Below are 72,089 nucleotides of genomic sequence, written 5' to 3'. Positions count from 1 at the left end.
TTTTTATAAATGGTCGACCGATACCACTGATTATTACGAATTGGTTGACCCGTTGAGACAGATGATAGAACACCTTTCATCTTATCATGCTTTAGAAGCATAATACTTACTAAATGTTACTATTATGAAGCGTGACAATTATTTTGTCATACTTAGGAATAACAATATATAGTAAATATTGTACTTTTAAAGCGTGCCAAGGTGAAAGTGTGCTATTTTACAAAATCTTTTTCAAATGATGTTATTTCACAAAATGTGCTATTTTTTTTTATGTTTACTATGCTAGTTGCCCAATTTATCCCAAAAATCTACTACACATTCTCAAACCTAAAGCGTAATTCATTAAATATAAATCCAAAATAAAATTAAATCTAAAACCTATACAAATGACCTTGCAAAGTTCCTCGTATAAAACCACTATAAGTAAATCTAAAAAGAGTGAGAAAAACACTAAGGATAATTCATAGTGTTTTCTCATTTTGCTCATCTCAAAACATTCCAATTAAATAGCTTTGAAGAGTATTTTTATCATTTCACATGATCCCATCATTGTTATTTTTATATAAATAGATTGATCTTTTTATGTGTGTACAGTGAAATGATTTTATTACTCTTCGAATCAAAATTTTCAAAGATAGTATCAAGGGATGATTTCTTCTTTTTGTTTTTATATACACAGTAAAATATCTACATTATCCTTAAAAAGTTAAGTTTTATTCACTAATGGTCAGGAGCATTTTGGTATTTTCATAATGGTTTTTTTTTTTTTTTTGTAATAATAGGTTGGTGGAGGAGCTTTATTGAAATTTCAATTTTTAATACATAGCAAAATTACTTGACTGCCTTCGGGATAAAAAAAATCAAAGCTTCCTTGTAGGGACTTTTTCATTTTATCTTGGCTGTTTTGTTATTCCTTGGAAGGCTAAAGAGAACTTTGATCTTTTAGTAAATATAATATATTAATAAAACAAATTGCTAGCAATTGTTAGCAGATGCTGCATGCTCCCTTCTAGGGCCCATGCAATGGCATCTTATGGTCAAATGCTTTATTATAAGGTGGCATTAAGAGCATGCCAACATCTCTCGGAGCTCTGATGATTTTTTTTTTCTTTATCTTTTTTATCTTTTTTCATTGCTAAAATATGGACGTGTTTTATTATTTTTTTAATTTAATTTTATCCTTATTTGTTTTATTACTATATGTTTTATTTTTGTAATCTTATTTTGATTGATTTTTTTCTTTAATTTTATCATAGTCATTTAGTTTAATTTAATTTTTATGTCAAACATGGTCCTCATTCTTTTGATATTTTTTTCCTTTCACCATTTTTATTTTATTTTTATCCCTAAACATTTGATTTTAATTTATTTTTATGTCGAATTTGGTTCCCATTATTTTTATTGTTATTTATTTTGTTTTGAATGATTTTTTTATTGCATTTTTTTTTCAATTTAATCACTTGACAATTTTTTGTTGAGAATTTTTATGCATTGTTTTTTTCCTCTATGAGGTTAGTTTCGGCCTCTTGGCTAAGGTTCGAGTTTTGAAGGTTAGTACAAGTTGACTTTGATTTTTTTAGGTTCTTTAATAAAATTAATTTTTTTTTCAATTTCATCTTTCAATATTTTTTTTTGTTTTTATTGCATGTATGATATTCAGGAACCCAATACTTGACCTATATTACAAGATCAAACATAATTTTAGTTATTTCTTGATAAAATATCAATTTATTTAATTAAATACTTGTATATTTTAGTTTGTGATTGGAATTTTTTTATATAAAAAAACATGTTGCAAAAAGCTTGTATATTCATTCTTTTATTAATAAAAATTATCCAACTCGCGGCAAAATGCTTACATAGCTAGTTAACATGCATACTAGTTTTCGTGGATAATCTAAATAAATAAAAATAATTTATTTGTATTATTAATTTAAGTAATACAATATTTCTCGCTCTATAATTTATATTCACTATTTCTACATTAAAAAAAATTCATTAAACAAATATAAAAGAAGAAAAAAAAAAGAAAATGTAAAGGTGCTATTTAGTTCATACAAGATAAAGTTCATGGAATTTCACTTTGAAAGCCAGGACCAATGGGTATAACTGGTCTTGATCGATTATTGCAATTCAGAGCTCAATGACTTTAAACCTAGAATCAATTCATTATTAGAATTCCTCGAGTGCTTCCTCAATCACCAACCATCTTGAATCCAAAAATGAACCGTTGATCGATTCATTCGCAGTAACCAGGGAAGGAATTTGCTTGCTTGTTGTATATACATCTAAGTTTTTTGCTTTTGCTTCATTCATATTGTTGAAAATGGAGCATAAATGCACTGTTTCAATGTTTTTCTCGATACTATCGATCGGGGACTACATGAGTTTAGGACAGCTTGCACACTAAGACACTCTGTTGGGTTAAGTGAGCTGCAAGAATCAATTGAAATGGGAGAATATGAGTGGCCAATATCCAATTGTTTAACAGGTTTGTTCCTTAATCTCTTCGAAGCCAAGCCAAAAGCAGTTGCCAATTTATCACGTCTTAGAAACAACTGAGATCTTCGCTTTCTCTGCATAAAAGAGTAAGTGAAAACGTTTAACAACATTTTCTTCTGTGTTTAGTGGAGGCAAGATCACTCCCAAACTGACTACTTGCACCATGCAAGTTCTGAGATTGCAAGAATTCGCTCTAATCATGATGGAGTAATGGAGCATAAATTAAGTCTCATGGATAAAAGTTCGGTAACTAACCCCAAGTATCATGGATAAGAAGAACGTGGGAAAGGATTGCAGACATGAAGTATCGTGGCATGGAAGAGATTCTAGCTCTGAATTCCACTCTGTTGCATTTTCTCCACTTCTGTAGAACGTGTGTTTATGATCATTACGAGTAGTCAGTTAGATCCTAGAACTTAGGTAGAAGCAGTGTTCAAATTGTGGTTCATTCTCACCCCAAGAGATTAACACTTTATAGAATCCTAGTTCTCAACAAATTGCCTCCATCATTGGTATCAGAGCCAGGTTACAATGGAGACTGGCATGACAGACAAGCTTCTGCATTTGGAGGAGACCCTTTAATCGCATTTCCAGCATCTTACTTCACAACCAAGAATCCTCAAACCATGACAACTACTATCGTGATGGTAATGAGGGCAGAAGACAGATTGTATCCTCTAAAACAGCAAAATTAGAGTTTCCACAATTCTCAGGAAATGACCCGACATAATGGTTCAATCGTGCGAACCAGTACTTCGAATACCAAGATATAGCAGAGTTTCAAAAAGTGGCCATAGCAGCTTACCATCTAGAAGGGGAGGCAAACCAATGGTGGAAATGGATCGGCAGAACATTTCAAGAAGAAGGGTAAATCATTACATGGGAGAAGTTTGAAGAAGAGTTGTGGGCTGGATTTGGACCATTAGATTGTGAAGACTTCGATGAAGCTCTTTCACTTGTCAAGCAGGTGCGTAGGGACTTTGAGGGACTACCAGAAAGAATTTGAGAAGCTTGGTAGCAGAATTCGAGGATGGACTCAGAAAGCTTTAGTAGGAACATTCATGGGAGGTTTAAAGGCTGAAATAACTGACGGGATTCGGATGTTTAAACCAAAGACATTGAAGGATGCTATTGGGTTAGCAAGGGTGAGGGATGATCAGCTCACAAGACAACGGAAATTGACACGACCACCATACCTGCACGAGCTCCTTTGGCTCTTCCTCCAGCAGCTCGTGATGACACCTTGACACCTGCTACTCCAATCAAGCGAATATCATGGGAGGAAATTCAAAAGAGGAGGGCGCAAGGCCTTTGTTTCCATTGCAATTATCGTTTCACAGCAGGGCATAGATGCAAGAAACCTCAATTGTTACTCTTGGAGGATCAGAGGGATGCTGTAGAATGTAAAGAAACCAGTGTTCAACAAGCTTCAGAAGTTAACCAAGATACAGATGCAGTGGTGGCCCAAGAACCTGGAATTGAACCTGAAATCACGTTGCACGCACTAACAGGTTGGTCCGCCCCAAGAGCTATGAGAATGACAGCAAAAATGGGACATCTTGAAGCAGTAGTGTTAATTGACAGTGGTTTAACTCATAACTTTATCAGTGAGTGTTTGGCAAGTATGCTCAGGCTGCTAGTGGTGTCTGCAGAAAGATTCATTGTACGAGTGGCTAATAGAGAGAAGTTAACATGTCAAGGGTGTTCTGACAAAGTATTGGTAGACTTACAAGGCACCGAATTTTATCTCAAGCTTTTCTCTTTACCGTTATCAGGACTAGATCTTGTGCTGGGCATCCAATGGCTGGAGATGTTAGGATCTGTGGTCTGTAATTAGAAGCAGCTAACCATGGAATTTATTTGGGACAATCAGATCTAGGGGCATGCATTGTTTGCTGTATGTCCACAACCGACCGTGACAATTACATCATTGGAGGAGGCGTCAGAGGAGTTACAGCCAAGCATGCAAGCAATGTTAAAAGAATATGAAGATGTGTTCCAAGAACCTTCAGGCTTGCCACCTACGTGAGAGATACATCATTGCATTACAATGAAAGAAGGGACTGAGCCAATCAATGTACGTCCATACAGATATGCTAATTTTTAGAAAGCAGAGATTGAGAAGCAGGTTCAAGAGATGATGAATTCCGGGCGCATTTTCCTAGGCCCCGTTTGTTTGCAGGAAAGTAATTTTTTTTTGGAAAGTGAATTCCTGGGAAAGTGAATTTCGGAAAAGTATTTTCCGATGTTTGGTAGTGTAATGAAAAATAAGTTGGAAAACACTTTTCAGTGTTTGGTTATGTTATGAAAAATGAGCTGGAAAATAACTTATTAATGTTTTATCTTTTCAAGTTTATTAAAATAATGAGGAACAAATCTTACAATTTAAAAAGTTGAATGAGAATGAAATTGAAAAAAAAAATATAATTTCATAAATTATCTCAAATAAAATAAATAATAATCAAAATAATAGAGATCAAATCTAAAAAATTAAAAAAAATAAAAGGTGAAGAAATTAAAATAATAATAATTAACATTTCATAAATTATTTCAAATAAAATAAGTAAAAATCAAAAGAATAAGGATCAAATTTGATAAATAAAAAATTTCAATAAAAAAATGATAAGGAAAAAGCAAATAGCAATTATAAAAATAAGGACCAAAATTAATATAAAAATTAAATTTTAAGAGAAGAAATTGAAAAATAAATATTCAAAACAAATTATATATAGCAATCAAAAGTTTGAGGATCAAATTTGATATAATCAGCAAATAATGACATTTCTAAATTTTTCACAACTTCCGGAAGGTGTTTTCCGCCCAAATTTTTCAGGAAAGCACTTTCCTGAAAACCAAGCCAAATTTTCCTTTGACTGGAAAGTATTTTCCGTTGACCAACTTTTTCAATGGCAAACAAACACATGAAAGTTTGGAAAGTGGTTTCCCGGAAACCACTTTCCGGAAAACAAACACAGCCAAAAGAGAAAACACTTTCCTAGAAACCAAACCAAATTTTTCTTTGACTGGAAAGTGTTTTCCGTTGACCGAAAAGTGTTTCCGTTGACCAGAAAGCGTTTTCCGTTGACCGGAAAGCGTTTTCCGTTGACCAACTTTCCTAGTGGCAAACAAACACAGGAAAGTTTGGAAAGTGGTTTCCCGAAAAATGAATTCCGGGAAACAAACATGGCCCTAGCACCAGTCCATTCTCTTCACCAGTACTTCTAGTAAAGAAAAAGGATGGAAGTTGGCGATTTTTTACGGACTACCGAGCACTCAATGCAGCTATTGTCAAGGATCGTTTCCTATTCCCTAGGTGGATGACATGTTGGAGGAATTATATGGAGCCTCTTACTTTACCAAGCTTTGACCGGAGAGCTGGTTAAGAGTACACCCTCCCGATATTTCTAAAACTAAAACTGCTTTTCATACTTACAATGGCCATTACGAGTATTTAGTAATAATGTCTTTTAGCCTATGTAATGTACTCTCAACATTCCAAGCCCTCGTGAAGTTCATATTTGAACCTTATCTTTAAAAGTTTATCTTGGTTTTTTTTTTTATATAATATCTTAATATATAATCCCACCTAGGATGAGTATGTAATGCATGTTAAACAGACCCTGAAAATATTGAGGTATCACAAATTCTTTGCCAAAGCAAGCAAATGTGTGTTTGGCCAACAAGAATTAAAGTATTTGGGGGCACATTGGCACTCATTAATGAGTGAAGGTTGATGATAGCAAAATTACAGTCATTGTAGCATGACCAACTCATTAACATTTTTGAATTGTGTGGTGCTTTAGGCCTAACAAGATATTAGAGTAAGTTTGTTCAAAACTTTGGCATATCATAGCACAACCACATACCAACCTCCTCAAAAAGGGAAAGTTTGGTTGGCATGATGAGGCTGGATCTGCCTTCTTGGCTCTCAAACAAGCGATAACAACAACTTCTACGTTATCAATGCCTAATTTCAATGACTCTTTCACTATTGAAACGGATGCGTCAGGAGATGGAATTGGGGCAGTTTTATCTTAACGAGGCAAGCCTGTTGCATTCATGAGTAGAGCATTGTGAGTTAAAAAACAATCTTGGTCAATTTATGCCAAAGAAATGCTAGCCATTGTGGAGGCCATTCGCGTATGGAGACCATACTTGCTGGGAAGGAAATTCGTCATCCAAATAGATCAACGCAGCTTGAAATATTTCATGGAGCAACATGTAGTTACTCTGAAACAATAGAAATGGGCGACAAAGCTTTTGGGATATGATTATGAGATCATCTATCTATCGGTCAGGGAAAGAGAATTCAGTTGCAGATAGGGGTGAGAAAAAAAAAAATTGATAACTGAGAAAACTGAAAGAAAAATAATCAAAACAATTGAACCGTGAAAAAAAAACTAATTAAACTGATTAGAATACTTAAAAAAATCAATTGGTTTGGTTCGGTTTCATAAGTCTAAAATCAAAAAACTGAACTGAACCGAAATTAATAATCGAGTCAAACCAGAAAAAACCGAGCCAAACTGGAAAAAACCAAGTCAAACCAAAAAAACCGAACCAATCAGTTGAGTTTCGATTTTTTCTCTAAAATAACCGAATCAAAACCGGTCTGTTTGAACTAATTTTGGTTTGATTATTTTTTTAAATAAAAACTAAACCGAATCGAAAATGATACGTAGATACCCTCTCTCGCAAGCCTGACAATCCCATTCTCCATAATCTACACATACGTACCAGAGGTATCCTTACGGGATGAAAATTAGGAAAGCCTTAGAAACAGATTCATATATTCGGTCAACGAGCGACATGGCCAAGACTCATCCAGAGAGGTCATATACATGGCACAATGGACTGCTATTCTTTAAAGGAAGGGTGGTCGTTCCTTCTCTAGCAGCCTTACAGGAAAAACTACTGCATGAAGTTCACGACACATCAATTGGAGGACATTTTGGAGTCTTAAGGATATTCAAGCGGCCATTAAAACAGTTCTATTGGCCAAGAATATATCAAGCAATCCAAGAATATGTTAGAAGATGTGAGGTATGTCAAAGAATGAAATCTGAAACGTTATCTCCAGCTGGCCTCTTGAACCCTTTTCCCATTCCAAGTCAAGTGTGAGATGATATCAACTTAGACTTCATTGAAGGCCTACCAGTTTCCCACAACTAGGGCACAATTCTGATGGTTGTCGAGAGGTTGAGTAAGTCTACCCATTTCAAAGCTTTATCTCAACTATATATAGCTAAAATTGTGGCTGAGAAATTCGTTGAAGGAATCATCAAATTATATGGATTGCCAAGGTCTATCATAAGTGACAAGGACCCCATCTTCATAAACAAATTTTGGCAAAAGCTTTCCAAGATGTTAGGCACCAAATTGCAACTCAGCTCTGCATACCATCCACAAACTGATAGATAATCCAAAGTGGTCAACCGCTGTGTGGAACAATATCTTCGTTATCTAGTGCATCTATGGCCTCACAAGTGGAGTGTCTATCTTCCTTGGGCTAAACTACAATACAATACTACCTATCACGTGTCCACCGGGATGACTCCCTTTCAGACGTTGTATGGTCGTTTGCCACCAACAATTCCAATTTATCATGGTGGACTTTCACAGGTAGAAGAAGTAGATCAAAGCTTTATGTCCAGGGATGAGCTACTTCGCCTTCTCAATGTTAAATATAATTTATAATTCTCAATGTCTTTTATTGTTAACTTTTATGCCTCTTGTTCTTTTAGTTTTTCCTAGATCGTGGAAGTCTAAGTGTTCATAGACTTTATTAATTAAACCCTTGTTATATAATCCTTTTCTCTTCTGTGTTATGAGTAAGAAAAACCAGAACAAAGAAATAATAATATCGTCTCTGGTATTGAGCTGCAGCTCTACCATTTATCCTTCCAATCTTCTTTCGTCTTTGTTTCCACTATTATTTCCAACACTCTAAACCAACCTGGAAACATCCATTAATCGAATGAAGCAGACAACAGATCAGAATAGGCATGATACTTCATTTAATGGTGCTTCTTAAGTTGCATCCTTAAAGGCACCAATCAGCTTTCTTGAACTACCAATGGAGCTCGTAACAATACTCCTTCCTTGAATGTATTCTTGTCCACAGGAATTCACAGTATCCAAGGTCATAAGATTGCCTCTTTCTCAAGCCTACGTATTGAATTCTGGAAACTGCATATTAAGTTCCTCAAGATCCTCCTATGTTGCATCTTCTAGATAATTAAGATTTAACTTGTCAGTAGATAGGTAACCAATTCAACTTGTGAGGCCAGACTAAGTTTAATAATACTAATATTAACTAGTTTTTTTAAAATTTAAAAAACGTATCTTGTGGTAGAATTTATTTTATTAAATTCTTCTTGGATATACTTTAAAATCTAATCTAAAGGGAGGATTTAGTCTTGATTAACATGTCAATTAATCTAAACATATCTTTTATCGTTAAATAAAAATTTATATATTAAAAAAGAAAAGTATATTCAAAAGATAAAATTAATATCACGTGCATAAGTAGACATGAGTAACCCATCTAATAAAATCTTAACCTTCATGTGCTTGTAATATTTTTCTTGATTTTAAAAATAAAATTATTCATGAGATAACTTTCAATCTTTGAGATGAAACATCGTCCAATTAGATCATAAATATATCATTTTCAGTTGCATGTTGCATGTTGCAATATAAAACTTGAGGTAAGCTGTATTGTATGGTCTAAATATAGTTTAAAGGTATTGATAGATTCCTAACCGATGGTTCGTCTATGACTTAAAATAAAGATTTATACTTATGAATAAATCTAATATTTTGAATTTATTATGGGTTCATATACCTAAATAAATTCTTATGAAAAAAATTTCTTGTAGGTGCCCTGACAGGGTTCATCTATCCTAGAAAGTGAAAGGGTTTTCCACAATTTATATATTACGGTGAAAAATACTCTCAATTAAAATTGGTGAATATCCAAAAAAATTCTAAGAATTTTATAATCAACTCCTGATATTTAAATATCAGCCTACTTGTACGTCTAATATTAATAATAGAATATTGACCATTAATTCTCTGGAAAAGTTTTTTAGAGTTTTTGAAATATTGACCAAGTTCTCGTGGATTTAATAAATTAGTTATTAAATCCAAAAAAATTACATACAAAGATATTTTTTGAATTTTTATGTATATAAAATAAAAATGTTAAATCATACCATGTATTTTTTATATTTTTTAAAGCCAAAATATGTTTTATTTTTATTTTTAAGAGACTTGGCCGTATGCACACCAAATAAAACATATTTTTTGTTTTTTTTTAAAAGGTTTTTTAGAAATTTTAGAAAATTTTGAGATTCCAATCAAAAGCGAATATTTTAATATCAGGTCATTATCTTATAGTATAAGTCTACAACCTCAATATTAAATAAAACTGCTAAGAAAATATGTGAAGGACTCATAAATAATTTTAAATTAGTCCTTGAAATTTTTTAGAATTTTTTTTTGTAATTTATTTGGGGCTTGTATGGCAAAAAAAAAAAAACTATGTTCTATTCAAAGCAAAATTGTCAAAATAGGTCTAAGGGTGTGTTTTCCAAACCACACCTTAGGCCAAAAGTTCCTCAACAACAAAAGTAACCAACCAAAAAAAGCTTAGTACTTGACCCAAAACAAAACCAATTGGGTTGACTCAAAACTACTAGTTCAACCCTGAACTAAACCGAAAATTATGGTTTGACTCGAAACTAAAGCAAAATAAACAATTAAACAAAACAGATCAAAACTAAAAAAAGACACAAAAACATAAAATTTTCTAACAAAAATATATCAAACATGAAGAACACGATGAATATTGAAATCGAAACCTAGAAAACACAAATACCAAACTTGACAACTTTTCATGCAATCAAGGGCAATATTTTGTTTGTAATCATGCGTAAATCAAGAATCAAGTATAAATTTTCTTTGATTAATACTTAAAAGCCATGATTTGATGAAATTGTGTTTGAAAAGTTGAAATGACCCTAGAATCTATATGCATGAATATGTGTTATTGATGTGTTTCAACCCTAGAATATTTGCTAAAGATAACAAACTAACATGTATGTGTCAAGAATTCAATCAAAACAGCTTAAAAACAAGAAGCAAAGGCAAAGTTCATGCGAAGAACATGAACTCAAAATTTAGAAAATTTCAAGAAATTGAAGAACTAATGCCAAAACCCAGATTTAGCCTTATATGCCTCTAAGCACGCTATTTTGGTTCTCACAAACAACATCACCAATACCAAACATAGTTGAATATAAAGAACAAACAAAAAACATCAAATCATCATAAACATACATTAAATTCCATCTTTATAACTGCTACCGGTGATAGCCAATAAAAACATCAATTTTTTTTTATTCAAAACTGACTTTTTGAACACTTGGAACCCAAATCATGCTATGGTATAACATTTCCATTTATGGGATCAAACAACACAATTATACTACCGAATTTGTGGGTAATTTTTCCCTCATTATTTAAGGTTTATCGAAATTTCCACTAAAATTTCGGTAGAGTCTCTCTTATACCAGGAGGTCCCAAGTTATCGACTATAGTCCTGTACACATCTTATACTCACATCTCAATCATATCGCAACTACAACAAGTCCAACTCAACAATATATTTAAGAATGTAGATATGACATTTTATCTACTCAATTTCTTTCACATTTATCATACATAACTTAACAAATAAGAGAAGCATACAAATATTTGAATTCCAAACACAAAATAATACTATCCAGTATTCCAAACACAAAGTTAAAAGGATGACACTATTACCTTCCGAGTTACATGGTCACTTAAGAACAAAATATATAGATAATTCTTACATTCCTAATTCATGCAAAAGAAAACCAGGGGACCTAAATACTACTCCTGATGTGAGTGAGAAGGACTTGCAATTTATAATTTTCAGAATAAATAAAATACGCATACAATAAAATAGAAAAGGAAATTTTACATAATAGATGCATATATATTTAATCATATACTAATCGATGCACAACAATGGCTCTTGAATTATTAATTTGCTTTCTATGATTATGTTCCTATTTATTCTTTTAAGGATCACCCATTATTTTTTATTTCATAAACGTCCTAAATTTCATCAGGAGCACATCATCGTGCAACTTTTTCCCAATTCAGAAAGAGCATTGTTGATATTAATGACTCACATTAGTATCTTTAGTTGCTCATTCTAGAATCAACTAATTAAGTTTGTGGGAATGCCGACACCAACATAACCCGTTCATGTCATTAACTATTTTTGAATTGAAATAGTTAATCATTGTTCCATATTACCTTGGAATATCCTCAGGTATGTCAATGTCAATAATTCTTGACATCATTAGCTTTCACCTGAAGAAAGTTAATCACGTTCCATAAGTTTGCCGATACCAACATCAACCGACGATATCATTAACTATTTTTAACCTGAATAGTTAATCAAGTCCAATGTTTCTCCTTCTCCGTATTGGTCGTACTGATGTTAGCCAACCTGGATAACATCATTAGCCTCTCCTATTTAGGACCGACTAATCAAATCCAAGGGATGATTATCCATGAAAACTCATTATTTTCGTCCATTCTCTTTGGAGGAACTCATAAATCAAATCTGGTTTTTCGATTCACATTCATGTCATTTCATCTTTTCTCCTTTCGGTTTCATTCATAGGCAAAAGATTTATAATCCAAACAAATAATTAGAATCGTATTAAGTAATGAAGATATAGATGCTATAGAAATTCAGTTTGCATTCCCTTGTTGTTGTTGTACTCCTCTTGCGATTCCTTTTGAATCCACAAGTATCCATCATTATTTCATTCTTAATCACGTTTCGCAACATAGTAATAGAAATGGTGACAACATTCGTTTCTCTTTTACCATTATTTTTTCATTTACCCTCCTATTATTATCTTTTAGGATTTCGGTTCATTAGCAGTCAGAACAAATATCACTAATTCAATTTCAAATATGGTTTCTTTCTTTTTTGGAAGTCAAGACATGATGCTACATATTTTACAAAGGGGGGAAAACAAATTCTATTCTTAACGTGGCAAAATTCCACCATTTTGTCAATTTGGCCAAATTTACCAGCAGGGGTGACAACTCAACCTCCTCTAAGATCTTTACCTATATCTGGAGCTCTAAAGCTTTAAATTAAGTGAGGTCTGACTCATCGGAAAGCTAACATCTTAGACTACAACTTCTATGAAGGCTGATACTTCATATTATACCTCTATTTATATCAATTCCTGAGCGCAAGTTAATTAACATAATAGCCCAGATTTTCTCCTGGTTTGGGTGTTCAGCACACAAACCATCATTTTTTATGCATTTCTTTTCATTTCTTCATCCACTATTACCTATAGAATTTCATCATTTTCTCATGTTAACAATCACACATGAGGACATAGTTCATTTAGGGATTAGGATTCATAAGAATATGCTTAACAAGGTTGTTCATATGTTTTCAAATATTAGCATATCATAATTTTATGAAATTCAACATTGTCTCTTAACATGCATGCTTAATTAGTATCAACATATTTCTCCTCCCTCTTTGTTAATATTTGGCTGAAGGTCTGCAGATCTTCCCCTAGTTTCTTTTTCCTCTAGTTGGGTCAAGAATATCACTTAGCCTTTCTCTACCTCTCCCCTACACTCATCCTCACTTTAACTTACCTAGGAATTTTCTTAGGAACTTAACCTAGAGCTGTTGTTTTCATGCATGCAACTTACCCAGAATGTTTGAAATTGCTCTAGGAAAGTCTTAGGTTTGTCCTAGTTGTGTTTTCTGCTCATTGGAACCCCTTTCTCCCTTAAATGTTTCAGTTGTTCCTTTTTTTTTCCCTTACTGTCACCGATTTTTTTTTTGCTTTCTTCTTCTCTTGCCTTGTTTTTTTATGTCTAAATCTTCCATCACACTCCTAGTTTCCTCTCATATGGTGGATTGCATGTGGTTCTCCTTGTTTGTTCTTGAGAGAAAATGAAGAGGCAGTGAATGACTCTTCTTCTTCCTTTTTCTTTCTTTTCTGTTGTTAGCTCTGCTTCTTCAAGGGATGATAATTTTCTTCTCTCTCCCCCTTTTTTTTTCCCATCCCTCATTTATTCATACCTTTTAAGTTTGGTCCTCCCTTTTTTGTTTCTTCCACTTTAGGTTTTCAAATCTCTATTTTCTTTTTGTGTGGCTTGCCGACTCTTTCCTTCTTCTTTATTTAATTGCACTATTATTATTATACTCACCATATTTTTTTTATATATATAAGTGTGTTTTCAGGGTTTTACAGGAACTAAGAACATAAATTAACAAAAACAAAAAAGGCATCAAACACACACTACCACCTTTTGGCAGAATCTAAAACTCCTCTATTTTATCAAACTTAGTCACAAACATATTATCTTGACACTCGGTAACATCAACAACAACTCTAAACAAAATTTAAACAATGAAGGTAATATTTTTTTTATATTAATCAAAATAAAACAAGAAAACATCATAACACTAAAACAAGTTTTAAAAAAATCAAAAGACGTTTAAACATGAATGAGCAGGCCACATGGACTCCACATTGAGTTTTTAATTGGTCATACCTTTTCCAAACATGCTGACTATGAGTTGTTGTTTTTTCTCCTCTTTTCCTTTCTCTTTTCCCTTTCACTCTCTTTCTTTGCAAAGTGTGTTAGACCTTCTATGTTAGGCTTTTGAACCTTTAGAATATGATCCATTAATAGAATATTTCCCCATGTTTTTCCTTTTTTTTTCTTTTTTGATTTCTAGGGGTATTACTAGGGTTTTCCTAGGTTTTTTGGTGGATTCCCTTAAAGATTGATCAAATCTAAACCTTTTGATCAAAGTAAGAGGGTTTTGGACAAAAGCTAATAGCTGGAAGCTCTTGTACTAGACTGGTTTTGCAATGGTAGTTTTGGTTTTAGGTGTACTTGATGGTTTTGCTAGACTTGGAGGGAAATGAGTTATTTCAAGCCTTTTGATCTTGTGAGGGAGGTTTTAAAGCCATTGATAAGAACATTTTGAGAAGCTTTAAGTGTGAACACACGAAAAACAATGGGTGTTTTTTTAAAAAAAATAGGTGTTACAACCAAGGTTAACTAGGTTGAACACTTTTGAGGATTCGTCGGAGTAACTCTAATGTAAACGTCATCAAAAACCACCTGATGTTGGTAGAGAAGGTGCACACATTTTGTTCGGATCCAACTTTGCTCAATTTAGAGACCCATAGCTTCACATTCATTTGTTTAAAGGTGCAAATTCAATCAACCCAGAATCTAAAAATGCAGGGAAGCTGATCAAGAGCAAGATGTTAGAGATTTCTATGAAAGAATTAGAGTGTAAACATCCAGTTTCATGGCCATGAGGTTGTAAATGGGGTGTTTCTAAAAATATTCCAGAGTAGTTGGCATTAGCTTATATTATTCTAAGGTTAAATTAGTAATTTTATTGTAAAAAAATTACAAATTTAACCCATATAATTTGTAAGAGATAATTGTATTTTAATGAAAAGACCACTTCACCTCTAAAATCTAGTTCAAAGAGTTTTTCTATTCAGGGCATTTTGTAATTATACTATTATAATGAATAGTAATCCAAGTCTTAATGAAAAGTAACTTTTCTAAAAAAATTAGTTTTTTTAATCATTAAAAAAAATAGTACATGTTCAATATAAATGGTGAGGTTGAGTTTTTGATCTTTTGTCCAAAAGCTAACCTTAATCTATTTAATAACCAAAATTTAGTTATGGAATCTGTCATATATTTAAAATCTCAAAACCTAGAAAAGCTAGTTGTGAAATTTTTTCCTAATATTTTTTTCAACTCTAATTTCAATAACTCATTTAAGGGAACACATGTTATTTAACCATTATCATATGTGCCATCATAGTTAATCTACTCTACACCTCAAAACATTCCTAATTTTTGTTTGAGCTTATAACTAGTTTGTATATCCACACAAACCAATGCTTTTAAAATAATATAAAAAATATATTCAGGTCTTAGAGAATTCTTTAATATTGTTATTAAACTTAAAACTACAATCATTTTGAGAAAAAAAAATCATCAAGATAAAATTTTCTATTAATGTATCTCGTTTTTATTTTAACAAATATGATATTTTCAACTTGAATCTTTTTTTTTTGTTTAAAAAATATTTTATGATTGTTAAAGCAAATTAATAAAAAAATATAAAAATAGTATGTTTATATTTTATGTGTGATTGAAAGTTTTTTTTTTTAAATTCTAAATGTGATGGAGCATACATTTATTCATAGTTATTAGGCGTGGTCTAAAGCCTAGGTCATAAATTAACTAAGTTGACCCATATCTATTTGAAAATGATATTGCTTTAAACAAAAAAAAAATCTAAATTGTTTTGCATAAATTTTTTTTAAAAAATTCTTGGAGTTGAATGAAACACATCTTACAAGAATAATCCAAGTCAACTTATCTAATCCATAACTTACTACTTGTTGTTTATTGATTCCAAGTTGGGTTTAAAAATTATATTCAAAAACTAAAATTTTTTTATAATTACACATGTATTTAATTCATATAACCAAATAAGGAAGTCAGAGACTTGAGTTAATTTAGAAGGCTTACTCAGGTGATTGGTGAGGGTAGGCCTCATTCTTTTTTTTTTTAGTTTAACGTGAGTGTTCGGGTTAGCTTGCGCGTACTTCGACTAATCCCACGGGTCCTGAAATTAACAACCATGTAAGCCTCCGGTGAGCATCATATGAGCAACCACATGGCTCGAACCTGAAACTATAGAGGGAGCAAACATCTTGGTCCCAAACTCTTATCACTGGACCACCACCTAGATGGTTGTAGGCCTCATTCTTTGTCCAAGCATACGGGGATGTCTATGCCAAGGGTTTGCTTATTTTAAAGTACATTTATTTTTGCATTTCTTGAATCTATTTTTATTTTTATATTTACTTCAAATTATTTTTTTTTGATATTTTGATATCATTTTAATATACTTATATAATAATAAATTTTAAAAAATAAAAAAATATTATTTCAAGATATTTTTAAATAAAAAAAATCTTAAAAAACAACTATATTACAGTAATTACCAGCTATTAGTGAATTAATACATATGGGCTTACGTGGAGGGATAGTAACCCAAAGATGACTACATTAGGTATAGTCGTGATTAAGCCGTCCAACCTCGAGGCCGAAGCCGAAGCCGAAGCCATACAGAATTACAGACCTTGAAATGTTGTTTTTGCCGTATAATATTTTTTGAAACCGTTCTTAAAGCCACAACCTAGAATCCTCCAACCACAGCAACATGTCATAAGAAAATGACACAGGAACCCCAAAAATTACCTTCACTACAACTGCCATGGTCGAGCTCCCCAAACCTCTCTCAGCAAGACAACTCTTCAAGCTCCTCAAAGCCGAAAAAAGCCCAAAATCAGCACTCGCCTTGTTCGACTCAGCGAGTCGCCAACCAGGTTACACTCACTCGCCACACATTTTTCTCCTCATTCTCCGTCGACTCTCTGATCCAAAACTCTTGGTCCACGTGACTCGAATAGTTGAACTCATCAAAACCCAGAAATGTAAATGCACAGAAGATGTTGTTTTAACAGTTTTGAAAGCTTATGCAAAAAGCAAGATGCCAAACGAAGCCTTGGATTGCTTCCAAAAAATGGAAGAGATTTTTGGGTGCAAGCCTGGAATAAGATCTTACAATGCTTTGTTAAATGCTTTTATTGAAGCAAATCTGTTAGACAAAGCAGAGTCTTTTCTTGCTTATTTTGAAACAGTGGGCATCTTGCCTAATTTGCAAACATATAATATTTTGATCAAGATTTCTGTTAAGAAGAGACAATTTGTCGAGGCAAAAGGGTTGTTGGATTGGATGTGGAGTAAGGACTTAAAGCCTGATGTGTATAGCTATGGTACTGTGATTAATGGGATGGTGAAAAGTGGGGATTTGGCTACTGCACTTGAGGTGTTTGATGAAATGTTTGAAAGAGGTTTAGTTCCTGATGTGATGTGTTATAATATAATGATCGATGGGTTTTTTAAGAGAGGGGATTACGTTCAGGGGAAAGAGATTTGGGAAAGGTTAGTTAAAGGGTCTTGTGTTTATCCAAATGTGGTTACTTATAATGTTATGATTAATGGGTTGTGTAAAATGGGGAGGTTTGATGAGAGTTTAGAAATGTGGGAGAGAATGAAGAAGAATGAGTGTGAAATGGATTTGTTTACGTATAGCAGTTTGATATGTGGGTTATGCGACGTGGGAAATGTTGATGGAGCTGTGGAGGTTTATAAAGAAATGGTCAAGAGAAGTGTGGTGGTTGATGTTGTTACTTATAATGCATTGCTTAATGGGTTTTGCCGTGCAGGGAAGATTAAGGAGAGTTTTGAATTGTGGGTTATGATGGGGAAGGAGAATTGTCATAATGTTGTTAGTTATAACATATTTATCAGAGGATTGTTTGAAAATAGGAAGGTTGAAGAAGCTATTTCTGTTTGGGAACTCTTGCGTAGGAGGGGGAGTGGAGCTGATTCTACAACTTATGGAGTTTTAATTCACGGGTTGTGTAAGAATGGGCATTTGAATAAGGCTTTGAAAATATTGAAAGAGGCAAAAGATGGAGGAGATAAGATGGACGCTTTTGCATATTCTTCGATAGTCGATGGCTTAAGCAAACAAGGGAGAGTAGATGAAGCATTGGGCATAGTGCATCAGATGGATAAGTATGGCTGTGAGTTGAGTCCTCATGTTTGCAATCCATTGATTAATGGTTTTGTCCGAGCTTCCAAACTTGAGGAGGCAATTTGTTTTTTCAGAGAAATGGAATCCAAAGGTTGTTCTCCTACTGTTGTCTCTTATAACACTCTTATAAATGGTCTGTGCAAGGCAGAGAGATTTAGCGATGCATATTCTTTTGTAAAGGAAATGCTAGAAAAAGATTGGAAGCCAGACATGATCACTTATAGCTTATTGATGGATGGCCTCTGTCAAGGCAAAAAGATTGATATGGCCCTCAACCTGTGGCGTCAAGTTCTTGTTAAGGGTTTGGAGCCTGATGTAACCATGCACAACATTTTGATGCACGGACTTTGCTCTGCAGGAAAAATTGAAGATGCTTTGCTGCTCTATTCAAATATGAAGCAGTCAAACTGTCTTCCCAATCTTGTTACGCATAACACACTCATGGATGGGCTTTATAAAGCCAGAGAGTGCGAGATGGCATCAGTGATTTGGGCTTGCATGATCAAGAATGGGTTTCAACCGGATATAATCTCCTACAATATTACAATCAAAGGGCTTTGTTCTTGTGGTAGAATATCAGATGGCATAGCGCTCTTCGATGATGCCTTGAAACACGGAATACTCCCAACCTCCATTACATGGTATATACTTGTCAGAGCCGTTTTAAAGCTGGGACCTCTTGATTCATTGTCCTGAAAGTAAGAATTCTTTTCTGGATTTTTATTTACGTAGGAGTAGTTCTTATGCTCATAGATTTGATCAATAAGACAGGAAAAGAAGTTATCTTATCGTACACTTTTCTACTTCTACTAGAGATTTAACGATTTGCCATTTTGAACTGACAAGATTTTCCTGCACTGTCTTTCAGCTACCAGTCTCGTGGCTAGTTTCGAGTGATGCTAAGATTCGTACATTTCCCTGATTCAGGAGGTAAAAGTTATTATGCATCCATTTCAAAGGAATTGCTATCTGTGCTCTGGGAATTTTTATGGATAAAAGCAAGCAATTGTGTCCGTACTGGCATGTGGTTTTCCAGAAGGTCACAAGCAACTACACTTTACTTACTTTTATTGATAATGGAACTTCCTTTCAAAGATTGTTTTCTTAATATTATGGAAAAACTTGCAGATGTGGTGGTATATTTGCTTATGACAAAACCTGGACACTACCTGCAAGGCAAACAGTGAGTATCCACAGCCCATATCGCCAATTTAGCCCTTCAACAACCAGTTTTTGCTTCATCATTTTATTTCAGGGCCCATAAATCTTCTCTTCCATTATTTGGTACACCTTTTCGGAATCTTCCACTAGAAAACCCTTATGGAGGAGTGATGATCGGCATCAAGCTTCTTGACAATAGGAGTCCCAAGTATGTGATCTTTTTCCTCGACCTTTGAATTCTTGGGCTTTTTTTCTCTGGTTTGCTCAGCTGTACAGTGGCAAACCATCCCGCATCCTATTGTATATATGTGAACAGTTCAAGCAATCTCACGAAAGTGCTTGGCCAGAAAAAAATCTTTACAACAAAAATGATGATAAACATTTCTCAGAAAATAGTCATAACAACGTGAAAACTATGGTTTGATAACAGTTATAGGATAGTTGGCAAAGCATCAGGCATGGTAACCCAGTTACCTCGATCTTGGTGATGCAGTAATATCAGCAAGATCAGATGCAAGATGATGCAAAAGAAAGTAGCTTGATGTATCAAATCCAAGTTGTAAGTTTTCACTTGGGGTTATTGAATCATGCTATATTCATTCAAAATGGTATGTCTATGATTTTATACTATAAATTCATTATAGTGAGGGAAAAGGAGAACTTCACTTTTCTCTGTCTGTCTGTTCCTTATCTACTCTTTCTATGTCTAATGTTAATCTCTGCTTATAGCTCAACTGATTGATCAAACCTGCTAAAATTGCTCCAAGAAATACAACTTTTCTCCATTTAGGTGAAGAAGAGATGAAGGAATTGGCAATCGCAATGCCTAGACGCCCATTAAAGCTAGGTAAATGATTTTCCTTGTTCTTAACCCTGCTTTTGCTTTAATCAGATCTTTAATCTTCTGTGCTTCCTTCCTTGGCTTTTGCTTTATCAACTGGTGCTTTCTGGCCCAGGTTCTTGAAGAACATCCCCTCATACCGGTCCTTCTCCATTTGACCTTCAATATCTGCTACCTTATTATCATTTTTCTCAATTTCCACTCTGTTCAATTCTGCAGATTCCTCAAAATCTTGCATCTATCTCTCTATGTTTGCCAATATCTGCTAAGCTAAAATAATGAATAAGAAGCAGGTTATCAACAGAATTGCTGAGCAAAACCATTTTGTTATTTCCTTTAGCCTATCATGATTTTCATAAGCTTTGGCTTCTTCAGCAAATTGAGTCAGATAAGCTGATCTCTCGTCCAAGTAGTCAGTGAGACGGACCTTTTGAGCTTGAAGCATGGAAATCCTGGCAAGCAACTCATGTTTAGTGTCCCCTTCAGGTGTGGAAGCCTCAGAGTTGGAATCATTGGAATTGCAGATGCACAGGATGGAGTTCTTTGTAATGGATGGCTTTCTAGTGTCCAGGCAGAGGTAGAGAGAGAGGGGAGGAGAGGAGAGGAGAGGAGAGGAGAGGGACGTTATATGGCATTTGTTCATTTTGGGCCTTTCGTTGGGTGGACCTATATCTTTTAGTGTAATACTATTCTTACTAACCCTAGCTATAATTTCAAGTTAATTTCTAATATAAAAGATGCGATTTGGGTTATTATGATTTATTTTAATCAAGAAATAAAAAGGATAATATTTACACAATAAAATAAATTTAAATTTTTTAAAAGAATTATGAATACTAATTAATTATTAAAATCTTTTCATTGATCTTTCTAATAAAAGGAAAAGATACATGTTAATATAAATATTTTCTCTAATTTTTTTATATGTTTTTATTTTTTTATTTTAGAAGCTAATTTTTCTCGGTAAAAATTAATGATTTTTGTTTTTATAAATGTATATACAATTTATTTGTTTAATATATAAAAGAAAGAGAATTAAAGATTAATTATAATAATAAATTAAAAAACTATTAACAAATTAGTTACTATTAAAAAAAAAGTTAAACTGAGAGGTTTAAAACATGAAAAAAGGTTAATAATTCAAATTTGAGTATAAAATGACTTAAAAGTAAAAACTAATGCTTTATGCACTTGTTTGATTCCTCTCTTTTCATTTAAAATAAATTGATGAATATTTCAATATTTAATTTTGTCGTAAAAAAGGAGCCAAAACAACATTTTTCAATGTCGGTGTGTATCACCTAATAATACTTCAAAACAATATTTACATATTCAAATTTTCTATACTAATTCTCGATGATTAATATACAAATTTTATGTAGTGTACTGATTGTTTTTAAAATATTTTTCTGTTTAAAAATGTATTAAAATATATTTTTTATTTTTTAAAATTTATTTTTATCATTAATACATAAAAATGATTTTAAAAATAAAAAATAATAATTTAAGCAAAAAATAAATTCAAGAATTTTCAAAAATATTTTTTAACAAAAAAAATAAAAAAACTTTTAAATCCGGAAAGAAACTCTTTCTTCATTTTGATCTTTTGACATGAAAAAATTACATCAAATAATTTTTCAAAATTCAAAAAATAAAAGGTAATGTGAGAAAATGTGTGCACCAAAACACGAGTTTCCTAAGAACAAATGAAGCTTATCGGTTGTTGCAGAACTCTTTTTTTAAAAAAACCTTGTTGGCTTGGCCAGAAACAACAATATTCTTAGATACAACCATTAAATATAACAAAACAAACATATCAGCTGTGCTACATTGGCAATCCTCAACGTGTCCATCAGTATTTATCAAACACTTTTTGCAGGCAAAAGGAACTTGAAACAGAGCTAAAATTTGAGATGTGATTTCTGCATTGTCCACTAACCATTCAGTCTCGTTGAGGATGCCCTGTAGCTTTCTTGTAGGTAAACCATTTTGAAATCCAGAGATACAAAATGAAGTTCAGGAAGCTGAGAATTGCCAAGAGCCAGTAGAAGTAATCAAGATGGCCCCTGTTCATATTATCAGGAATCCACCCGAGCTTCCCACCTCTCGTTGTGATTTTGGTAACAATGGTGACAAGCAGAGTGCTCAAGTAATTTCCTAATGCGACAGTGGTAAGCGAAAGAGCTGAGCACAAACTTCTCATAGCATCTGGTGCCTGGTCGTAGAAAAACTCCAACTGTCCAATGAAGGTAAAAACTTCTGCACATCCAATGAGAAAGTACTGCGGTACTTGCCAGAAAATGGACATTGGGATGTACTTAAGATCATAGTAATTGTTCTTTTGGACAAAGTTGAGCCGAACAACCTCCAATATTCCAGCAGTGATCATGGACACAATTGATATGACGAGGCCAATGCCCATGCGTTGGAGCTGAGTAAAGCCTCGTTCATGACCCGTAAATTTCCTTGCATATGGGACAATGATTCGATCGTATACAGGAGCCCAGAAGATGACACTAAGGGTATCAAAGAGGGAGAGCGATGCTGATGGAATCTGGAAATGTGGACCCATGTGTTGGTCCATGGTATTTCCTTGCAAAACGAACATGGTGCTCATTTGACTGTACACAGTTGAGAAGACTATTCCAGATGCCCATACTGGGAGCAACCTGATTATGGACTTAAGCTCTTCAACTTGAGTTACTGTGCAGAGTCTCCATGGACTTGTTGAGCCCTTTATATTGTCATCTTGGGTTTTCACAGCAGCCTTATCGAAGAACCTGAAATTCAACAAGGGTTGATTGGATCAAGGCTAGAAAATGATAATTCAACAAATTTGTTTACAAATCTTCAGAGCAAGGTTTGCATTTGAGAAATGGAAGTGTGATAGATAGAAGAGATGCTCTGTTTGCATGTAAGCTAAGTAGCACAGGTGTAACATGAATCTGGGTGAACATTCGCATTAGTTACTTTTTGTGCAAAATACTTCCCTCTCCATTCAAGGTGAAAAATATGAAACGACCTTGCTTGGTTTCTTGGTCGTTTTCAGAAACACACTTCTTAAGTACCCAGAAGAACCATTGCTTGGATATATGAATTGCAACATGAGATTCGCTGACGTGTTTATTCGCAAAATGAGCTTGCATGACCCTGTTGATCAAGGAATCTACGGAGCTACTAGATAATTGAAAATAAATAGGAGAGGAAATAAAATCAACATGTAGAATTTTGTGGATTTGAAAAAATAAAATATCAGAAAACAACAGGGATAAGAGACTAAACTTGACCTAATGGATTCGAGAAACTTGCATCGTCAATCTCAAACTTATTGGCCTGGGCACTTACTTGAATTTGTTGATATGTTCAAGCTTGCGGCTTCCTTGGATTTGACTTTCCTCCTCTACAGTCTCGTAAAGAAGAGATTTATCAGCAGGAACTTGAACATTACTCTTTCTGAAGGATGCAACTATAACCTGGACAATCCTTGTAATGGGACTCCCACCAGGTTTTTGAATTCGGTATAGCTTGCTTCCTAAGAAGAAAAACACAATCGCTACAGCCATGGCAACTGCTGGACTCCAAACCCCCATCCCCAGCCAACATTCATTTGTATCCAGACCAAAACAGAAGACGCAACAAGCGCACCGATATTGATTGAAAGGTAAAACCAATTAAAAAAGGAGCTTTTCTTTTTCCTCTCGGTCTCATCAGTTTCATCAAATTGATCTGCGCCAAAGGATGAAACACATGGCTTGATTCCTCCAGTTCCAAGAGCGATCATGTAAAGTGCTACAAAGCATGCTGCAGTTTGTCCTGTGGTCGGGTGGCAAGAATCCTTATCACATGATGGCTTCAGACCAGTGACCGAAGCAGACAGTGTTAGGAGTGTCATTCCCTACCAGAAAAATAAGATGTCATCATTTTCACAAATACATATATCGCAAGAAATATGTATTTGATCGACTATAAAATGTCTTGAAAAGGTGAAAACCAGGACAAACTTTTTTCTGAGAGGAAATTCTAGAATGGCTAGAAATAAACAGGCAAGCATAAACTGAAACCAAACTCTCGGTGCAAACTGATAACCAGAGACACTGATCAAGTGTACTGGCAATTTGGTTCACTTTTAAAGCAAACTTACAACGATATATATGATAACAAAACTCGCAATTGTCCAATATCTTCCCAAATATGAATCTGCTAGAAAGGCTCCAATCAGTGGTGTGACATAGCAAGTTCCAGACCAGTTGGTGACATTGTTTGCTGCAGCAACATTTCCCTGGTTGAGACGGTCCCCAAGATAGTTCACTAGATTCGTACTCATACCGTAGTATGCCAACCTTTCACAGCATTCATTCCCTGCAAGGAGATTATTAAGATTTTGACGATAAACAATTTTAGTGTATGGATATTACAAGGGAATCGTAAGTCAGATATCATACAATGAGCTTGACCAGGAAAAGATGGACAAAATATCATACCAAGAATAAAGCGGCAAGACTTCCAGTTTCCAGTTTTCTTCTTATTAGCTGGATTTCCTTTGATATCCACCGTCCCATTGTTTGTGTAATCAGCTTCTGCCATAGTTTCTTTCCTGACCTGCAACACGCTTTCTCTGTTGAGACTTCATATTTGATTTTTATAGTTTATCTATAATACAAGCAGAGCATCCCTAAAATCAACGTTAGACTCAGAGCAAAAAGACAAAATTCTACTGTTTACAAGACAATACTGAATTGTAGTTGTTTCTAACACTGAAATAGGGAATCCTAGCACGACCATTTTAATAAAATGCACTCATACATTCATAAATCGAACCTCATATAATTTTCCCCTTTCATCTCCTACTTAAATCTATGCAGAATTATATAAATTCATGCATCACACATAACAAGTTATATTTTTCTTTTCCTTCTTGCCATGCAAGCTAATCCAGAGCAATTTGAGAATCTGATTCACCTGAATTCAAGTTGGAAAAAACAAATTGTACTTGTAGATTCAACACACAACTCGGCAATCATGCTTATATAAAAAGGGAAAAAAGAAACAGAGGAAACAACTAAACCCAATAAACTTTTTTTTTTTGTGCCAACAGATCAAAAAAGAATAAAAAGGGTCATTTGTATCTGGTAGGAAGCACTAGAATACAACAAAGAGATAACCACAAATCGCCAGAGACTCCAAGCACAATAAAAATAAAAATCAAGAGAGATACACACATACAAAAAGATGCTATAAGCCAAGCCATAAGCATTAGAGACTATTTATTTCAGTGTAAAGGTCAAAACCCATCTGGGAAATGGAAAGATTAAAAGAGAAGATTACTCTTAAAACCAAATTCACAACATTAACACAGATACAATAACAATACTTGGAGATATCAAACACAAAAGAAATAAATCATAATATTCTTGAGAGTAAAAAAAAGAGAGAGAAAAGTAAAAAAATCCTCAATTTTACTACACAAACTCTCAATAAAACAGGAAAAGTTCAGTCATCACTAATAAGATCCTATCAGGGCTATGTTAAAACAGAAAAAAAAAAAAAAAAACATTATGCATTGAATGCATGCAGAAACAGTTCACCAAGACAGAGATTTCTCAAGAGGAATCCTTCTCTTCTCTTTTGGTTCTGGTTGTTACAGGCAAGGTGATGAGGTGGTAATGCTAATGGTATTGGTATTGGAATATAAACACACTCAAAAAACAGTAAAAAAAAAGCAAGACAAAAAAACAAATAAAAAGTGATTTGAGCCAATATAGAAAACAAAGTCAGAATCCAACTCAAGCACATCTGTGCAGTAGAGAGGGAGGTATTCGGCGAATCTCTTTTACCATCTGTTAGATACTGAGAGGATGAATCTTATTTTTGTTTAATAAATTACATCTTACTCCCCTAATTCTTAAGAAATTATTAAGTTAGTACCCCTAGTTCTGAAAACCACTCACTGAACCCTTATGTTTTCTTGCAATGTTTAGATGTTACTTTTGGTATTTAGGTAATAGTATTAACTAATAAGGCAAAGAATCCATTAGCAAGGCAAAGAATCCATTAGCAAGTTGCTGGTCACAATTGATTAAAAAATTAGTTGATAATTTCTAAAATCACAAGGATTAAATTAATTATTTGTCATTGTAATTTCTTCGCTTACCCTTAATTATGATAATTATGTTATGAATATAATGTTACATGCTAATAGCATGGATGATTATATTCAGTTTGGTTTGATTTTTATTAAAAAAATAATCAAATCGGTTCAAACTGGCCGGTTTCAGTTAAGTTATTTTAGAACAAAAACCAGTTCAAGCCAGTTTTTTTAGTTTGGCTTGATTTTTTTCGATTTGGCTTTGATTTTTTACGGTTTGACTCGGTTTTTCTCCGATTTAGCTCAATTTTTTTTTTCTAAAATAGTATTAACTAATAAGGCAAAGAATCCATTAACAAGTTGCTGGTCACAATTGATTAAAAAATTAGTTGATAATTTCTAAAATCACAAGGATTAAATTAATTATTTGTCATTGTATTTTCTTCGCTTGCCCTTGTTATGATAATTATGTTATGAATGTAATGTTACATGCTAATAGCAGGGATAATTATTTTCGGTTTGGTTTGATTTTTATTAAAAAAATAATCAAATCGGTTCAAACTGACCGGTTTCAGTTAAGTTATTTTAGAACAAAAACCAGTTCAAGCTAGTTTTTTTGGTTTGGCTTGGTTTTTCTCGGTTTGGCTTTGTTTTTTTACGGTTTGACTCGGTTTTTCTCTGGTTTAGCTCAGTTTTTTTTTTCTAAAATAGTATTAACTAATAAGGCAAAGAATCCATTAGCAAGTTGCTGGTCACAATTGATTAAAAAATTAGTTGATAATTTCTAAAATCACAAGGATTAAATTAATTATTTGTCATTGTATTTTCTTTGCTTGCCCTTGATTATGATAATTATGTTATGAATGTAATGTTACATGCTAATTGCAGGGATGGTTATTTTCGGTTTGGTTTGATTTTTATTAAAAAAAATAATCAAATCGGTTCAAACTGACCGGTTTCAGTTAAGTTATTTTAGAACAAAAACCAGTTCAAGCCAGTTTTTTTGGTTTGGCTTTGTTTTTTTACGGTTTGGCTCGGTTTTTCTCCGGTTTAGCTAAGTTTTTTTTTTCTAAAATAGTATTAACTAATAAGGCAAAGAATCCATTAACAAGTTGCTGGTCACAATTGATTAAAAAATTAGTTGATAATTTCTAAAATCCCGAGGATTAAATTAATTATTTGTCATTGTATTTTCTTCGCTTGCCCTTAATTATGATAATTATGTTATGAATGTAATGTTACATGCTAATAGCAGGGATGATTATTTTCGGTTCGGTTTGATTTTTATTAAAAAACAATAACCAAATCGGTTTAAACTGACTGGTTTCAGTTAAGTTATTTTAGAACAAAAACCAGTTCAAACTCGGCTCGGTTTTTCTCGGTTTGGCTTGGTTTTTCTCCGGTTTAGCTCAGTTTTTTTTTTCTGGTTTGGCTTGGTTTTTTTGTTTGGATTCGGTTTGGTTTTCTTGGTTTCAGGTTTATAAAACCGAACCAGTCATTTTTTAAAAAATTATAATCAATTTAATCAGTTTTTTTTTCACGGTTTAGTTTTTTTGGTTATTTTTTTTTGTTTTCTAGTTTAATCTGTTTTTGGTTTTTTTGCTAACCCCTACAACCTAGTGTTATATATTAATGTCATTATATTTTGAAATGCTTATGTTTGTTGTGTCTATTAAATCACTAGAACATTAACACTTTAATAATATATTTATATATAAAAAGGCTAGAATGTCTCCACTTTGAGTATTAGTTCAATAGCAATATTTATCGAAGATATAAAAGTTTTCATAAAGTAACAATTCCAACAGCCTTGATGAACTTTGATATTCTGTCATGCTTAATCATTAACCTCCACTTCCTCTAAATGGATAAGATTCGGAAGAGAGGCATGGGAGATGGATAAAGAAATAGGGAAAACATGGTTTGGCTTCTTTTTTTTTTTTTAAGATCACATGTTTTTTATTTTTAAAATATTTAGATGTTGATATATTGGATTGACTAATGCCTTGCAGCTTACACTATCAACACTATCAAATTTGTGGCTCGCTCGTGAATTTTACTAGGTTTAATAATTTTTTTTAAAAAATATTTTGAATACTTAATTAAATAATAATAAAAATAGACATTCGCAAAACAGGTAGCAGCTAAATGCCGCAATGTTTATTTGAGACCACAATAATCTTATAAAAAGTAAACCGAAACGAAAACCAATTAAAAAACAACAAAATTCTAAAAGATAAAATTGAAAAGAAAAGGCGAAAAGAAAGATGAAATTGAAAAAAAAAAACAATTAAGCACCAACCAAAGATCACAACATTTATTTAAGATCATGGTAAGTGATAACCTTATAAAAATAACCAAAACAAATCATGAAGACCAATTAAAAACAAACTAAATATTAAAGGGTAAAATTAAAAAAATAAAGAGAAAAAATTCAATAGAAACCCAACATTGAATGATGAAATTGAAAAAAAAAATAAAGAAAAAAAAGCCTAAAAAATATCAGCCTAGACATGCAAACCTGGGGCAGGCCCACAACCCTAGGCCTTGGTTATTTTTTTTTCTTTTTTTTAAGGGTCAGGTGGCGCTTTGCCTACTACTTCTTAGAATCTAGCCATCACAATAATGACTGAAAATTCAAAGGTGTGTATTATGGGTTGAAAATCTATTTTTTCAATATATTTTTACCCAAAAACACATAATACACACCATACAAACCTTCATAAAGCACCTAATAACCCCAACACACCCTAAAATCACCTAAAAAAGCAAAGACTAACCTAATAAAAATAATAAAAATAGAATACAATCTCTTTTTTTTTAGGCATGTTTATTGGCAAAACACACAACTATCAAACTCTTCTCGTCAAATGGATCTTATTGACACGAAAGACGATGAGTTTCGTCATAAAAAAATGGCCAAACCGATCACTTACTCTCTCTTTGCATTTTCAGGCGAGTCTCTCTCTCCTCTTTCTAACTTAGAGCCTGAAAAAATAGAAAACAAGACTTTTAAACCAAATTGAAAGCCATATAATTTCTTATTGGTTTATATTTTATTCCTTTATTTTTTAATATGGTATTTGTACCATAATTTCAAGTCTAAATTCATCTAATTTCTAGGTTAGATGACATGTTAGATGTGTTACATGAATAATGTATCTTTGTAAAAATTGATTTAAAAAGTGATTATCAAATTAGGATGAAAGAAAAAGATGAATGAAAAATTGCTTTTAAGACTAAATATGAGTTATATTAGTGATTGGTTATTCTATTTGGTCTCACTAATGTACCGTACATATTTATGAGATTGATGAATTATGTATCGCATGCATTTATAGGCAGATTTATTGTAGTCTATTTTAATGATATCTTGGTGTACAATAAAAGTTTAGATGAGCATATTAACTATTTATGTTATGTGCTTGATGTTTTAAGAAATGAGAAATTGTATGCCAACTTAAAGAAGTGTATCTTTTGCATGGATAAATTGTTTTTCTTGGCAACGTTGTTAGCGTAAAAGATATAGAAATGGTGAAGAAAATCTATGAGAATTGTTGCTACCTAAGTTTTTACCCTATTTTTGAAAAAGTTTTGAAAGAAACAAAAAATAACAAATCATCTAACCCCAAATCATTGCGTATATGTTTTTGAATTTTTCATAAAGATCCTCATTGAAATCCAGCAAGATTTTGATGAATCATAGTTGATAAAATCCTTGATCTATAACAGCAAGGAATCCAAGTTCATACCCCGTAATCGAAAAATATCGGTTAAACCCTGCAATTAGGGAAGAAAGAGAGAAGAACTCTACTATTAAAAAATTCTCAAGAAATGAGAAGATCAACCCTGTCATCAAGAAGAATTTTTTAGGTCAACCCTACAATCAGAAAGCAGCAAGATTTCAAACCCCCTGATTGGGAAGTATTAGGTCCACCCTACAATCAGGGAATACCAAATTCAGACCCCATGATCAAGAAATATCAGTTAAACCTTGCAATCAAGAAAAAAAAAGAACCATACTATTAGAAAATTCTCAAGAAAAGAAAAAGATCAACCATGTCATCAGGAAGAATCTTCAGGTTAACTCTACAATTAGAAAACACCAAAAAATTCAACCCTATAATTAGGAAGAAAAGTGAGAAGAACCCTAATATTAGAAAATTCTCAAGTAAAGAAAAAGATCAACCATGTCATCAGGAAGAATCTTCAGGTCAATCCTTCAATCAGAAAGGACCAAGTTTTCAAACCCTACAATCAGGAAATTTCGAGTCAACCTTGCAATTAGGAAACACAAAAAAATTCAACCCTACAATAAAAAAGAAAAGTGAGAAGAACCTTGCTATTAGAAAATTCTAAAAAAAGAAAGATCATCTTGTTTTCAGGAAAAATCTTCAGGAAGCAACGAGTTTTCAAAACCCCACGATCGTTAAGGTAACATTTTGGTTCTAGTTAAAGGAATTGTAAAATGAGATTTCAAGTTGACTGAGCTAAAAATAAAGACCAAGGTTCTAGTTAAAGAGAGTTTCTAAATTGAGATTTCAGGTTAATTCAATTGAAGACAACATTATGATTCTAATTAAAAGGGATAGCTAGATGGGATCTTAGATTGACCGAGTGAAAGAACAAAAAAAATTCTAGAGGAATAAGAATTGAGTGGTAAAAATAAAGTTGAAAGAAAAGAAGAACAAAATGAGACTATATAAATTAGAAAAAAACAAAACAAAACAAAAGGAGAATATATGAATTAAAGGGTATTAAAAAAACATATGCCGTGTAAATGGACCTAAAGTAGAGAAAAAGTAAAATAGCCTCAAAATTACCACTAATTATATATCTTGTTATTAAAAATAATCACCATTATGATCATTGTCACAATAACTATCATCCTATTACAAAGAATATTACCATCATAACCACTAGTAATATTATCGTTATAGATTTCATCATCATCATTATTGCCTCCACCAGAAACATTGTAAATTTTTTCATCTTGTTATTATTATTCAAAAACCATCAATGAAAACTATTTTATTATATATGAAAAGTCTTTCTTAATACATTCAAACAATGAAACATAATTTATATATATAAAAAAAACTATTTTCAATAGAAAAATATTTTTTCTAAGAAAATACTTCATGCAAAACAAACCATTGAGAATTTATTTTATATGTTATAAAGATTTAGAGATTGAAAAGACCAATTCTTTAGCCTAATCTTTCTCAACAACCCCCCAAAACTCAACAATTTTGTTATATTTGGGCAGTAGGATCCCACCTTTCCTAGAAATACTTAAGCTTTCACAAATATATATGTGCATGTGTATTATAAAGGCATGTTTTGGACACTATACTACTACTATATTCGTCTCTCTCTCTCTAATGACGGCTAAATATATGATTCAAAGTTCTTCCTTGTCTAGCACCTCTTTGTTTAATTAATGAGAGCTAAATATTAAACTTGAAATTCAGGAGCTAATCAAATTCCTTTATACGGTGAGTTTTGTACTTGGTGATCTTACAGTCCATAAAAATTAAAATATATTTTTGTGCTTGGACTCTCTTACAACTACTGTTATTACCCAAACAAGTATGGAAAACATTAGTGTTGCTGTCTCCACTATCTTCTTATCTTCTTAATTATCATGACAAGTTACAACCATCGACTATTTTATCATTAATGTTATCATGATTATTACAATAACTAACATCATGCTACCATCATAATTATAAATTAATTAAAAAATATTACCACTATCATTATAATAATCACTATCATCTTTATTATTTTTATTATAAATATCATAATTTTTTATTTTATTTTTTAACATTATTTGGAAACCACCAACAAGAATTACTTTATTTGGCATGAAAATATTGTTTTAATACAATCATCAGATGAAAAGAAACTCATTTTTTAAAAAGTGTTTTCAATAAAATCATTTTATAATTTCATTTTATAATTAATATATATATAATAAATTGAAATAATATAAAAACTATTAAACAATCCAAAACAATAAATAGAAATACGTATAAATTAAAATATAAAAGGATGTAGGTAGGGTTTGATTGATATTTAATAATACAATTAAAATAATCTAAAGAAATTGGTTTAATTTAAATACAAAGATATTATATCTAAATAAAGAAAACTAAAAATTAAGAAGATGTAAAAGTTATTCTACTCTTAATAAATAATAAAATAAAATAACCTTATATTTCTTAACAAAAACAAAATTAATTAGAAAGACTAAAACAACACAATATTCCACTCCAAAACAAACAGGTGATTATTTTTTAAAAGAAATAAAAATTGAATCATCAATTTGAAGCTCTAATAATTATATTTGTGAATCCCACCAATATAATCTCATTCCACCCTACCTATCAAGCTTTGAGAGGTACTCCTTTGTCAATTTAACACGTCATAATGTTTTTTTTAATTAAATTGAAAAAAATATGATATTTGAATTTCCAATTGTATTTTTCTTTGAGTATTTTGTGAAGTCCAAAAGTTACCAACTTTTATTAATTTCGTCGAAATTGAGGTTGGACCTCCAAGGACCCAAGCAAATGATTGTCTTCGCTAACCATAGCAATTATTTATGCCATGGTTTGATTTTATTCTTGTTTTTTTTTTTTTTTATGAGACAGATGCTTGCATTTTAAGTAAATATATCAAAGTTTGGTTACATAATTCTGAATAATAGATCCCATAGCATGAGGAGGAAAGTCTTCAACAAGAATAACTCCCTTATTACAAAAACGTGCAAGCTTAGCTAATAAGTAATGAGCAGCTTCGTTGTTGTTTATGTTGGAAAAAAAATATAATGCAAATATTTTTAGAATATTAATAAGTACATAAATAAAGTTAATTGAGTTTCGTATGCAGGGGCGGAACCAGGGGGAGGCGGGTAGGGGCCCGGGCCCCTGCAAAATATTTTAAATTTTTATATTTTTGTGTTTAAATATAGGAAAAGCAGTTGACAGATTAAATGCCTACTGCAGGCTTAGAACGAGGCCTTCAACTGCTTATATTTTTTGCCCTTTCTATTATATAATTCCAGCTCCGCCCCTGTTCGTATGAATATAAAAAAATATAAAAATGTATCAGATTAATAAACACAAAGTTTAGGAAGAAAATAAAAACATTATTCTAAAAAAATATATTCTTTGTCGTCGTTAAATCTAAATGGCCAATCAAAGGATATGAACTTAGAAAACTAATTCGATTTTCCCTTTACGATAATGAACCTAAAAGCTAGAAGGAGAGGATAATAGGCAAGGAGAGGAAGAATAAGCCAATAGACACCAGAACTATTTTTCTTCTCTATTTCTTTTGTATCGGTCCAATTTCCCCTTCCCCAATTTAGATAGGAGATTTAGGAATAAAAACTTTTATGGAATTAGATCAGATACTTTTTAAAAATAATTATATTTTTATTTAATATTAATCCTCACGTTTTAAACTCATAAATACTTAACGAACTAACATAATAAAAACTATTCAGGTATTAAACATGATAAACTAATTAAATAAGATATTAAAGTAATAGATATGTAAATAAGCAGTTGAGATAAAATAAAATTTTAAATCAAAAAAATTATTTTATATTTAACCCAAACCTAAACTCTGACTAACATTTAATAATTTTTATTTTCCGAGGCTCATATTAATTATTTTACAAATGTGCGTGTAATAATATCTTCAGAAAATAAAATCTTATTTATTAATAGAAAAAATATATCAACTCAAAACATACTAGTTGTATGTGGCTTTAATATACAATTTTTTTTTGTTTAAGAAAGATAAGAAAGTAATGCACATGACACATGATGTTTTGGAGGCAATGGAGAATTCTAATATAAAATTCTCAAAACCACATCAGGGTAATTACACTAAAAAAATAATATTATTATTTTAACTTATTTTTCTATATAATCTTACTTTTGTTAAATAAATTATAAATTCATCACTTATTATTATAAAAAAAAATATTATTTGGTAAATGCTGGATATTCAAATGAGTATGAATGTTTTTTTTTTATCTATATAAAAGTAAAAAATATCAATTGCTAGATTCTTAGCAAAGTAAACAACCTAGAAGTTGAAAAAAGGTGTTCAATTATGCACACTCTTCAATAAATAGTGTGATATAATGTACTTTTAGAGTGTGGAAGAAAAGATAGAAAATTTTGCAAAACATACCCACTTATGCTTACAAAATAAAAGTTCAAATTGCAATGGCATTAGACGCTATTTGGTAATGTGGCTGCGGGTGAGGTTCACCCGCAGCCACACATATCAATGTTTGGTAAAGCAAGCAAAACTGATTTTGCTTGGTAGGACCCACTAATTTTTGCTGCCCAGCCGTAGGATTGGAGAAGCAGCATTTCGTGGGTATTTTTAAGGAATAGTGGAGCATGGCTCCACTGTTCAGTGAACAGTAGAGCCATGCTCCACTGTCGCACTATTTAGTTTAAAAAAAAAACAGTGAGAAAAGTTTAGTTCCCCCCCCCCCCCCGAAAAACCAATGCAGTTAATCATGAACAATATTTAAAAAAAAAACAAATTAGTTTAAGGTAAATTAAATTTACTCGTACTGTAATTGCACGCTCAAAAAATCATGAAAACTGTAGTTCTTGTCGAATGATTTTTGTAAGTTATGAAATTGTAAACTTTTTTAAAAAAATTGTGTTTTACTCGAAAAACTAGTATTTAATTGTTGGATAGATTTCGTATGTAATGACATTGCACATAGTTTAATGGAATAATAAAAAATATTTGATATAAATATTATTTATTTTATGATGTAATAACAGTAGTTAAATCTATAATATTTAAATTAAAAATCATTATTATATATATATATATATATATATTTTATAACCTCATTTTGAAAAGTATTTTTTTAACCAAACACATTAAACTACTTTTTGTTCAACTTCAATTTCAACCATAGTTTTAACCAAACATATATTTTTTCAAACCAACCTCAACTAAAAGTACTTTTTATAAAACATCTTTTTTAAAATCACAACCACAGCAGCAACCACAATACCAAACACACTCTTAATGTAACTACATAATTACTTTAGAAAAAAGTCTCAAGAAGATCACTTATTTGTAGAATTCTATAGCTATTTAGACTTTGTTTCTAATAATATTTTATGTGATGTCATGCCTCCTCCAAATAATCATTGATATCATATATAGGCCATGACCAATAGACCTTGTTTGTGGTGGGACTGCAACTAGTTTAATGAGATAATAAAATTAGAACTCTAATATTGTTTTGCTACATTTCTTAGGTATTAATAATCAAATGTTTTTTATTTAATTTGAAGCTATGAATTTACTTCATGTTTTTTTCCATCATTTTAGTATCAATAACACCCTCAAAAGCTTTAAATACAATTTTAACCAAATAAATTTGAACTATTTTTTATTAACATTAACTAAAAATATTTTTTATTAAACCTATTTTTTTCAATCTCTACAAAACCTACCATGCCAAACAAAAATAAAATCACATCAATTGAAGTAACGACGCGAGTGGAGTGGAGAATTTGTATACGCAGAAAGCTCATCATAGAAGTTGCTTAGAAAAGAAGTAGGTGGGAAGAGAAGGGGAAAAAGAATATGGAGTTCTTGTTTTTATAGACTTCAGCCCAATAACATGGGATGCTTACATATTATGCATTTTGCAGTTAGTGGGATCTTGGGTTCTTACTAATCATAATTAGCAGACAGCAGCGAAAAGGAAATAAGAAAGAAAGTGTTTAATTGAATCCAATCTTCCTAATAAAACTTATTTGGTTGAAATTGAGCAGCTCAGCTCTTGTAATTAAACTCCCTAACTTTTTTTTTGTTGTTGTTGTTGTTAATTGCAGATATTCGAGCTAGCTTACGTGCACATTGATTAATTTCTTGAAGTTCTAAAATTAATAATCATGTAAGCTTCTAGTGGTTTTGAGATTTGTAGCACTTAAACTGATGATTTCTGGGAAGTAAATTTAAAGCCTGACTAATTAAATTATATCTTTCATAATTACAATTCATTTTAGATGTATTAGAAATGACCTAGTCTACCTCAATCGGAAAGAATTTAATTAGTTTTTTTAACATAACAGCCAAAAGTTCAAAACTAAATACCATAAATTCTCAGAATTAACAAAATAAATATAATAAATTTGAGGAATACATTGTTGGGACAACTCAAACAAGTACAACATAGAGACAGGAAGTAACTTAACTATGGGACTTTGGTCCTAACAATTTTAGTTAAGAAATAGTTCTCAGTATCTCTTAAGATCCTGCAATAACTATCAATCACTGGACACCACAGCTTTCTTGTAGGTGTACCATTTGGCAACCAAAAGATAGACCCCCAAGTTGAGCACACTCAACACTGCCAAGAGCCAGAAAAAATAATGAAGATGGCCATGATTCAAATTGTCCGGTATCCAACCAGGCTTACCATGCCTGGTGCTCATATCCGTGACAATATTAACTAGGAATGTGCTGAAGTAGTTCCCAAGTGCAGCGGTTGTGAGTGAGAGAGCTGAGCAAAGGCTCCTCATGGCATCGGGTGCCTGCTCATAAAAGAACTCTAATTGCCCGATAAATGTGAAAACTTCTGCACATCCTATAATGAAATACTGAGGGACCTGCCAAAATATGGACATTGGTATGTGCTTTAGTTCATAGTAGTTATGTTTTCTGACCTCGCGGAGTCTCACAAGCTCTAGATTCCCAGCAACCAACATGGCAAAGATGGAAATTACAAGGCCAATTGCAATTCTTTGAAGCTGTGTGAATCCATTCTTGTGTCCAGTAAATCTTCTTGCAAAGGGCACGATGGCACGGTCGTAAATCGGTACCCAGAAGATTACACTAATTGTGTCAAAGAGGGAGAGTGAAGCAGAAGGGATTTCGAAGGATTTGCCCATGCGAAGGTCCATTGTGTTCCCCTGCAGGACAAATAAGGTTCCCATTTGACTGTATACTGCAGAAAATATTATGCCAGTTGCCCATACAGGAAGCAACCGAATGATGGACTTGAGCTCTTCAACCTGAGTCACGGTGCACAGTTTCCACTGATTCGCGGACCCTTTTAGACGGTCTGATGGAGTCTCCACTGCTGCCTTGTCGAGGAAACTAAATCGAGAAGGAAAATACATTAGCAGAGTCCAAATTACAATACAGCTGTTTGGTGAACTAGTTGTAGTCCATTCAATACCTTAACTGATCCGTGTGGTCATGTTTGCGGCTTCCCATGACAGCAGATTCATGGTCTGCTGTCTCAAACAGAAGAGACTTGTCATTAGGCACTTCGACACGGAGTTTCCTGAAGGATGCAACTAGCACTTGGCACATTCGTGTTAAGGGACTCCCTCCAAGTCTCTGGTTCCTGTATAACCGTGTACCTGAAAAGAAACTCACAACAGCAATTGCCATTGCCACTGCTGGGATGCCAAACCCCCAGCCCCAACCTACATTGGTTTGTATCCAAACAAGCACCGAAGCAGCAATAAGAGCGCCGATATTGATTGAAAAATAGAACCAATTGAAGAAAGAACTCTTCCTTTTCTTCTCATCCTCGTCAGAGTCATCGAATTGATCCGCACCAAAGGAAGAGACACAAGGCTTGATCCCTCCAGTCCCCAGGGCTGTAAGGTATAGGCCTAGAAAGAAAACTGATGTCTGCAACCCTGTTGTATGGCAAACATTCGTTCTGTCACAAGATGGTTTTAGTCCATGGATCGATGCTGACAATGTCAACAATGTCATTCCCTGAAACAAAATTAAAAGTTTTGGACTAGTTAAAAAAAAATATTAAAAACAAGAAAATGATTGGTTAAGTACGCCAGCATGGTCTTAAGAAATAGCTGGGGAAAGAACTTACAAAGACATAGATTATAGAGAAACTGGCAATTGTCCAATATCTTCCCAAGTAGGCATCAGCAAGAAAAGCTCCAAGCAATGGCATGACATAGCATGTTCCTGACCAATTTGTGACATTATTGACCGCCACAACATTGCTCTGGTTTAGTTGAAATTTGAGGTAATTCACTAGATTTGTGTTGATTCCATAGTAGGCCAACCTTTCGCAGCATTCATTTCCTGCAGGCAAGTCAAGATGGGCATGTTAGCCAATCACACAACAATAAATAAATAACGCACGTAGAAATACAAGCAAGCAAGCAAGCACTAGAAAGGTATAAAAGAGTTGCCTAAAATATAAGGGCAAGCTTTCCAAGTTCCTGTTTCCTTCTTGATAGCAGGGTTTCCACGGAAATCTGTTGCTCCATCTTTGGTGAAGCAATCTTCTGCCATGGTTGTTGATGAACCATGGAGTGGTCAATATGTTCGGTTCACCGCTATTGTCACTCTCGCAAGCTCACCTCATTTCAAATAATTTTGCACGTTTCTTTTACTGTGTTTTGCAAGAACAAGTATTTTGCTTCGAAACACTTGAATTTCTAACTAAGTTAGCATGTTAAGAAATCCAAGCCCAAACTGCCTTAAATTACTGAAATTTTTGAGTTTCAAGCTGACAAACATCTTTCCCATCTTTCAATTTTGGCACACAAATCGATCCAAACCATAATTACATTGTGAAGCATTGTCATTTTCTCCTCTGGGCAATGATGAAGCTTTGTTAGACTTAAAAGAGAGTTAAATGCCTGAAACTTGATGAATCATGTCAAGTGGGCTTTCGATGTCTAATGTTATGTTTCCGCAGGCACACTTTCTTAGGAGAAGGAGATATTACTTTTCTTTTCTGTTTTATATATATATATATATATATATATATATATATATATATATACACATATATGTGTATATATAAACTTTAAAACGGGTGGGAAAATAATGTGCTGATAGTAGTATGTATATAGAGTGTTTATATTGTAAAATTGTAGATGTTCAGAGGATTGTAAGGGGTATTATTTTTTCTTTTCTTTTTTTTATTTTAAAAGCTACTGGTGTCTGTTGGGTTAAGGTAAACCACCTGATTCAAGATTATTGAGTTTAACATAGCCGCTACATTTAAAATATTTTTTATATTTTTTATATTTTTTTTATATTTGAAAAATTAACATACAAAGCATGGGCAACATGCTAGTATATATAAAACCATTTTTATAAATTAGGATGAAAAATTTATCCAACCTTAGGATAAGTAAAATCCAATTAAATTTGATTAAGTTCAGTTGTGTTTTTGAAATTTTTTTAGTTTTAAATTAATTATTTTTTTTAAATTATTTTAACATGCTGTGTCAAAAATAAATTTTAAAAAATAAAAAAATAATTTTTTTTACTACACTTCAAAATACACCTTTAATATCGAATAAAGATTTATATACTCCACCACTAAACCTGTTTTTCAACATTTTTTTATTTTATTTTGTGGAGTTGTAATTTATTTTTCGCACAAGATTTTATATTACAATTTATGGAGATTTTTATGAATTTACTCTTAAATTTAGAAATTAGATCCAATGTATTGTTTTTAAATTTATGGATGTTGCTTTTAAAACTTCATATTTTTTATTTTATTGTTTTATAAATTAATAAAAAAAATCCGAATCTTCGAGTTGGATACATACCAGGTGAAGGACCGGACCCAACCTGATGGTATGGAAGGCATAGTTAGACTATATAAATGTTGGATCAGGTGGGAATAATAAATAGCCTGCATGTCCCGATCCATTGCCACTCCTATTTTACAAATTGGCTGATCATCTTTCTATCTGGTAATGAACACTGCACCATTGATGCTTGTACACTATAAATTTTGAGAAATCCAACCAGATCTATGCAGGGCTGAAGATTGAAGACTATATATGTTACTGTTTTTTTAATAATAAATAATAGGATGCTCAAAACTCGATGAATAATTATGAATATTTAATTGTTTTATTTGATGGGTAATAAATAGAGTATATATAAAAAAAACAATTCATGGATATCCATTATAATATTATCATTTAATATACAAATACTTCAAATATGTTATTATTTTATATTTTAATGATAAATAATAATTATAAAATAAATATTAATATAGATACTCAAAATTTAATAAATGAATTATGAATATTTTAAATTTTTATCCAATAAATAATAAATAAAATATAAAAAAACTAAGTTCATGAATATTCGTTACCATCTCTAATTTCAGCTAATAATATTGGAAACGGGAACTCACAAACCGGCTAGTGGCCGGTATTGAATGGCTGTCGCCTGACTGCCTCTGGGCAGCCCATAAATTAATGTGCTCTGAATATGACCGAATGGGCTACGGCAAAAGGTATTTGTGATTTTCCAGGACCAAAAGATTTGATTATTTTTTATATTAAAAAATATATTTATTTTTATTTTTACAAATCAAATTTATTTTTATAAATAAATTATGATAAAAATAAGTTAGATTAGAAATATTTAGTAAAAAAAATAACTCAGAACAAATTTTGAAAGAAGAAGGTAGTATAAGTTAAAATACATATAAAAAAAAAGTTAAAAAAATATGATTTTGATTAAAGTAAAATTTTAACTAAATTTTATAAGAATTTTTTAATTGAATTTAAAAATTATTTCAAAATAAATATACTTTTAACTTTTCTTTGGGTAAAAAATTAAAACACAACTTAACCATATCGATTCAAGGAGCATAGGCATTACTTTTTCAACTAATTTAGCAAATTAACAATTTTCCTTATCATAAATTAAAATTTAAAAGACAAAAAAATGGAAAAATTACTGACGCAAAAATTATAGTTTTCTCTTCTCCTTTCCGCCAACATTTTTCGTTCGTAATGCAATCGAAAAATAAATAAACTTTAGATTTTCCAGTTTATTGCAATATCATCCTATATATATTGTCTAAATTCTCATGAAAAATTCGATTAAATCTTGTATTAAATATTAATTTGGTTATAAGTAATCTTGTATAAAATAACTATCAATAAATTTTGGGATTAGTGCAAAATCTTTAAAGCAATCCATTTTAGAGACATGATATCTATTTATCTAAAACAAAACTAAAATTTAAGTGAATGGGTTATTTTTTTTATTTTTTAAATTTTTTTAATGTGGAGATTTAGGTTAGCTTGCGCGTAACTCAACTAATTTTACGAGTTTTGAAGTTAACGACCATATAAACTTCAAGTAACCCTGAGGTTTATAGAACTCAAATTGATAATCTTTATAAAACAAATTTAGAATATAACCAGTTGACCTATACCCCTCTAAAAAGTAAATCCTTTTCCTTTTCAATTATGTGGGTGTGATGATATACTATCACCGGATTTCATATAAAACTATATTTATATTTTAAAATTTATAAAAATACCTTATTAATTGAATATTATCTTATAATATTAATTTTTAATTCTAAAGCGTTGGCTCGATGGTTAAGAAGTTATGTTTCTTTATTAACTTCTTGGATTCTATTATTTTTAGCAAATGATTTCTTGGATTCAAATTTTGAAGACAGTACTAAGAAAAAATTGATAATAATCAGAAAATGAAATTTAATCTTGAGTTTAAAAATCATATCATTTCCTTTTTAACCGGTTTAAATTGTCCCAAGTCAGAACATGTACGGAAAAACTTTTTGACTTTCTGAAAGCACATTGCATGGTTACTTTTCATCGATTCACTTAAAACCAAAGTGAAGCATGGCAGTTTTATATTAAGGTTGAATTATTATTTTTTTTGTTAATTTTTTTTTAAATTATTTTTTTTTAGTGTTGTTGAATTGTTTTGATGTGTTGTTCTAAAAAATAATTTTAAAAAATAAAAAATTATATTATTTTTATGTATTGCTAAGCAAAAACCACTTTAAAAAACAACATCAACAACACCCTCAAACACTAAGAGTGTTTCAAATGTGATAGCGGTCTATTTAATATTGTGGTAATTATTGTTTTTTAAAGTATTTTTTTTTACTTAGAAATATATTTATATAATGTTTTTTTATTTTTAAAATTAATTTTTAACATCACCATACCAAAACAATCCAAAAATATAAAAAAATTAATTATAAAAAAAGAAAAATTAAAATATTGTGGAAATGTGCAGCCAACGACGTTTCCAAACGTTTTTTTAGACACCGTTTGTTTTTTAATGTATGGAAAGGTGGATTTTTATTTGTTTTTAGATCATTTTAACGTATTAATATTAAAAATAAATTTTAAAAAATTAAAAAAAAATATTTTGATACAATTTCAAGTAAAAAATATATTTTAAAAAGTAATTATTATCACAATTGTACACGAACTCTTACCCAAATACCCCCACATTAAAAACATGATTTGTTTAGTGTTTGTTCTGGTGGTAGAAGATTCATCGTCCTTGACCTTTAGATAATTGTGACTGAGACTAATTACTAAACAAAGTTGAGGATAAATTAATAGTTAGGTAACTAATTAGCTTTGTTCTGAAAAGGAAACCACTTCTTTTAACGGATGAACTGGTTTTTGTATTTGATGGTCGATCAGGGAGAAGAGATAAGGAGTATGAAACGGATAAAAAGTAGTCGATGAATTGTCACTAGCAGCATATAGATTTGGGGGTGATGAGTCGTTGCTTACCCACCGTCGGTTTACATTTAGCTTTCAAACAAGCCATTATATCCCATTGGGGTGCCTAATCTGAGGTCTCCTCCATTGCATGAAAGGAATTTCTCAACCATGAACTCTCTTGAACTGCAAGCATTCTTAGAAATTCTTCTTCTTGTGATAGGAACGTCGTTAAAGGAAACATATCTCCTCTCATTAATTATGTATTTTTTTTCTTCTTTTTTTCCTTTTTAAGAGAAATAGCTTCAATAAATGTATATGTATTCACCGAACTAGCCAAAAATAAATAAATAAATAATTGGTGATTCCCTTTAATTTCCTGGCATGTCTCGATCGCTTGTTTTATATTAGGTTGATAAAATAGCCGTAGTCTTAATATACAATAGGTTTCTTTTTCTTTTTTTTGACATATATATATCCTTTAACTTCAAACATGGTCCCAAATATTTGCCATTGATTAAACACTTAATGCTTGTTGACAAAGAGGATGTATTGTTGACGATTTGAGAGTGCATATTTCTGTACCATTCGTTTATCTTGTTGGAAAGTGTTTTTTTTTTTTAAAATTAATTATTTTATTTTATATTTTTTATATCGTTTTAATATGTTGATAACATAAATAAATTTTTTTTAAAAATATTATTTTAATATATTTTTAAATAAAAAAATAATAGTTATTAAATTATAGCTGTGGTAGTATAAGTCTTCAAGTTTGATAATTCTTCTCGAACTTCAGCTACCATTTTCTTTTTTTTTAAAAAAAAAAAGAAGAAGAAGTTGCCCCGCAGGACACCTAGCAAGACAAATTCATTCACTGAAGCGACTTTTTAATACAGTTCTAGATCCATCTCATGATTTTAAATTATAGCTCTGTGGTCAAAGTAGAGAGGTATATTCTGTTTTTTTTATAAAAAAAAAATGTTTTTTTCATCTTATTCAATGAATATTATTTATTGAATTTTTTAAAAATTACTAGGAACGCATTTCTAGTGCACGCGCATAAAGTTGTTTCATAATACATTATAGTTAAATAATTTTCATAACACAGTACAAAACAATGCATCCTTCAAAATAAAAAAACCTAAGAAGCATAAGTCGGTACACGAATACAAATGTTGATGTTATTGAAATAGTAAAATAACTATTTTATCCCATTAAAAAAATTAAATAACTAACTATTAAAAATTAAATAATTTTTTTTATATGATCAACATTTGTATTATAGTTGTCATCCATATACATTATCATCTTTTTATTTTTCAGAACACAATAAAATAATTAAATTATATTTAAAAGAAAAATTTCTTTAACTTACATTCAATGTTGTTTTTGTCTTTTTAGTATGTATTTTTATAATAAGATTCATGTAGGGGCGATTTGATAATTTAATAAACATAAATATTATTAAAAATTAAAGTTGTTGACGCGTGCTTTGCACATGTCAGCTCATGGGTAATGGTCTCAACTCTCACCCCTTGGGCGACGTGTGCGACATCAACTGTCAGCTAAACACCGACTTCCGGGTGGTTTTTGAATCATCCCGACAACCCCTCCATCCCTTGATAGCATATGCGGTCAACGAACCTTCAGTTTGGCATTGAAGACCTTTTCTTGTTATATATTTGATAACTCTTTTTTTTAGGAAACATATAACACCTGATTGCATGAGAGATACGAAAACGATTCTTTAACCCATCTAGAACTCAATCCGGATTTGTGGTTAGATGTTGAATCTACTAGTAGACCTAATAGAAATTAGGTTCATGGTATCTCCAACACTATTGTCAAGGATATGCGAGCAGGTTGTCGAGTCTTTACCGTTGGGATCCCGTAATATGGATTGAGCCTACAATCACTGGCCATTCAGGTGATCATACAAGAACAAGTTCAAGCTAAGATAACCCCACTGAGGTATGAGACGACCGAACTGAGAGATAAATTGAATTTCATGGAGTTGCTGTTGGCAAATCTCACTAGTCATTGTGCTCCGCCTCGTCGCCCTTCTGGTTCCATTAAAGATCTATCTCTGTCTTCTGCTCTAACTTTAGTTCACTAAATAGATAAATTGTATTTAATAATATTTATTTTTAAATTAATAATACAAATTTTATTTTTTATTTTATTTTAATTTTGTTTAAATTTGATTATTTTATTTTATTTTATTTTTTAAAAAATATGTACATATAGCTATATACTAGTAAAAACTTTTCTTTTTTACTTTCATATAGCTATATACTAGTTTATTGATTGTGTTTTCTGTTTAACTTCAATTAAAACTCGGTACAATAGTTCAAATTTAAAAAATCTTGATCTACCTATATATTTAATTCGGATTTTAAATTAAATCATGTGAGAGTTGTTTTGACGTAATCTTATTTAATGAGTGGAAAAAAAAATTAATCGATTAACTAAAAAAAATTCATAATAAAAGACAGAATTAGAATAGAAAAACAAAATAAAAAATTATAAAAAAATATTGAAAAACCCAAAATATTTTTTAAAAAAACAATATTAAAGGATGGAATTGCAAAATAGAAAATAAAAAAGCTAAAAAACTTTTATTATATAATTAAAAAAGCACAAAATTGATTTATCATAACCTAATAAGTGTAGAACATAAAACTAAAAAAACCCTTATAATAAAGGATGTAATTAAAAAAATAAAAAAAAGGAGGGGGAGCAAAGGAAATAAAAACCATATAAAAATAAAAAAATAAAAATAAAAACCCAAAAACTCATACGGCCAATTTGTCGTCTATAGACGACAGGTCATTTGTCGTCTATGGATCGCAAACAATTTTTCTCCCGCAAAGAATCGAACACAGGCCTCTTCGTGACTCGCACAGGTTAATCATGATATATTATTGTTAACCAAATAAATAAATAGAATACATTAACCTGCTTATATAATTAATTAAACTAACACCACACCTTTCAGCTGTTTACAACTTTTAGTTGTTTCAGTAATTAATCACTACTGGTCTCCTCTTTAGGGTATATATGGTAACCCAAAGTTTATTAAGCTTCTCTAATATTGTCTTAAAAGAACCACTAATTAATTAGAGTATAAAGTTAGTTGATAAGTGGGTTTTTTTTTTCTTTAACACATTGCATTTAAGGTTTGAATTTAAGAAAAAATAATCTCAATGTACCAGCAAACATGACTAAATAATACCTTAATTTTACCCAAAAAAAAAGACAACAAAAATGAAAAACTAAGAGAATTAATCATTGTTCGATCGGGTTGTCCTAGAAAGTACGTAACTAAATAAAGAAAGAATAATAAATAAAAGAAACTTTAAGGACAAATTAATTATGGAGGTGGTGATTAACTAGCTCGACTTATACCATGTAATTTATTTTTGGCTACACCAAAATGTTTTTTCGTTATTCTTTTTTTTTTAAGTATATATATATATATTTTCAACTAATAATCTATTAGGAATTTGGGATTTTTTTTTATTAACGTGGGTATTCGAGTCAATTTGCGCGCGCATCGACTAATCTCACAAGCCCTGAAGTTAACGACTATGTAAATCTTTAATGACCCTGATATTTGTAGAACTCTAACCGGTATCCTCTAGGAATTTGAGATCTTTAGCCATGCAAAGAGATGTTTAATTTGAAGATCAATATTTAGAAGGTGGTTACCATATTAAATAACTTTTTTAACACTGATTAATTTCCACCAACGAAAAATGGTATAGGCAGTTTGCTTCCAAATTTACGTTGGTCCATACGAAAGAAAACTTTATGTAACATGTAAGAAACCTAGTGAGATTAGGCATCAATACTTGCTTTCCAAGAATCTACACACGCACCTAACTGAGAAACAACGACATGGAAGCAATTCCCCTATTCCCTTTATAAGGTTGTGGTAGCGAGTCACACATGAAAGCATCGAAGCCAGAAAGCAATAAGCAAACCAATAGCAAGAGGCATACTGCGAGAGAAACATTAGGAATTAAGTGAGCAAACATGGAGTACTCTTGGTTCCGTTTTATGCTCCTTGCTGTCTGCCTCTTCCCTGCTGTGGTCGAGTGCAGGATTCGGCATTACAAGTTCAATGTAAGTTAAATATGTATGCTGTCGCATGCCTTCATATGACAAAAGCTGGCCTTTTTATGCACATATTTTTCTTCCCTCGATGTCATTATTCTCATTCTCTTCGACATGCATTTCATTATTAGCAGATAACTATGTGTTTGCACGATGCATTGTGTATCTTGACACTGCCTCTGTCTTAAAAAAGCTTTTTCCTGACTCTTGTCCATCATTCAAATTGCAATCATGGAGTTGCAGCACAAAGCTCTCACAATCCATCGATATATTCATGCAACCAGTCAATATATATATATATATATATATATATATATATATATATAATTGCACTGTGTTTGCAGAAATTAGTCGAGTACATTGTCAAAAGTGGCCACTTACAAATGAAGGTTAAAGCTCAACCCAAAGCAAGCAATCCATAAATTAAGTGGAATAAAAGAAATTAATTAATTGCACCAAGAATGGTAAGATATCAAATCACTACCTAGCCGTGACGTAATTAGTTACAACAACTTCAGCAAAATGGACAATTCAGTCATGGAATTTTAATCATATACAAGTTATTCAGAAATGATCTTAATTTGGTGTATCATATGAACAGGTGGTGATAAAAAATACTACCAGACTATGCTCAAGCAAGCCGATTGTTACCGTCAATGGCCTGTTCCCAGGACCAACTCTGTATGCCAGGGAAGACGATACAGTTCTTGTGAAAGTTGTAAACCGTGTCAAATATAATTTGTCTATCCACTGGTAAGATACTAAATAACATTTATCCTCTAATTCATCATGAATGATTCTGATGCAGTTTTTTGCTGGTATTTGGCAGGCATGGCATTAGGCAATTAAGAACGGGTTGGGCTGATGGACCAGCATACATTACACAATGCCCTATTCAGCCAGGCCAAAGCTATGTCTACAATTTTACTATCACAGGCCAGAGAGGCACACTTCTGTGGCATGCACATATTCTCTGGCTAAGAGCCACTGTCCACGGTGCCATAGTTGTCTTGCCTAAGCTTGGTGTCCCCTACCCATTCCCAGCTCCCCACAAGGAAGTGGTTGTTGTTTTAGGTGAGAAACACACAAATTATTTGTTTCACCATAACTCGTCAAAATCTCATGAAGATAAGAATATGGTTCAAACCATAAACCAATTTATAAGATTTGTTGTTGTTAAATATGCGATTTGAGATTAATGTGGTGATGTGATATTGCAGCGGAATGGTGGAAATCAGATACCGAAGCTGTGATCAATGAAGCTCTTAAATCCGGATTAGCACCAAATGTCTCTGATGCTCACACAATTAATGGGCATCCAGGAGCTGTCTCAACTTGTTCTTCACAAGGTATTCAAAAAAGATTAATGGCCATAAGATATACTTAGGAATTCTTGGTTATCGAGGATCGTTTCCCGTAAAGGTCTGATATAAAATTGTTTCCGGACTCATGCAGGCGGTTTCACTTTGCCAGTCCAAAGTGGCAAGACCTACATGCTACGGCTGATCAATGCTGCACTCAATGAGGAGCTCTTCTTCAAAATTGCAGGGCACAAGCTTACTGTCGTCGAAGTTGATGCCACCTACGTTAAACCTTTCAAAACTGATACGGTCCTAATTGCCCCAGGCCAGACCACCAATGTCCTCGTCACAACTAACAAAAATACGGGCAAGTACTTGGTTGCAGCATCCCCATTCATGGATGCTCCAATTGCAGTAGACAACATGACTGCAACAGCCACTTTACACTATTCAGGAGCACTTTCTAACTCCCCCACAACTCTCACCATCCCACCTCCCAAGAATGCCACTGCAATTGCCAACCAATTTACTAATTCTCTACGCAGTCTAAACTCGAAAACGTTCCCTGCCAAAGTCCCATTAACCGTTGATCACAGCCTTTTCTTCACTGTTGGTCTAGGAATTAACCCGTGTCCAACTTGCAAAGCTGGTAATGGTAGCAGAGTTGTTGCTAGTATCAACAATGTCACATTTGTCATGCCAACCACTGCCCTGCTTCAAGCACATTTCTTCAACATCAGTGGTGTGTTCACCACTGATTTTCCTGCAAAGCCACCACATGCTTTTAATTACACAGGCACTCCACCCACAAATTTACAGACCACAAGTGGAACAAAAGCATATAGGTTGCCCTACAACTCGACAGTCCAACTTGTTATGCAAGATACTGGGATCATATCCCCTGAGAACCATCCAATCCATCTACATGGATTCAATTTCTTTGCTGTTGGTAGGGGAGTAGGGAATTACAATCCGAAGACTGATCCTAAGAAATTCAACCTTGTTGACCCTGTTGAACGGAACACAATTGGAGTGCCTTCTGGTGGATGGGTTGCCATAAGATTTCGTGCCGATAATCCTGGTAATTGATGTTTTTGGTTTATGTCCACTAAATTTGAGCTTGAGAAATTTTTCATAATTCATATTCTTTAATTTTTTTTTTTTCAATTTTTGAAGGAGTTTGGTTCATGCATTGCCATCTTGAGGTGCACACTACATGGGGACTTAAGATGGCGTTCTTGGTGGACAATGGCAAAGGCCCTAATGAGTCACTTCTGCCGCCTCCAAGCGATCTTCCAAAATGTTAAACCAGCTGAAGAAATTAATTTACTTGAGGGATAGAAGCAGTAGCCGATCAGAACAGGGGTCCGAGCCGAAAGATCCTATGCTCGAAAAGAGAGGAGTAATATATATATATAAAAACACACACACATATAAAAAAGAAAAGTTGAGAGTTAAAAGATCCAATTTGTTTCTTGAGTAATCTGAAATATTTGCTCAAGCGAGTTTGAATAAAATTTTATGAGCGGTACTGTTGTGGAAATTCAAATGTTATTTTTTTTCCCCTCAAATATATATATTGAGAATTTTTATGGCTTAGCCAATTAATTTGTTTCTTTAATATGGTTTATCATTTTTTTTTCCTTATTGTGAGAAATCTAGTTGTATTAACATGTTGCTCCATGAGATACAATTGTAAATCACAAAAGAACGTGCATCATCTAACCACACTTCATTTAAAACTGCTAACAAAACAAATGGAAGGTTTTTCTTAGAAAAATTCATCAACTTAATAAAAATTCATTATATAAGAGTATTTATGTGTAAACCTTAAGTCAAGCATGCACCAAATTTAAGTAATGCCCAAAATAATTAAAATTAGATTTAAAATTATAAAAATAAATAAAATAATAGTCTAAGATTATTTTTGACTCTTTGCCACATATAATATTGAAAAATACCCAAGAAAAATAATTGTTGAAGAATCCTTGCTGAACACAAGCTTGATGCTTTGTAATATAAGAATTAATTTTTGACCATTTAATTCTTCTTATTTGATATAAAATCCTTGTTAAATAAGTAAGCCAAAGGTTCCTACATAAGTTCTCAATAACATTAAGCAACTTGTAGAAAAATTCATCAACTTAATAAAAATTCATTATATAAGAGTATTTATGTGTAAACCTTAAGTCAAGCATGCACCAAATTTAAGTAATGCCCAAAATAATTAAAATTAGATTTAAAATTATAAAAATAAATAAAATAATAGTCTAAGATTATTTTTGACTCTTTGCCACATATAATATTGAAAAATACCCAAGAAAAATAATTGTTGAAGAATCCTTGCTGAACACAAGCTTGATGCTTTGTAATATAAGAATTAATTTTTGACCATTTAATTCTTCTTATTTGATATAAAATCCTTGTTAAATAAGTAAGCCAAAGGTTCCTACATAAGTTCTCAATAACATTAAGAATTTCTTATAGTGAATGGAATCCATAATTTTTAAGAAAACAATGTTTTTTTTGTTTTTGCACTTTTCTGATAAATTCTAGGTCCAACTTCACATATATCATTCTCTCTTGTCTGAATGAATTAACGAGTTTACCATATATATTTGAAGAGTTATAGATGTCTAGTTTCCAAACCAATTGGAATCGAACTCAAAATCCTCCTATAACTTCAGATATGACCCGAAAAGTAGACAAAAGTTTAGACTGGCAGATTTGAGCTTTTTAAATCTAACCTCTTGACTTAACTTATTGAACTCCTCTTGGATCCACTTTGTTTATGCCCTAGAATAAATCCAAATGATACTCCTAATGGATCCTTTGATGTCATGTAAGAATGCAATTTAGGGTTTAAATTAAGAGAATTGAAAAAAATGGATGAAATCAGTCATAATTGAAAGAATTGAAAGATCAAGGATCAAAATGGAAAAAAAATGACAAAATTTGGAAGTCCAATTGATTCAATTGAGAAACTAATTGAGGAGAAAAAATAGAATTGAGGGAAAATTGGCTAGATTTGCAAGTCAAGGACCAAAATAAAAGAGATGAGAAATTTTGGAATTCCAATTATTCAATCAAGGGCTTAATTAAGGAGAAAAAATAAATTTTGGAGTGAATTTGATAAAAAAAGAAGAAGAAGAAGAAAGAAGAGTAAGAAACCTAAGACCAAAATGGAATATGTGTTTAAATTTAAGGATCCTATTAACTCAATTAAGAGTGTGATTGAAGAGAATAATTAAAAATTTTGGAGTCAATTTGATAAAAAAAAAAAATGAAAGAATTACAGTTACAATATGTAAGGAAAACACTGTAACTTTCCTCGAAAATTACTATTGATTGCTACAGTGTTTTTTCCCACATGATTTTTTTTTCTGTTTTTGTTATGTTTTTTTCTAAAATTATTTTTGTCAATTTTATTTTTTAAATATTAAGCTGGTTAAGAATTGCAATTACAAGTAAATATAAGTTTTCCCTCCAAAACACTATGGATTGATACAGTTTTTCCTCACATAGTTTTTTTCCATTTTCTTTTGTGTTTTTTTTTTGTAATATTTTTTTTCAAAATTATCTTCGTCAATTTTTTTTTAATATTAAGTTGGTTAGAATTTAACTTTGTAATAAAGCTTATTCATGTGGGGAAAGAATTGTAACTTTCCTCATAAAATATATTGAATTGCTACAGTATCTCTCCGCATGATTTTTTTTGTTATAATCTTTTTCAATTTTATTTTTTTTAATATGAAGTTGTTTGTGAATTACAATTACAAGTCATTACAAATAAGGCTAAATCATGTAGGGAAATACTATAGCTTTCATCATAAAACACTGTGAATTGCTACAATGTTTCCAACATAATTTGTTTTCCTTTTTTTGGTGTTTGTTTTGTTATTTTTTTCTAAAATTGTCTCTGTCAATTTTTTAAAATTTTTTTAAGCTGATTAAGAATTTAGTTTTGTAATTTTTTTCTTTAAAACACTATGAATTGTTGTAGCATTTTCCCATATGATTTTTTATAATTTTTTCCAAAATTATCTTTGTCGATTTTTTTTTATATATATTGAGTTGGTTAAGAATTATAATTACAATAAAGCAAATCATATGAGGAAAGCATTGTAGTTTTTCTCACAAAACGCTATGGATTGTTACAATATTTCTCTAAATGGTTTTTTATTTTATTTTATTGGGAAAAACGCTATAGTTTTCCTCACAAAACATTGTCAATTGCTACAACGTTTTTCCTCGTGGGTTTTTTTCCTTACAAAATTATCTTTGTTGATTTTTTTTAATATTAAGTTGGTAGAGAATTGAACTTTGTAATTTTTTTTTGCTTTTTATAAACTGAAAAGCTAAATCATGTAGCGAAAACATTGTATCTTTTCTCATAAAACACTGTAGATTGCTACAAATCATTTTGTTCAGTCTCTAAGTTTTTTATTATCAACACAACTTTTTTTTTCCGTCTTGAAATATTTGCTCCATCATACCTTTAATTTATATTACTTATCTAGCGTTGGTTCACAATTATAACACTATCAAGTACATTTGTTTTATAAACCCGCGACAGTACGCGGGCATGTCATCTCATTTCTTATTATAGAGTGTTATGTAACTAATTCATATAATGTTTTGTTTTAGTATATTAATAATCAAATAATAAAGTGTTTGGTAAAGGAAAAAGACAAAGAAAAACACATCATTTTTATTATATTTACTTCTTTTAAAAGTTTGAGGTTTAATATATTAAAATGGATCTCAGACGTATGAATGTTTTTTTTTTAAATATAATTTAGACTTTTAAAAGCTTCTTGATGTTTTTTTTTTGTTAAAAGTATTCTATTAAGCCTAGGTTAAGAACTAATGTTAATTCAATTACCCAAAAAAAAATAAAAAAGAAACAAAGAAAAAAATAGTTGTCGTAAGGGGTGAGCAAAAAAACCAAAAAACTAAGAAAACTAAGAAAACCAGAAAAAATAACTGAAAAAACCAAACCATGAAAAAAAACGATTAAATTGATTAAATTTTTTAAAAAATCGACCGGTTCGGTTCGGTTTCGGTTTTATAAGCCTGAAACTGAAAAAACCGAATCCAAACAAAAAAACCGGAAAAAAATTGAGTCAAAACTGAGCCAAACCGGAAAAACGAGCCGAACCGGAAAAACCGAGCCAAAACCAAGCCAAACAGAGCCAAAATCGAGTCAAACTGAAAAAACCAAGTCAAACCAGTTTGAACCTGTTTTTGTCAAAAAAACTAAACCGAAACCGGTCTGTTTGAACCTGTTTTGATTTTTTTTTTAAATTTCAATTTGGTTATTTTTTTTTATAAGAACCGAACTGAAAATAATCACCCCTAATTAAAATCATAGATTGGCTACTCAAGTACATTTCACACAAACATACGTATATATAGGATCAAGTTTGGATTAAATATCAGGTTAAGTTTGACATTATATATATATATATATATATATATATATATTAAAACAAAACATATCCATTTAAATCGGTTATCATTCATGTTAAAAAGTATTCCTATTTTAATTTAATTAAGTTAAAAGGGTAATAATTTAATATTTTCAACATGGAAATGGTATATTAAACTATGCATTAAAATTTCTATTTTAAATAATACATTTAGTAATTAATTTTATATGTAAAAGGTAATAAAACAGGTGTTAATATTCTTATTTTAGTCTTTTAGGTTTACAAATTGTTTAAGGGTTGAATCAAATATGGGTTGACATAGAATTCGTGCTTTATATATAATTATGAATTTAATTTGTGATGGCATTTAATCATGTGATGGATGGAGGGTTTAGCTCAACCAAATTGTTAAAGTTTATGCACTCAGCAAACTCACTTGTCTTTTAACCTAGTCCATTTGTTTTTAGGTTTTAAAATTGTTTTTTTTTAAATTTAAATTTTTTATTTTAAATTAATATATTTTTAGTGTTTTTAGATCATTTTAATATATTAATATTAAAAATATTTTTTTAAAAATAAAAAACATTTCTAGGTAAAAAAATACTTTGTAAAGTAATTATAATCACACTTTCAAATAACTAGTTTAAACAGTGAATAAGCAGCAAAACGTGAGCAGCAAATGATCTCCTCTAGTGATCTAACCTGCCAGCATTCTATTGAAATTGATCTAATGATGCTTGGATAATGAGCCAGGAAAAAACATATTACCGTCGAAAGGAGGACCTGGTGCGTGTCCGGCATCCATCACGAGACCTGCAAGTTATATTGGGCCATCCCCAAGGAGGAGGACCGCAAGCAATGCCTCGAGGAAGAGTGTTAGGCCTACCGAACTTTACCCTTTTTTTTTTGTTCTTAGGCTCTCGACATCTGTTGTTGAATAAGAAAAGCAATATTTGGGTCATCACGGAAGCTTTGAAGACCTCAAGCGCCGGATAATTAGTAATTTGCCCTAAAGCTGGAGCTGAAAAGTATGGGGAAAATCATATTGAATTTTTGCTGTGTTTGATTTTCAAAAACTAATTTTTAAAAATTTAATTTTTTAATTTTTTTTGTGATTGTTTGCTAAAGTTGGTTAACAAAAAATATTTTTCAGTTAAAGAAAAATTTGGTTTGGTTTTTAGGAAAGTATTTTCCTTTTATTTTGGACGGAAAACACTTTCTGAAACTTATGAAAAATTTAGAAATATCATATTATTTACTGATTATATTAAATTTGGTCCTTAAACTTTTGATTGCTATATATATTTTGTTTTGAATATTTGTTTTTCAATTTCATCCCTTAAAATTTAATTTTATATTAATTTTGGTCCTTATTTTTATAATTGTTATTTGCTTTTCCCTTATCATTTTTTAATTGAAATTTTTTATCTATCAAATTTGGTTCTCATTCTTTTGATGGTTACTTATTTTATTTAAATAATTTATGAAATATTAATTGTTATTATTTTAATTTCTTCATCTTTCAATTTTTTTTATTTTTTAGATTTGATCTCTATTATTTTGATTTTTATTTATTTTATTTGAGATAATTTATGAAATTATATTTTTTTTCAATTTCATTCTCATTCAACTTTTTAATTTGTAAGATTTATTTCTCATTATTTTAATAAACTTGAAAAAAATAAAATATTAATAAGTTATTTTCCAGCTCATTTTCATGACATAACCAAACACTGAAAAATATTTTTCAACTTATTTTTCATTACACTACCAAACATCAGAAAATAATTCACTTTCCTGGAATTCACTTTCTAAAAAAAATTACTTTCTAGCAAATAAACGGGCTTATATGTTTAAAATGTTAATTAAGATCATTATTTTAAAATATTATTTTTCCACTAATTGCCATTGAATTTAAAATAAATACTCTTTTAAAACAAATATAAAGTTACCAAGAGTCAATTTGATAGCAGTAAAGGAGATCTGCCTGAATAAAATATCATTGAATTTGGTCAATGTTTCTTAGAATAAAGTGAATTAAAAAGTTATTTCAAAACATAACCAATATTTTTAGTTATTTGTCTAGAAAGTTTAGTATATCCCATAAAAATAATGAATTTTGGATGAAATAAAATCAATAAATCAATTCTAAAATCAAACACCGATCGAAGCTTCAACTGCATTTCTGAGCTAGGCAAGCTATAGATTTGAGTTAATACATGTATCTAAACCTTAAGACCATGTAACACACAATCAAAGTTGCAAGTTTGTTGTTTTAATTAGCAAAATTCTTCTAAAATATGAAAAGATAGATTTAAATACCCTAAATATTTGTAAATAACTAGAAAAAAATTAATCCAAAAAAATAATAAAGCTAAAATCCAAAATTATCAAGAAAAAAAATTTAAAATATGATCTAAAACTTCGTAGATATTTTTGAGGGTGTTTGGAGTGATATTTGAAGAATCTAAGAAACAAGTTTAAGAACAGCGAAATAATGTCATTTTAGATTTTATTTTTTTTTAGAAATTTACTTATAAAATTTAAGTCTAATCCAATAATTGAATAAAAAATTATAATTATTTTAAGTTAGAATGTACATTTGAATAACTTCTTGGATGTTTTTGTATTCATAAAATCCTATTCTAATTGTTCAACATCACATTCAAAATAGAAAATGGATATTATGAACATCCACTCCACACCTTAACCGAATACTCAAGAGAAAGTTTAAATAGATACCTTCTCAAATTTCAATTCTTTACACTTTGACTCCTAAATTTTAATTTTTTTTTACTTTGATCCCTGAACATTTTAATCTAACCCTTGAATTCGTTTTTTTTTATATCATGAATTCAACACTCTTCTGGTAAAAAAGTTACCCCAAATTACTTTAAGCTCTTGTATTGCCTCAAAGAACGAATCACATAACCAGACATTGTTCGTAGCTAATGTGAGTTAGCTCAATCGGGATGTCATGTCCTAGAAAGTAACAAAACAAAAGAAACTTTAAGGGCAACTTTATGGAAATGGTGATTAGTTAAGGTGACTTGCCTGATGCTGAGTTGACCAAATGTTCTTTTTATCCCGTATTTGTTATACTTTTTTCAACTAGTGGAGTAGATGGTAGGACAAGAGGATGTTTTCAAGATCAAAATGTAGGAAGTGGGTACCGAATTTAATCATTTCACAGCAAAAAAATCAAACTTCTATGTAAGGTTCCTAACAAATGAAAGCTCATAGTTTGCTTCCAAATCTACGTAGAACCATGAACAGGAGTACTTTATGTAGCACGTAAGAAATCCATCGAGATTAGGATTCAAAATCTTGTTCTCCAAGAATGTGCTCACCCAACTAACCTAACTGAGAAAAACGACATGGCAACAATTCCCCTAATCCCTTTATAAGGTTGAGGTAGTCAGCTACAGATGAATGCAGCAAGCTTGAAATAAGAAAGAAGTATATCAGTAGCGAGAGAGAGGATTGAAAGGGAATGATCAGAAAGTCAGCAAAAATGGAGTACTCGTGGTTCCGTTTTATGCTGCTTGCTGTCAGCCTCTTCCCTGCTTTGGTCGAATGCAGGGTTCGGCATTACAAATTTAATGTAAGTTTTCGTTGTAAATATTATTTTTATAGAACAAACTTGGATATGGTCTAGCCTTTTTGCAGCTAAAAGGCTGTAGCACGCCGTCATTAGTGACCAAAGCTCGCTTGAGGTCTTGACTAGTCTCGTTCACATAGAGAATTTTCTTCAAAATGCACTTCATTGTTAGAAAACTACGATTCAAATTGCAAGCTTAGAGTTTTCCAATGGAAAATTTGTTCTCATTCTTACTTTATTGGAAATTATTTGCAGCAAAAAGCTCTCGCTATCCATTTATATATTTACACAACTAGTCAGACAAAATTATTTAATATTTGGGCAAACTTAGTAATGAAAATTAATTATTTGGACAGTAATGGTAAGATCTTAAATCGTCAACAGACTCCATGCAGAGCTATAGTGACAGAATTAGCTACAAACACTTTAACAACTTGGACAATTTTGTCATGACCTTTGAATTATATACATTTAATGTAGAAATGAGCTTGATTTCTCCTATCATTTCAACAGGTGGTGATGAAAAATACTACCAGACTATGCTCAAGCAAGCCGGTTGTCACCGTCAATGGCCGATTTCCAGGACCAACTCTGTATACCAGAGAAGACGATACAGTTCTTGTGAAAGTTGTTAACCATGTCAAATATAATGTGTCCATCCACTGGTAAGATACTAAAAAACATTTATCCTAATTAACCATGAATGATTCTGATGTAGTTTTTTCTTGGTATTTGGCAGGCATGGCATTAGGCAATTAAGAACGGGCTGGGCTGATGGACCAGCGTACATTACGCAATGCCCCATTCAGACAGGGCAAAGCTATGTCTACAATTTCACAATCACAGGCCAGAGAGGCACACTTCTTTGGCATGCACATATTCTCTGGTTAAGGGCCACAGTCCATGGTGCAATAGTTGTCTTGCCTAAGCGAGATGTCCCCTACCCATTCCCAGCTCCCCACAAGGAATTTGTTGTTGTCTTAGGTGCGAAAGACGTACAAATTTATTGCTTCACCATAACTTGAGCAATTCTCGAGTTGTTAAGAATATGGTTCAAACCATAACTCCAAGTATAAGATTCCTAGTTGTTAAATATGCAATTCTGCATTAATTTGGTTAAGTTATATTGCAGCCGAATGGTGGAAATCAGACACTGAAGCTGTGATCAATGAAGCTCTTAAATCAGGATTAGCACCAAATGTCTCTGATGCTCACACAATTAATGGGCATCCAGGAGCTGTCTCAGCTTGTCCTTCACAGGGTATTTAACTGGCATGGCCTTAAATTTAATACTAAGGTTCCCGTTATCAAGGTTTTACTATATTAAAAAGCTTACACAAGAATGTTCTTCGATTCTTGCAGGCGGTTTCACTTTGCCAGTCCAAAGTGGCAAGACGTACATGCTACGGCTGATCAATGCTGCACTCAATGAGGAGCTCTTCTTCAAAATTGCAGGGCACAAGCTTACTGTCGTGGAAGTTGATGCCACCTACGTTAAACCTTTCAAAACTGATACAGTCCTAATTGCCCCAGGCCAGACCACCAATGTCCTCGTCACAACAAACAAAAACACCGGCAAGTACTTGGTTGCAGCATCCCCATTCATGGATGCTCCAATTGCAGTAGACAACATGACTGCTACAGCCACTTTACACTATTCAGGAGCACTTTCTAACTCCCCCACAACTCTCACCATCCCACCTCCCAAGAATGCCACTGCAATTGCCACCCAATTTACTAATTCTCTACGCAGTCTAAACTCGAAAACATTCCCTGCCGAAGTCCCATCAACCGTTGATCACAGCCTTTTCTTCACTGTTGGTCTAGGAATTAACCCGTGTCCAACTTGCAAAGCTGGTAATGGTAGCAGAGTTGTTGCTAGTATCAACAATGTCACATTTGTCATGCCAACCACTGCCCTGCTTCAAGCACATTTCTTCAACATCAGTGGTGTGTTCACCACTGATTTTCCTGCAAAGCCACCACATGCTTTTAATTACACAGGCACTCCACCCACAAATTTACAGACCACAAGTGGAACAAAAGCATATAGGTTGCCCTACAACTCGACAGTCCAACTTGTTATGCAAGATACTGGGATCATATCCCCTGAGAACCATCCAATCCATCTACATGGATTCAATTTCTTTGGTGTTGGTAGGGGAGTAGGGAATTACAATCCGAAGACTGATCCTAAGAAATTTAACCTCGTTGACCCTGTTGAGCGGAACACAATTGGAGTACCTTCTGGTGGATGGGTTGCGATCAGATTTCGTGCTGATAATCCTGGTAAATGTTTTCAGTTGAAATTCACAGACTTTGGCTTTTTTAAATTTGTTTCAATTTGTGTTCTTTAACTATCATCTTTTCGTTTTCTGTAGGAGTTTGGTTCATGCATTGCCATCTTGAGGTGCACACTACATGGGGACTTAAGATGGCGTTCTTGGTGGACAATGGCAAAGGCCCTAATGAGTCACTTCTGCCGCCTCCAAGCGATCTTCCAAAATGTTGAAAGCAACTCGGAAAGAGAGGAATATATATTCAAACAAATACAATTAGATAGATTTAATATTTCGATTTTTTTTCTTGAGTAAATTGAAACATTTGCTCAAGCGAGTTTAAAAAAAAAAAAAAGTCTTAGCAGTATAACTGTTCAAATACAAATGTTAATTTTTCTCGAATATAGTGAAGATGTTATATTGCAAAAATTTGATGACTGATTATGCCTGTTCACTTGTGTGTTTCTTGAAAATTATCATTTCGATTGCTTACAAGTAATTTCAATCAAAAATTATTTTTCATTCCTAAATTATTTTTATATAAAAAAATTAATTTCAAAATTATCTAACAATAGTTATTATCATAATTTTAAAATCAAATTTAAAAATCGATACGGGACAAGAACCGGATCACTATCAGAAAAGTAAACTCAGATTGACCAGAGTTAATGTCAAAATAACAATGATTATTATTTTAGTTTTAAAATCCGACTTAAAGATTGAAGTAGAATAAGGCTCAAGTCATGGTCTAGGAGGGTCAACCTTGGTTTTCTTGAGTTAATGTAAAGATAAAAAAGGTTATTATCATAATTTTAAAACTCGACTCGAGTTAAAGTTTGAGTCACGGGTTAGAAGGTTCAAGTTGGGTTAATATATAGGTAAAAGTAGTTATTATCACAGTTTTAAAACCAGATGTGGAAGTCAACCTAGGGCAAGTCTTGGGTCATGAGTCATGAGGGTTAGCTTGGGTTGACCCGAGTCAACATAAGAATTACAGTAGTTATTATCATAGTCTTAAAACTCGACTAGGGAGTCAACCTAGGACAAGGTCCGGGTCATTGGTTGGAAGAGCAACCAGGTTGACCAAAAAAATTAAAAAAAAATCAATATAACTTGGTTTTGGACAAAAAAATTGAGGAAAAGTCAATGTATTTTTTACCTGTATTTTATCTCGAGTTGATTCGAGTTTTTGAATGGGTCATGTCAGATCAATTATTCCTCTATTTTTTCTTAAAAACAGACTAGTTCAAGCCTCGGGTCAACTTGCCGAGTCAATCTAAGTTTTATAACTAAAGTTATTATAATATTGTTAATTTCAATATTATAATATTATTAGTATAGTTTTAAAACCTAACTAAATAGTCAACCTAGAGCAAGCCCCAGGTCATGGTTGGGAGAGTTAACCAAGTTGACCAAAAAAATATTTTTAAACAAATAAAATATGCAACCTAGTTTTGAACAAAAAAAATTAAGGAAAAGTCAATGAATTTTTTACTCGTGTTTTGTCCTTAGTTGATTCGGGTTTTTTATTGGATCAGGTCGGGTCAATCATTCCTCTATTTTTTTCATAAAAACATATTAGTCCAAACCCCAAGTCAACCTGCGGAGTCAATCCAGGTTTTATCACTAGGGTTATTATAATATTTTTAATTTCCAAACTCAATATAAATTAAAATGAATAAAATAATATTTATTTTTTCAATATGTAAATTTGAAAGTAATATATATTAAGGGTAAAATAGACTTTTTTACTATAATCAAATAAGATATACAAACAATCACTCTTTCTTATACACTAATACCAAAAATATTTTTTTTTTGTTTTAATTTCTATCTTGTCTCCTTTGTTTCCATCTATTCTATCTAGGATAACTAAAAGGAATTGTTTTATTTGCAATTTCAAAATTCTAGAGGGAAAAAAAGATATGCTTAATGTTGGATGCCAAAATAGCTAGACACAATAGTTCTAACCTAATGAGGCACATAAAATACTAGTTATTTGGCTCGCACTTTACCGCAGGTTGAATTTTTTTTTCCTTAAAATCAAGTGTATATGCAAACTTTTATAATGTGTTTTTGTACATAAAAAAATCTCAAATGAAATTCAAAAAATTTATGCATGTATCTAATTAAATAAATCAATAATAATTTATATTACAAAACAAATTACGAAGCCTGATCCCTGCCCAACCAAAATTAAATGGTCAAACTCGTGACTCGTATCATGAACTCAATTAGGTTCAATAATTCTTTTTATAATATTTTTTTCTAATATAAAATAGATACCTATAAAATTAAGAACCAACCAAATATTAAAGTGATTCAAAAGCAAAATCAAATTGAAACAAATTACATTGACTAATGAATAATCAACCAAATATCAAGTGATGAAATTATAAAAAGAATAAACAAGAATTTTTTTTAAAAATCCAATTGTAATGGATAAAAATGAAAACAAAAAGCCCAGTCTCTCGGGTTAAGAAAACTTAGAGCTCCCAGGCCTCCAGAAAAAAGTCAAGGCACGTAGGCCTTATTTTTCTTTTCTTTTTTAATTTTTTTAAGGGGTGGACAACTTAATTTTTTGAAGAAAAATAGTAGGCGAAGTGTCGTCTTCCCTCCCTAGATTTTCAGCGACTTCTTGTCACTGAAAAATCAGGTTAGTCTATTTTAGACTAAGAAAAACTCATTTTTAACCATATTTCAACCCAGAAAAAAAACACTCTAAATACCTTGTAAAACATATTCATATCTTCTAACAACCCAAAAATTAGCTCCAAAACCCATATTCAACCTAAAACTAAAATTCTTTTCAGGTTTAGATCTATCATTCCAAGCAAGTGTAAGGGAAAACAACATCCTGGATAAACTATCTTCATAAAAAACATTCATTGACACCAACATCATTCGTTTTCATTAGTCTCAACCGAGACTTTCTTTCTTTACCATTATAATCCAACCACTTTCTCTCTCTTCTCTCAAACTAGAGACTAAAAAAATATAAAAAAATGATGTGTGGGACCAAATTTGGATTTCATAAATTGCTAGGAATTGAAACTTTATAATTTGAAAACTTGGAGGACCAAAGTGTATGTATAGCCCAACTCCCAATTTCTTATCTTCACTCTCCTCCTCGTTTAGCTTTTGCTTTTTTGGTTTACCTTCACCCCTCTTTTTAACTTCTATAAACTCCATTATAAAATCAGAATAGAATCTAACCAAACCCTAAATCTTTAAAAATCCAGTTCAAAATATCACTAAATCACTAATTTTCCATTCAAATAAAAACAAACATCTAATAGCACACTCGATTGTATCTCCTCGTGGATTAAAAACTCATCCAGGTCTCTAAAAGATCTGGAAAAAAAAATTTTGAAGTAAAGAAAAAAGAAATTCTATTTTTTAAAAAGTATTTTTAAACGCAAAAACAAATATGCTTTAATAAGAAAATTCAAGTCAACCTATAATGAGAAAAAATATCATCGAAATATCTTAAACGGAAAAAAAATTAAAAGGAACAAAATTAATTATTGATGTATTGGGCGCTGCTCTTTTATGCGCTATTGATGGTGCTACTATAGAAAATAATTTATTTGAAGATGGTGATGATGCAAATACATTTCATGCTTTTAACCCAACTCAAGCATTTTAACATTTGAAAAAAATAATTTGTTATTGATTCACTGCGAAGCGCATGCCAATATGCTAGCTATTATATTATTACGTTATGGTTATTTTTTAAAATATTATAAAAAAAACATATTGAGATAACATTTTTTTAAAATTGATTTTTTATATCATCTCATCAAAATAATACAAAAACATCAAATCATATTAATTTGAATTAAGGAAAAAAAAATAAAAATTTCAATTTTTTTTAAACACTTTTGAAACGCAAAAACAAACATGATTTAATAAGGAAATTCAACCCAACCTCAAATTAAAAAAAAAATATCATCACCCAACTTTTGTACAATATAAAAAAAAATCCCATCAATTTAATTTTTTTATAGTATGAAGAAAAATAAGAGAAAACAAAAAAATTGAAAAAGGAAAAAACATAAAATTGAAAATATCATAAAAGAAAAAAATTAAAGGAAAGAAATTAGTTGTCAATGTGCGTTGCTCTACTATGCGCTATTCATGGTGCTATTGTAGAAAATATTTTTTTTAAAGATGGTGATGGGGCAAATACATGCTATGCTTTTAATCCAACTCAAGTATTTTTACATTTGAGGAAAAAAATTGTTATTGACTCGTTGCAGAATGCAAGCCATTATGCTAGTTATTATATTATTACGTAACAGTTATTTTTTAAAATATATTTTTTAAAAAATATATTGAGATAATATTTTTTGAAATGTTTAAAATTGATTTTTTATATCATTACATAAAAATAATACAAAAACATAAAAAAATTAATTTGAATTAAAATAAAAAAATAAATAAAAATTCAAATCTTTTTAAAGTATTTTTGAAATGCAAAAACAAACATGTTTTAATAAGAAAATTCAACCCAACCTCAAATAAAAAAAAATATCATCACCCAACTTTTATATAATATAAAAAAAGTCTTATTAGTTTATTTTCTCTTATAAAAAATTAAATAAAAGAAAAGAAGCAAAGTTTAAATTATTGGGTCTCATAGGTTGTAGGACCCACAACTATTAGATCCAGTAGCAACAAGACCCAACATTTTGGAGTCTTGGTAATGACAGAACCCAACCTTATTGAATCCTGCTAAAGCATCCAGACTCAATATTCATAAGACTCAACGCTATTAGATCCTGCTGCACAATAAGATCAAATGTCACTGCATCCTGCAGGTCGCAAGACCCATTTTGTCTTTTTTTTTTTTTTTTTACTTCTTTAGAATCAAAAGAGAATTAAAGTTGTCTGAATTTCTCGCTTGATTGAAAAGATATAACATATATGAAACCTTAGTTTCTTCGCTGTCTTTATGAGGTATAACTTTTGCCATGATATTAGTGGCTTAGCTCTTCGCGCTTCCCAAAAGCTTTTTTATAGAGAGAGTGCTCAATAGAACCCAACGTTATTGCAATCAAACTCAGTAGAAATTTGTTACTAGACATAGAAAAGACAACATCTCTCATAGACACTATAATACTATCTATAATGTAAATATTTTATGTCTATAGTATAACTTATAGTACAATAAATTTATATTCACAATAAATTCACAGTATTTTTGCAAGCCTTTTAAAATAAAGTATAATAGCAGAATTTAGTCTAAAAATAATCTTGATACAAGTAATTATCCTACACTAAATTTGGTACACAAAAAGAGACAGTGGAATTAATTATACATCATTGAATGGAGAAAACTTGGAAATTAGTTTGCCCCTCGTCTAATAATAACAGCATGTTTTTACGTATCCTTTTGGCAGCACAGACATTGCATTGCATAACACTGTTGAGATAGCATGTCTTTTTGCTATAAAAAGCATTTGTGAAATGGTCAAAAGTAAAAGACTTCTTACTACAAGAATTTGGTGAAATTAGTATCTGATTATCATAATAACCAGAAAAATCTTGTAGGCTGTAAGTTTGAGGTGTCTTGTTGCTTCCTATTTTGAGGCCAACTTTGTACCAGATTTTTGCCTTCGTAATCTTCCCCTCCTTCCACACCAGTTCCACCATTTCATATAAATAAACCTCTCCCCTCCTGTCCCTTCCATTTTTTTAGCAGATCCTTTATGTTTTCTCACCCTCCATTTTCTCAAGTTTTTTTTTTTTAATGTGTGTGTGTAGTTGATCAATTGAAGAGAAAAATATCATAGAGTTAATGGGAAGCAAAACGGAATCAAAAAGGTGGATGCTTGAGAGCATTGAAATTGATAGGATGCGGGGTGTTCCTGTTAATGATGAACCTAAAGCCACCTTACCGCCCAAGGAACCTGCTGATGCATTCATCAAGAGGAGTGCAAGTAATCTTGGGGCATCCCTCAGAAGGACTACAAGTAGTGCCTTGAGGAAGACTGGGGTTCTCTCTTCGAAACCTCCTCTCCCCAAGATAGAAAGAACAGCATCATCAGCTTCTAGAGGACTTAAAAGCCTAAGGTTTCTTGATAGAACAATGACAGGAAAGGAAATGGATGCATGGAGATCCATCGAAAGGCGTTTTGATCAATTTGCAGTTCATGAAAGGCTCCCTAAGGACAAATTTGGAATCTGCATTGGTATGCTTTCGAAATCTTTCGTTGTTGACGGCATGCTTTTTCTCCTATCTTTTCAATATAAAAAACACAAATTGAACTTCATTCCCTTTTTTGCAGGACTAGGAGATTCAAAAGAGTTTGCAGGAGAAATATTTCATGCAATTGCCAGGCGTAAGAATATATGCCCCGCAAATGGGATAACAAAAGATGAGTTGAAATTATTTTGGGAAGACATGACTAAACAAGATCTTGATTCTCGTCTTGGAATATTTTTTGATATGTAAGAAATCCCCCTTGTGAAGTCTAAACTATTAAAGGGTTAACTTTAAGCTGACATAATGATTTAATAGGTGCGACAAGAATGGGGATGGGAGGCTTTCGGAGTTGGAAGTGAGGGAGGTGTGGCTATATTGCCCTTCTGCATAATTGTTATTTTCCTTTTCTTTTGTTTTTTTTTCTTCCTCTTCACATCACGATATTTCAATTTTCTGATTTTATGTTTTGCCAAAGGTTATAGAGTTGAGTGCCTCTGCAAACAAGCTCACAAATCTTAAACAGCATGCGGCAGTCTATGCAGCTCTAATCATGGAAGAACTTGATCCTGATCATCTTGGATATATAGGGGTTGGTATTTATGCAAAAACTCTGGTTTCAAATTTTGTGACTGTGTGGCAATTAGAAACTCTACTTTTTCTAGTTTTGCAGCTTTGGGAGCTTGAAACTCTGCTAAGAGGGATGGTGAATAATGAAGATCAAACGACGAAGCTCGATGAAAAAACGCATAATCTCACAAATGCCATGATCCCAAGAAGATATAGGACTCCTGTTACCAAATTCTTGACTGTGTCAGTAGAATATATTCATGAGAACTGGAGGAGAATATGGGTTATCGCGTTGTGGTTAGGTGTAAACTTCGTACTCATTTTTTGGAAGTTTAAGGAATTCGAGAAATCACCGCTATTCAAAATCTCAAGTTATTGTGTCTGTCTTGCCAAGGCTTCTGCCGAGAGTCTCAAGTTTAATATGGCCCTCATTCTTCTTCCTGTCTGCAGAAGAACACTTACTAAGCTTAGATCATCATTTCTCGGCACCTTTATCCCTTTCGATGACAACATAAGCTTTCACAAGACGATTGCTTTGGCCATAGTAATTGGGACTCTGGCTCATACTCTAGCACATATGCTTTGTAATATTCCGTTGTTGAGTTCATGCCCAGAAGGCAAATTCATGCTATTTGCCGGACCATTGTTCCATTACCAACAGCCAACTTATTGGTTCTTCATGCGAAGCATTGTAGGCGTAACCGGAATTCTGATGATCCTTATAATGGGGTTCTCATTTACTTTGGCGACACACCATTTCCGAAAGAACGTCATTAAGTTACCAGGGGTATTTCACAGATTGGCAGGGTTTAATGCCTTTTGGTATGCGCATCATCTGCTCGCCCTAGCATATCTACTGTGCATTTTGCACGGGTACTTCTTAATATTTGAAAAGCCTTGGTATGCCAAAACGGTATATATGCACAGCCCTCAGCTAGCTACTTCTTCATTAAGCATAACCTTTTTCTTCCATTTGTGCTCCAACAATTCTGAATGCAATATTTTCATGACAACAAAATTTCTCTTCTGAACATATATAGGTTAAAGCGGTTGCTGAAACTAATTGTGTTATCTAACTTTCCACAGACATGGATGTATCTCATTGGCCCAGTATTGTTCTATGCCACTGAGAGAGTCTTCACAAAAAATCAGGAACGCTTTCACCGAGTTGATGTCATTAAGGTCTGTGTTATTGATGTTTATTCTCCTCATCCATGATATTAATTCATAAAACTCATCGTGTACTTTGGACATTACAGGCAATTATATATACAGGGAATGTTCTTGCTCTATACATGGGCAAGCCTCCAGGATTTAAGTACGAAAGTGGAATGTACCTCTTTATCAAATGCCCGGATTTGTCCAAGTTTGAATGGTAATCAATTGATCTCCGATAGTGTTTTCTGTTCCATAATACATCTCTTTAGTAAAAAAATTCAGTTCTTATTTCATATAGGCATCCCTTCTCCATCACTTCTGCACCAGGAGATAACAATTTGAGTGTCCACATAAGAACTGTGGGTGATTGGACTACAGAACTCAAAAACTTATTTGCGAAGGTTATGGCTTGATTGGTGTCTCTCTATATCCATGCAACTGGGGCAGATTTAGTGACATGTTATTTGCAAATGTTATATTTTCGCAGGTCTGTGAGCCCCCCCGGGATACTAAACAAAACCAAGGAAGGCTAAAGAGAATGGAAACTAAAGCATTGTCAAACTCAAACTTCGATCAGATACAAGCAACGTCAGTAAATTAATTCTTAAATAATCTATACTTGAGATTTTGTGAAAACTAAAACTAAAATAGCCCCCTTTTCACCTGTGGCAGATTTCCAAAGATCCTGATCAAAGGACCATTTGGAGCCCCCGCTCAGAATTACAAAAAGTTTGACATATTACTGCTCATAGGTCTAGGAATTGGAGCAACTCCATTTATCAGCATTTTGAAGGATCTGCTCAATCAGATTAAATCAAATGCAGCGGAGTCGAGGAGGGTACGTTACGTATAGTGCAAAGCACACATCACTGCCATAAGATTGCTTAGACAAATAAGTTGAAAATCAATTCAGCTAACATATGATTGCACGCAGGACCAACGAATGGGTTCAACTGATAAAAAGGGTCCAGAAAGAGCATACTTTTACTGGGTCACAAGAGAACAAAGTTCTTTTGATTGGTTCAAGGGTGTCATGGACGATATAGCAGACTATGATGATAATGTGGGTTTTGATAGCTGAGAAATGTCCTCATTTTACAAATTCTCAGCCCGTCAAGGGTTTCTAATCTAACCAGTAATTATTCCTTTGGAACTTTTCAATGTCTCAGAATATAATTGAAATGCACAACTACTTGACTAGTGTGTATGAAGAAGGAGATGCAAGGTCTGCACTTATTGCCATGGTACAAAAACTGCAGCATGCAAAGAATGGACTTGATGTTGTCTCCCAAAGTCGGGTATTGATCAGCTTGACTGACCACTGCATCATTAACGATATACTATGTTTTTTTCTTTTAAACTCCTTGCTAATATGTAATAGAATGTGACAGATAAGAACGCATTTTTCAAGACCCAACTGGAGAAAGGTATTTACTCAAATGGCAGAAACACATAAATCTTCTCGGATAGGTGAGTGTGGAACTGTAAAGAACCTTTTTTGATACCATGGCGCACCATATCTTTTTCAGCTATATCATTAGTTTTAGGCTTAGGTCCTTTGTTTACTTCTTGATGTCTTGGTTTGCAGGCGTCTTCTACTGTGGAAGTGCTCTACTTGTCAAACCACTGAGGGAGCTTTGCCAAGAATTTACTCTAAATTCATCAACTCGTTTCCAATTTCATAAGGAGAACTTCTAAAATACCAATTTCATCCATCTTGGAAAATGTTTGCTTGATACAGTGTACAACGAAAGATATAAAATGAGAGCTTCTCAAGCTCTAAATTCTATAGAGAATCTATGTTTTGTAAACTCTCACTAATATGAAATCTCTCTACTAAAAAATAATACTCAAGGTTATTTAAATAAAAGCTTAAATAGATTTAGGTTAGGAAACTTCAACCAAATAAAATTTTAAAACGTAACTAGGAAAAAAATCCTAAAATAACTAGAAAAATAAAGAAATATTTAGAAAAATATCCTCTTAGCCGAATTCGGATATGATAACAACCTTTTCTGGTTTTAATCAATTATCTCCTTATAAAATTAGACATGTTGAGCGTCATGATAAAATTTCAATATGATCTAGTGATTTAATAAAAATTATTTTTTTTTTGTCTGAAATGTTTGTTAACGTGTCTGAACTTTTTATCAAACTTGTTAATATATGCATCGCGTCAACCTTATTTATTTGAGTAAAACTTATTCTCAATTTTACTGTAAGAAATTGAACTCTCCGATTCTAAAGAAATATACACTGTATTGTGGCTAGTTTGTTCACAAATTAGAACGTCTTTAACGTACAGATTTCAAAATCTAATTTATGATATGTGCAAGCTAAATGAGAATTCATATCTAATGTTACACTTTTTTTTTTTTTGGTCTATGAAACCCATCTGTAATTCCTGCTCCCTTTCCTTTACCTCAAATTTGACCACCTCATTAGATGGTGGTTAAGAAGCATCGTCATCTTTAGTCAGCATGTATTCAAGCTGCTTTTATACCTCGACCTTTTTGTGGAAAGGAACCCCAAGTGATCTTCTACCATATTTGCGTGACATTTCAAAAATCATTGGGCTCTCTATGTCTTTGTTTACAACACCCATGATCGAAGGATTATAGCTTACTATTTTCTTCTCTAACTTAATTTATAAAGACTAAAGTTGTTTCTTTTTAGCTCTCTTTCCAACCAAATTATCTTTACCATGATGGGATAACTTTGAAATTTCAAAATTAGAGATTTATGTATCTAATTCTACCCTTTGTTCTTTGTAAAATTCATTGCCTTGCAAATTAAGGTTAACAATAGTCTTTGGTTTCCACTCATAATCTAGGGAAACAAATATATCCCTCAATAATATTTTTATTCAGAACTAAGATGCAATAAGTTCTTACTTTATAATTATTTAATTATTTATATGTTTCTCCTTTGTACTATTTAAAAATTTTGAACCAAAAACAAGCTATAATAATTTAATAATTTATATGCTTAGTATTAAATTTCTTTATAATCATCTTGTATAAACTCTGAAGTTATTAATTTTCTCATGGTTCTTCATGATGAAAGTATATGTTTATTAGCACAAACTCTATTTCTAGAATATTGTATCACCAATCTTAGCATCATAAGCAAGTTTGCATCTTGAAAAGCTTACCTTCTGATAACTAAGAATCTTTTTTAATTGAAATATGCTTCCAACTCTAACAACCATCTAATAAATCTTTTCTTTAAAAAATTTATATAAAAAAAGGAATTTCATTGAAATTAGAAATTCATCTATGAAAAAGTTAATTGCAAACTAAGTTGTTAGTTCATTGTTTGTTATATATGCCACTCTTCAAATAGACATGATGTCAATATGGGTTTATAGGAATAGATATAGAGTTTGGTTCACCCTGAGGTAAGTCTATAGGCACATCCCTCTCCTCATTATGGTCCTTATTTGTACCTCTCCATGGCAACTGATCTAACCAATTATGATATGGTTCTCATTATTACCTCTTGAGACCTCATAATTTCATAGATGGCCTTCATTCTTGCACAACAAAATAGGAAGATGTTGTAAATGTCTCCTACCTCCAAAAAGCTACCTTGCTCTATTAAAAATTGATACAGTATATAGTAAAAGATAGGAAATGAAGATTTCTAAAGTCCTAGGTTACAATTATGAACTATAGAGAAAATCTATGTTTTATAGATTTTGAATAATATGAAATCACTTTACTGAAAAATAACATGCAAGGTTATTTAAATAGGAATCTAAACAATCTAGGTAAGGAAACATAAACAAAATAAAATTTTAAAACCTAACTAGGAAAGATATCTTAATATAACTAGGAAAAAAATGCAAAGCATCTTCTACTTCAAATTTGAACATGAAAATAATGTTAGCTAGCTAAATCCAAATTACCACCTTTAGAACTAAGTTTGTAGAACATCTTGGGAAAATTCTACCTTGATCTAATAATCGGATCAAAAGTTTAATATGTTTTTGCTAGAAAGATTGTTTGACACATCCATATTTCTTCTTAGACTTATTGATACGTGTTCCACCACATCATTATAGAAATAGAATTTGTGTCATTAACCATTTTCCCATATTCATTTGAGGAAATTAGCTTTAGGATGTTGCAATCTTGTAACCTTAAAAATAATTTATTTTTTCTTCCAAACTTATGTTGACAACAAACATTTTTTAGCTATAGAGGTTATGCCATAATTATACGATAAAGATAACTCTATTTGATTTATAAATCCATGTCATCCTTTCTAGAGATTTTTTTATAGTTTTCATTAAAAAGTCAAACCCTAATAAGTACATTAAAAATAGCTAAAGTTGAAGTATGAAGAGCACAAGGCATTAGTAAATGAAAAACACAAATAGCCTTCAAAAAATCCATTAGGATAGAAAAAATTGTAGATAGTCAATGAAGAAAAAAAAAAATTCAATCTTATAAGAAAAGTTACAAGATTGGAAATCATCATTTGT

General features: G+C 31.8%; 6 protein-coding genes and 1 pseudogene across 24 annotated transcripts; 4 read left to right on the top strand and 3 right to left on the bottom strand.

Moving 5' to 3' along the window:
• The first annotated feature begins 16,745 nt into the window (after window positions 1–16,745).
• On the top strand, window positions 16,746–21,061 carry LOC133677449 (pentatricopeptide repeat-containing protein At3g09060-like). Of its 19 annotated transcripts, none has more exons than XM_062099530.1 (5): window positions 16,746–19,005; window positions 19,176–19,346; window positions 19,436–19,490; window positions 19,563–19,676; window positions 20,198–21,061. In XM_062099530.1, the coding sequence occupies exon 1, from the start codon at window positions 16,919–16,921 to the stop codon at window positions 19,001–19,003; it is 2,085 nt and encodes a 694-aa protein (XP_061955514.1). In that variant the 5' UTR covers window positions 16,746–16,918; the 3' UTR covers window positions 19,004–19,005; window positions 19,176–19,346; window positions 19,436–19,490; window positions 19,563–19,676; window positions 20,198–21,061. The 19 variants fall into 19 exon arrangements, with proteins under 19 accessions (XP_061955514.1, XP_061955513.1, XP_061955512.1 ...); XM_062099529.1 differs by having other exon boundaries at window positions 19,962–21,061; XM_062099528.1 differs by having other exon boundaries at window positions 19,899–21,061.
• On the bottom strand, window positions 20,365–20,952 carry LOC133677515 (uncharacterized). The gene is made up of 2 exons (XM_062099595.1): window positions 20,612–20,952; window positions 20,365–20,512 (listed from the first exon to the last, which is right to left on the bottom strand). The coding sequence occupies exons 1-2, from the start codon at window positions 20,950–20,952 to the stop codon at window positions 20,365–20,367; spliced, it is 489 nt and encodes a 162-aa protein (XP_061955579.1).
• A 968-nt stretch (window positions 21,062–22,029) lies between the features above and the next one.
• LOC133676943 (protein NRT1/ PTR FAMILY 8.1-like) lies at window positions 22,030–26,154 on the bottom strand (annotated as a pseudogene).
• A 10,574-nt stretch (window positions 26,155–36,728) lies between these two features.
• LOC133677514 (protein NRT1/ PTR FAMILY 8.1-like) lies at window positions 36,729–38,739 on the bottom strand. The gene is made up of 4 exons (XM_062099594.1): window positions 38,637–38,739; window positions 38,309–38,526; window positions 37,643–38,196; window positions 36,729–37,560 (listed from the first exon to the last, which is right to left on the bottom strand). The coding sequence occupies exons 1-4, from the start codon at window positions 38,737–38,739 to the stop codon at window positions 36,729–36,731; spliced, it is 1,707 nt and encodes a 568-aa protein (XP_061955578.1).
• Window positions 38,740–46,879: 8,140 nt separating this feature from the next.
• On the top strand, window positions 46,880–49,960 carry LOC133677452 (laccase-4-like). Its single transcript, XM_062099533.1, has 6 exons — window positions 46,880–47,060; window positions 47,653–47,804; window positions 47,881–48,125; window positions 48,272–48,400; window positions 48,507–49,433; window positions 49,529–49,960. Exons 1-6 carry the CDS (start codon window positions 46,971–46,973, stop codon window positions 49,657–49,659), a joined length of 1,674 nt encoding a protein of 557 aa, XP_061955517.1. The 5' UTR covers window positions 46,880–46,970; the 3' UTR covers window positions 49,660–49,960.
• Window positions 49,961–57,231: 7,271 nt separating this feature from the next.
• Window positions 57,232–60,121, top strand: LOC133677451 (laccase-4-like). The gene is made up of 6 exons (XM_062099532.1): window positions 57,232–57,388; window positions 57,899–58,050; window positions 58,125–58,369; window positions 58,518–58,646; window positions 58,748–59,674; window positions 59,767–60,121. Exons 1-6 carry the CDS (start codon window positions 57,278–57,280, stop codon window positions 59,895–59,897), a joined length of 1,695 nt encoding a protein of 564 aa, XP_061955516.1. The 5' UTR covers window positions 57,232–57,277; the 3' UTR covers window positions 59,898–60,121.
• Window positions 60,122–65,467: 5,346 nt separating this feature from the next.
• On the top strand, window positions 65,468–69,298 carry LOC133676783 (putative respiratory burst oxidase homolog protein H). Its single transcript, XM_062098520.1, has 14 exons — window positions 65,468–65,861; window positions 65,958–66,120; window positions 66,191–66,239; window positions 66,351–66,464; window positions 66,546–67,355; window positions 67,529–67,624; window positions 67,702–67,817; window positions 67,899–68,001; window positions 68,088–68,188; window positions 68,273–68,438; window positions 68,535–68,663; window positions 68,770–68,898; window positions 68,992–69,070; window positions 69,189–69,298. Exons 1-14 carry the CDS (start codon window positions 65,468–65,470, stop codon window positions 69,296–69,298), a joined length of 2,559 nt encoding a protein of 852 aa, XP_061954504.1.
• Window positions 69,299–72,089: the final 2,791 nt, after the last annotated feature.

This window comes from Populus nigra, chromosome 17 (genome assembly GCF_951802175.1).
Source record: "Populus nigra chromosome 17, ddPopNigr1.1, whole genome shotgun sequence".
NCBI classification, from domain to species: domain Eukaryota; kingdom Viridiplantae; phylum Streptophyta; class Magnoliopsida; order Malpighiales; family Salicaceae; genus Populus; species Populus nigra.
This window is presented reverse-complemented; position numbering and strand designations above follow the sequence as displayed.

Coding starts and splice junctions, on each gene's coding strand:
- LOC133677449 (XM_062099531.1), top strand. CDS start 16,919: ATGGTCGAGCTCCCCAAACCTCTCTCAGCAAGACAACTCTTCAAGCTC.
- LOC133677451 (XM_062099532.1), top strand. CDS start 57,278: ATGATCAGAAAGTCAGCAAAAATGGAGTACTCGTGGTTCCGTTTTATG. Junction 57,389..57,898: donor TTCGGCATTACAAATTTAAT/GTAAGTTTTCGT, acceptor TCATTTCAACAG/GTGGTGATGAAAAATACTAC. Junction 58,370..58,517: donor GGAATTTGTTGTTGTCTTAG/GTGCGAAAGACG, acceptor GTTATATTGCAG/CCGAATGGTGGAAATCAGAC.
- LOC133677515 (XM_062099595.1), bottom strand. CDS start 20,952: ATGAACAAATGCCATATAACGTCCCTCTCCTCTCCTCTCCTCTCCTCT. Junction 20,513..20,611: donor TGGTTTTGCTCAGCAATTCT/GTTGATAACCTG, acceptor AGAATTGAACAG/AGTGGAAATTGAGAAAAATG.
- LOC133676783 (XM_062098520.1), top strand. CDS start 65,468: ATGGGAAGCAAAACGGAATCAAAAAGGTGGATGCTTGAGAGCATTGAA. Junction 66,240..66,350: donor CGGAGTTGGAAGTGAGGGAG/GTGTGGCTATAT, acceptor GTTTTGCCAAAG/GTTATAGAGTTGAGTGCCTC. Junction 67,356..67,528: donor AGCCTTGGTATGCCAAAACG/GTATATATGCAC, acceptor AACTTTCCACAG/ACATGGATGTATCTCATTGG.
- LOC133677514 (XM_062099594.1), bottom strand. CDS start 38,739: ATGGCAGAAGATTGCTTCACCAAAGATGGAGCAACAGATTTCCGTGGA. Junction 38,527..38,636: donor AGCTTGCCCTTATATTTTAG/GCAACTCTTTTA, acceptor ACTTGCCTGCAG/GAAATGAATGCTGCGAAAGG. Junction 37,561..37,642: donor GACCACACGGATCAGTTAAG/GTATTGAATGGA, acceptor TTCTCGATTTAG/TTTCCTCGACAAGGCAGCAG.
- LOC133677452 (XM_062099533.1), top strand. CDS start 46,971: ATGGAGTACTCTTGGTTCCGTTTTATGCTCCTTGCTGTCTGCCTCTTC. Junction 47,061..47,652: donor TTCGGCATTACAAGTTCAAT/GTAAGTTAAATA, acceptor TCATATGAACAG/GTGGTGATAAAAAATACTAC. Junction 47,805..47,880: donor TATAATTTGTCTATCCACTG/GTAAGATACTAA, acceptor GGTATTTGGCAG/GCATGGCATTAGGCAATTAA.